This window comes from Felis catus, chromosome C1 (genome assembly GCF_018350175.1).
Source record: "Felis catus isolate Fca126 chromosome C1, F.catus_Fca126_mat1.0, whole genome shotgun sequence".
Taxonomy (NCBI): Eukaryota; Metazoa; Chordata; class Mammalia; order Carnivora; family Felidae; genus Felis; species Felis catus.
Genome location: NC_058375.1, coordinates 75,283,000 through 75,346,141, shown reverse-complemented (window position 1 = coordinate 75,346,141; position 63,142 = coordinate 75,283,000). Strand labels below are relative to the sequence as shown.

At 41.3% G+C, this 63,142-nt stretch overlaps 1 protein-coding gene and 2 long non-coding RNA genes across 4 annotated transcripts; 2 read left to right on the top strand and 1 right to left on the bottom strand.

The window, feature by feature from the left end:
• Window positions 1-4,294: 4,294 nt before the first annotated feature.
• On the bottom strand, window positions 4,295-27,992 carry LOC109502446. The gene is made up of 3 exons (XR_002161042.2): window positions 27,853-27,992; window positions 11,438-11,538; window positions 4,295-4,350 (listed from the first exon to the last, which is right to left on the bottom strand). It is a non-coding gene; the product is annotated as an uncharacterized LOC109502446 (long non-coding RNA).
• On the top strand, window positions 12,190-30,280 carry LOC101082424 (guanylate-binding protein 1). Of its 2 annotated transcripts, XM_003990287.4 has the most exons (11): window positions 12,190-12,373; window positions 18,576-18,784; window positions 20,052-20,179; window positions 21,591-21,700; window positions 22,219-22,415; window positions 23,002-23,244; window positions 24,707-24,987; window positions 26,544-26,756; window positions 27,542-27,644; window positions 27,883-28,076; window positions 28,659-30,280. In XM_003990287.4, the coding sequence occupies exons 2-11, from the start codon at window positions 18,595-18,597 to the stop codon at window positions 28,773-28,775; spliced, it is 1,776 nt and encodes a 591-aa protein (XP_003990336.2). In that variant the 5' UTR covers window positions 12,190-12,373; window positions 18,576-18,594; the 3' UTR covers window positions 28,776-30,280. The 2 variants fall into 2 exon arrangements, with proteins under 2 accessions (XP_003990336.2, XP_044892077.1); XM_045036142.1 differs by lacking the exons at window positions 12,190-12,373; window positions 18,576-18,784; window positions 20,052-20,179; window positions 21,591-21,700 and adding an exon at window positions 21,743-21,859 and having other exon boundaries at window positions 22,109-22,415.
• Window positions 30,281-37,145: 6,865 nt separating this feature from the next.
• Window positions 37,146-39,758, top strand: LOC123379683. Its single transcript, XR_006584476.1, has 2 exons — window positions 37,146-38,674; window positions 38,762-39,758. It is a non-coding gene; the product is annotated as an uncharacterized LOC123379683 (long non-coding RNA).
• The last annotated feature ends 23,384 nt before the right edge of the window (window positions 39,759-63,142 follow it).

Below are 63,142 nucleotides of genomic sequence, written 5' to 3'. Positions count from 1 at the left end.
CATCCTTGATTCCTATTTTTCCTGTCAGGCCTCGAATTCAGCCCAACAGGAACTCCTGTGAACTCTAAATATGACACACATCTAGAGTCAGACAAAATCACTATTTCTGATCCACTGATAGATGTCCATATCACCACTCACCTAGGATACCATACTAAGCTCTGAACTTGCCAACTATGTTCAGTCTTACTCTCCTAGATCTAATCCAGTCCTAGGTTTTTCGTTGTTTAAAAAAATTAATCAAAATTTCACATACATAAAGAATAATAACCAAATTATAATATTATGGATAATTTTCAAAAAGTAGACATATCTTTGTACTATTATGTAAGTCAAGGACTAGGATTTTACAAATACACCCAGAAGCTTAGTCATAGCACTTTCCAAATTTCCATCCCTCCCTTTTCCCATAAAGAAACTATAGAGGGGCGCCTGGGTGGCGCAGTCGGTTAAGCGTCTGACTTCAGCCAGGTCACGATCTCGCGGTCCGTGAGTTCGAGCCCTGCGTCAGGCTCTGGGCTGATGGCTCAGAGCCTGGAGCCTGTTTCCGATTCTGTGTCTCCCTCTCTCTCTGCCCCTCCCCCGTTCATGCTCTGTCTCTCTCTGTCCCAAAAATAAATAAAAAAACGTTGAAAAAAAATTAAAAAAAAAAAAAAAAAGAAACTATAGAAAGCAATTTCTGACCCTGGCTTTCAATGTTCCTGCCTCATATTATTCACACTCTTGTGCAGTGCCTCTGCCTTGAGTGCGAGCTGAACCTGGTGAATTGCTTCTAATGAATAGATTATCCTAAACATGAGATGTAACTTCCATGACTAAATAACAAACGATTGATTTCCATCTTGATAGCACTTTCTCTTGTTACCTCTCTCTTTCTCTCTGCCCCATTCTCTTTTTATTCTCTCTCCCTCCTCCCACCTCTCTCATTTTCTCTTTCTTGGCCTACTCCCATGGATGAAGCAAGTTACCATGGTAGAGAGGCCCAGTGGTAATGAATTAAAGATGGCCTTCAGACAACAACCTTCAAGGAGTTGAGGCCTTTAGTCTAGCAACTCATAATGAAATGAACCCTGCCAAAAACCACATCAATGATCTTGCGAAGTGGATCCTTTTCCAGTTGTGCCTTGAGATGACTCCCATCCCCAGTCAACACTGTAATTACAGACTGTAGGAGACACTGAAGCAGAGGATGCAGCTAAACCATAGCCAGATTACTGTGACCTACAGAAGCTTTGAGATTATAAATATTGTTATTGCAAGCTGCTAAATTTGGGAGAACTTTGTTATGCAATAACAGATTACTAACACAGAAATTTTATCTAAATTCTAACAACAAAGATTGCTATTGTCTCATTTTTGTCTTTATATAAATTGAATTATATAGATGATTCACCTCATTTTGGCTTCTTTTGCTCAACAGTATATTTTTAAATTCATACAAATTGTTAGATTCAGTAACAATATTTCTGCATATAACTAGAAGTGAAATTATTTGGTCATAAAGTATGTGCTCATTTAAAAATTTTTTTTCAACATTTATTTATTTTTGGGACAGAGAGAGACAGAGCATGAATGGGGGAGGGGCAGAGAGAGAGGGAGACACAGAATCGGAAACAGGCTCCAGGCTCTGAGCCATCAGCCCAGAGCCTGACGCGGGGCTCGAACTCACGGACCGCCAGATCGTGACCTGGCTGAAGTCGGACGCTTAACCGACTGCGCCACCCAGGTGCCCCTGTGCTCATTTTATGGTAGACAATATCAGTTTTTCAATGTGATTGTCCAAATTAATACAGTCATAAGTAATGTGTAAAATTCCCAGTATTCTGTGTTCTCATCATAGTTAGTAATGCTAGAGTTAACACAATTTTGTCATTCTGGTAAGTAAATAGTTATCATTTCAGGTTTAATTTTTTCTTTAAATCTTTTCTTTATTTCATGGCTATTGCCTTTTGCATATCTTCCTATTCAATATTCTTACTTATATTTTTAATGGGTTGTCTGTCCTTTTTTTTTCCTTCTTGATTTGGAGACTGCTTTATATACCCTATTATCCTATAAATTTTTCTGTTAGTATTTTAGTTTGCTTTTTATTTCTCTTAGTGGTGTCTTTGAATGAACATGACTTTTTATTTTATTTTTTATATTTTATTTTATTTTATTTTTTATTTTTTTTTTCAACGTTTATTTATTTTTGGGACAGAGAGAGACAGAGCATGAACGGGGGAGGGGCAGAGAGAGAGGGAGACACAGAATCGGAAACAGGCTCCAGGCTCTGAGCCATCAGCCCAGAGCTTGACGCGGGGCTCGAACTCCCGGACCGCGAGATCGTGACGTGGCTGAAGTCGGACGCTTAACCGACTGCGCCACCCAGGCGCCCCTTTTTTATTTTTTTTTCAACGTTTATTTATTTTTGGGACAGAGAGAGACAGAGCATGAACGGGCGAGGGGCAGAGAGAGAGGGAGACACAGAATCGGAAACAGGCTCCAGGCTCTGAGCCATCAGCCCAGAGCCCGACGCGGGGCTCGAACTCACCGACCATGAGATCGTGACCTGGCTGAAGTCGGACGCTTAACCAACTGCACCACCCAGGTGCCCCGACTTTTTAATATTAATATAGTTAAATTTATCAATTATTTGTTTGCAAGTTATCGATTTATTTATCCTATTTCCTGAACCAAAGGACATGAAAATAATCTCTTTGACTTATTCTAAACATTTTATTATTTTGTCTTCCACGTTTATCCTATTTTCTGAACTGACGGACACCAAAATAATCTCTTTGACTTTCTTCTAAACACTTTATTGCTTTACATTGGGATTTACAATCCATATAGAATCAACTTTTATAATGTCAGAAGGTAAGAATCAAGTTTTTTTTTCACACGTACGTAACATAGACTTAGCAACATTTATTGAGAAGACTATCATTTTGCTATAGTTGTCATGAATCAATTTTCCTTACGTGTATGAAACTAAGAATTGTAGCAAATCTATAGATAAATATGTGAATAAATGACACTCAAAAAATATCTCTCCAATTCATCATTACACGTCCCACAATTTGTTAGCCTTTTAAAATCTTTTGGTAATATTTAAATTTCAGAGCATATACTCCTTGTACATTTTGTTAGATTTATTCCTGAATCTTTTTAAATAACTTTTTGAAGCATAAGTATACATATTAAATATATAAATAGACATATTAAATGTATGTACATGTAATATAAATTATTAAATATAAATATAAATAGTTTAAAAAATTAATAAAATTAAACCAAGAAGGCAAACGACTTATATGCTGAAAGCTATAAAATTTGGCTGAAAGAAATTAAAGACACAAATACATGAAAAGACATCCCATGTTTCCAGATTACAGGACTTAATATTGTTAAAATGTTCATTCTATGCTACACAATCTACAGATTCAATGCAATTCCTATTAAAATCCCAGTAACATTTTTTTGCAGAAACATAAAACGCATCCTAAAATTCATATAGACTTTCAAGGGACTCTGGATAGTCCCATCAGTCTTGAAAAAGAAGACTAAAGTTGGAAGCCTCACACTTCCTGGTTTCAAAACATATTACAAAGCTACAAGTAATAAAAACAGTCAGGTACTGGCATAAAGACAGCCAAATAGACAGTTCAGAAATAAACCCTCACATGTGTGCTCAAATGATCTTTAACAAGCTTATTGAGACCACACAATGGGGAGAGAGCAGTATCTTCAATAAATGGTGTTAGAAAAACTGAACATCCACATATAAAAGAATGAATTCAGATTCTTAAAACATATAAAAATTAATTCAAAGTATATTAGAGTACTACACATAAAATATAATACTTTTACAAGAAAACATAGGGGAAACCTTCATGACGTTGGATTTGGCAATGATTTCTTGGAAATGACACCAAAGCACAGAAACAAAAGCAAAAACAGACAAGCAGAACCACATCAAACTTTAAAACTCTTGTGCATTAAAGGAAACAACCATCAGAGTGAAAAAGCAACCTATAGAATGGGAGAAAATATCTGAAAATCATATATCTGATAGGGAACAAATATCCAGATTATGTAAAGACTTTCTATAATTCACAGCAACAAAAAACAACTCAGTCTAAAAAAACGATCAAAGGAATTGAATAGACATTTCATCAAAGAATATACATGGGGCGCCTGGGTGGTGCAGTCTGTTAAGCGTCCGACTTCAGCCAGGTCACGATCTCCCGGTCGGTGAGTTCGAGCCCCGCGTCGGGCTCTGGGCTGATGGCTCAGAGCCTGGAGCCTGTTTCCGATTCTGTGTCTCCCTCTCTCTCTGCCCCTCGCCCGTTCATGCTCTGTCTCTCTCTGTCCCAAAAATAAATAAACGTTGAAAAAAATTAAAAAAAAAAAAAAGAATATACAAATAACCAAAAAGCATATGAGAAGGTGTTCAATATCACTAATCATTAGAGAAATGCAAATAAAAAATATGAGATATTATCTCACATATATTAGGATGACCACTATCAAAAAAATAGAAAATAGCAAATATTAGTGAGAATATGGAGAAATTGGAATTCCTGTGTAATGTGAGTGGAAATAAAAAATGATGCAGTTGCTATGGAAAACTGTAAGATGGCCCCTCAGAAAAATAAAAAATAGAGTTACCATATGGTCCAGAAATTTTACTACTGAGTATCTATATCTAAAAGCACTGAAAGCAAGATCTTGAGGAGATATTTGCATACCCACATTTATTACAACATTATTCACAATAATCAAGAGGTAGAAACAACCCATATGTCCTTACAGACAGATGAGTGGATAAAGAAAATGTTGTGTACACATACAATGGAATGTTACTCAGTCTTAAAAATGAAATCTGTCACATGCCACAGCAAGGACTAACTATGAAAGCATTAAGAGAAATAATAAGTTACAAAAGACAAATACTTTATTATTTCATTTATATGAGGTATCTAAGATAGTCAAACTCATAAGCACAGAAAGTAGAATGGTGGTTGTTAAGGGGTGGAGTGAGAGAAGAATGGGAAGTACATATGCTCTTTCTCTCTCTCCACCCCTACCCCCCTACACACACACACTGCAAGTTGTTGTTCCAACTTGCTGGTCTTGCCTCCTATTGTATATGAGACTCAGGGACCCCAACTGAATAAATGAATTCCTGCTATTGAGTACCCTAAAATGTTCTGCATGGAATTCTCCATGTGAAAAGCAGCTAATATAAAAACATTTCAGACCTGTAATTCTGGATAACAATTGAAACCATTAAGCATATACACATAAATTTTTAATGTAATAATTCTATCATGCAAATTAATTTGAGGTGTATCTTTTAGAGTAAGTATTCTAGAGACCACGACTCCAAGTGCACTGGAAAGCAAGGAAATACAGCTTCTTCATACCCAGTGTTTAAAAGAAAAAGTCCCTAGAAAAATTCTCAAGTCTGACATTAAACAAAAAAAAAAAAAAAAAAATGCACAAAAACGGTACACAACTCATTTTACTACACAGGAAGGAGCCTTTCTTAACATCTGGCCTGTTTCTGAGAAACCAAGAGCCTGTTCCTGCTTTCATTTTCAACTGACATGTGTTCAGTCAAGTTGTCCTTAACTGAGACAAGAAATTCCTTACTAATAAGAAAAAGTAGAGAAGAACCAGACTTTTAATTTATAAAATAACTAATCAGACTGTCATATTTAGCGAGGATATGGGAGAGACATACATCACCAGTCTTCTAGTCCACTTTTGCAGGTACAGAGCCATGAATGAACTTAATTTGACCTTCCCCTTTTAATACACTCACTTATCATTCAAGGAAATCTCAACTGTCAGTCTTGTGGCCCAGTGAACTGCCATTTAAAAAACATCTTTAAATTCCAGTTAGTTAACATATGGTATAATATTAGTTTCACGTGTACAAATAAAAAATTAAAATAAAGAATTCCAGATATATAAAAACTGAGAATTTTTTTTTACATGTTTATTTATTTTGGAGTGGGGAGGGTCAGAGACAGAGAGGGAGACAGAGGATCTGAAGCAGGCTCTATGCTGATAGTAGAAAGCCCGATACAGGGCTCAAACCCACAAAATATGAGATCATGACCTAAGCTGAAGTTGGATGCTTAACTGACTGAGCCACCCAGGTACCTCAAAACAGAATTTTTTGCTAGCAGACCCATCTCATGAGAAATAGTAAAAGAAATTCTTCAGGCTGAAAGTGAACCCAGATAATGAATGCATGCATATAAAAAGAGAAAGAAAACTAGTAAATTATGTAATTATAAGACAGTATAAATACATATTTGTTTCCTTATCTTAACTGATTTTTAAAATAAGTAAATAAATAAATAAAATAAAAAATATCTTTAACCTGTATTAACTGGTCTGTAAACTGCAGATAATAATATCTACCTCATAAGCATGTACTGAGGGTAAATTCAATTTAGTTAGTAACACCTGTAAGGAATTAGCACAATGTCTACCATACAGCAGGCACCAGATGCATTTTACTTATTATAATATGAACTCAAGCTTCAATGCCTCAACAAAGCTTATATACTGTGAGATAACAATGTAATAAAAATAATTATATAAATATATGTTCTTTTTCAATAGTAATAAGTTTTTTTCATGTTTATTTATTCTGAGAGAGAGAGAGAGAGAGCATGCAAGAAGGGGAGAGACAGAGAGAGAGGGGGAGACACAGAATCTGACGCAGGCTCCAGGCTCTGAGCTGTCAGCATGGAACCCGACACTGGGCTGGAACTCACAAGCTGTGAGATCATGACTTGAGTCAAAGTCGGATGCTCAATCAACTGAGCCACCCAGGTTCCCCAGTACTAATACAAAATTGTCTATTAAAACAGCACAGTATTTTCTACCTCTCAGCGTAGGTCAGATTTTAAACAGCATGATTCCACCTGTTCAGGGGGATGTGAAAGTACAGGTGCTTTTATATGCACTTGGAGAGTAGGAGAGTGCAAACATTTCCAGAAGCAAATTTTATAGTATGTCTCAAAAGTCTCCAAAAAGAGCATAACCTTTAACCAACATGTTCACTTTCCCAATTTGATCCACTTAATCACAAATACTTACTAAAGGCCTATCATGTGTCATGCACTGTTTTTGAGGGATTCAAAAGTCAAAAAGAAACAGAAATCTGTGCCTTCGTGGAAGTAACATTTTAGTAGGCAATAATAACATAAACTATCCAGAATATCAGATCACAGTTTCTATGCAGGAAAGAGAAGCAGGAATAGGGGAGAAGAAGTGCTGGCAATTTGAAGAAGAGCAATTTTATATAAGGGATCAGAAACAGCACCGATGAAGTGACATTTCAGTGAGGATCTAAAGCTGTAAGGGAGAAGGTCATTGGATATCTAGGGAAACAGCATAAGTTGCAGGGGAAACAGCAAGTGCAAAGGCCCTAGGGAAGGAGCATGACCAGCGTGTTTCAGAGAGACCAGGAGAGGGAAGTTATAGGGAAGAAACCCCAATCCTATAGCCCCTGTAATCTCTTGTGAGAACACGGCTTTTATATTACTAAAGCAAGATGCTAACCACCTGAGATGAGTTCAGGCCTTCTCTGAACTGTCCACTACAGCCAGAGCTGGAATTGGAAGTGAAATTGAGAGGATTCAAGTTAGCACACCAGAAACATCTAAAATGGTCCACCCCTTGCATCATTCTGATCACTGTGCCCTATGTTAAATGCAATCCATCATCGTATCTTCAAATTGGTGAGTAGCTACAATTCTATAAAGGACTTAATAACATGACTTGGTATATGCCACAGACTTTAACTCCTACAACTTGTCACAGGTCATAGTTGATGTTCATCATCTCCCTCCTCCACCATCCATTCTAGATTTTCCTTGTCATAAACAAAAGCAGGCATCCCACTTAAAAAAAATTTTTTTAATGTTTATTTATTTTTGAGACAGAGAGAGACAGAGCATGAACAGGGGAGGGTCAGAGAGAGGGAGACACAGAATCTGAAACAGGCTCCAGGCTCTGAGCTATCAGCACAGAGCCCGACGCGGGCTCGAACTCACAGACCGCGAGATCAGGACCTGAGCCGAAGTCGGCCGCTTAACCGACTGAGCCACCCAGGCGCCCCAAGCATCCCATTTTAGCTTTTCAATGGTGTGCCTAAGATACTCCTTCTACAAAACCAGACTAACCCAAAGAGAAAATATAACTGGAAAGATACTTAAAGGTTTGATAACTTCAGGTACTAGAAGGTCAGCATATCATCTGATGAAAAAGGTAATGAACTCCTATGGGGACAGCACATTCTACTTATTAATGTTTATAAAAAGTGCACGCAGCCCTAAGCGTGCCTGGCTGGCTCAGTTAGCCACGCATGTGACTTTTGGTCTCAGGGTTGTGAGTTTGAGCCCCATATTGGGTGAAAAATTACTTAAAAATAAAATCTTTTTTAAAAAAAGAGTGCATGCAGCCCTTTGTCTTTGTTTTTTGTATGGCTGCATTGGCATATGACAAACTCATAGTAATGTCCACAAATACTGTCCCATGGCAAGTTACAATCACCCAGACCATATTTCACATTGTTGAATAAAGTCACCGATAAGAAGGGATGCTTGGGTGGCTCAGTCGGTTAAGGGTCCAACTCCAGATAAGGTCATGATCTCATGGTTTGTGAGTTTGAACCCTGCATCGGGCTCTGTGCTGACAGCTCAGAGCCTGGAGCCTGCTTCAGATTCTGTGTCCCTCTCTCTGCTCCTCCCTGCTTGCACTCTGTCTCTCGCTCTCTGTCCAAAAAAAAAAAAAAAAAAAAAAAAAAAAAAAATTAAAAAAAATTTAAAGGTACAAATAAGTTATTGCAATTGGAAAAAACCCACAACTTTCTCATGGTTTTCTGTAATAACTTAAATACACAATATTGCCAATTGATCAGTATTCGTTGAAATCGTGAAAAATGTACAGTAATGGAGTAACATTTGGACTCTACTTACCACTTGACTTTATGTTTTCCTTATATTTTGACTAATTCATAATCTGGGACACAGATATATTTGTTGTTGTTGTTGTTGTTTTTTAATTTTAGCATTTTTCCAAGTAGCCACGCAAAAGTGGATTAAGTCTAGCAAATAGTTTGATGATTCCCATGACATTTTCATTATTGGAAGAACATCATTTTTCATCATGATGTTCAGTAGAGCAAACCTCATTTTAAAATATAATAATCGCAGGGGCACTTGGGTGGTTCAGTCAGGTAAGCATCCGACTTCAGCTCAGGTCATGATCTTGTGGTCCATGAATTTTAGCCCTGCATCTGGCTCTGGGCTGACAGCTCAGCACCTGAAGCCTGTTTTGGATCCTGTGTCTCCCTTTCTCTCTGTGCCCCTCCCCCAGTGGTGCTCTCTCTCTGCCTCTCAAAAATGAATAAACGTTAAAAAAATTTCTTTAAGCATGTTATAATTGCAGTGCTCCTGGTTGACTCAGTCGATTGAGTGTCTGACTCTTGATTTCAGCTCAGGTCATGATCACAGGGTCATGGGATCAAGCCCCACGTCAGGCTTCATGCTGAACATGGAGGCTGCTTAGGATTCTCTCTCTCCCTCTGCCCCTGTCCCCTGCTCACGCTATATCTCCCACTCTCTCTCTAAAATAAATTGAGTGCCCAGGTGGCTCATTTGGTTAAGCATCCAACTCTTGATTTTGGCTCAGGTCATGATCTCATGGTTTGTGAGTTCAAGCCTTGCATCGGATCTGAGCTCCCAGTGTGGTGCCTGCTTGGAATTCTTTCTCTCTTCTCGCTTTGCCCCTCCCCTGCTCTCTCTCTCTCTCTCTCTCTCTCTCTCTCTCTCTCTCTCTGTTTCTCAAAATAAATAAATAAATAAGTAAACATTTTTTAAAATAAATAAATTAAATTAAATTAAAAATATTTAATGTAATAATTGCAGCAATCCCTTCAAAATAATGGTCAGGTTTCTTCAAGACATTAGTAAATACTTTTATATTTTATTTACATTGAATTCAAGTAAATTCAAGGTTTTTTATGCTCTGTGGAGTCTTCAACAAATTTTGAAGATTCTTTTTTTTCACTCACTTTGAAAACTACATGTCATATGTAACATCTGTACTGTTGTAAACATTTCACTAACTGAACAATATATACAAACTTTTAGTTCTGGAATAGACTAGCTAGGATCTCATAATAGTTTGAACAATTCTTACAATTTGAATATTGTTTATTAGGTCAGAGACAAATGCAGGCCTGAGTAGTCCCAACAGAATGATTCCAATCCCTCACCGTAAAAGCTTAAAGAATGGCACCAAAGGATACCACAAGTCTTGATTCAAACTTCCATCATTTCATGATAAAGTGGATAGACATATGGAAAAAAGGCATTAACTACTCATTTGGACACCTGAATGGCTCAGTCAGTTAAGCATCCAACTCTTGGTTTCATCTCAGGTCATGATCTCACAGTTCATGGGTTTGAGCCCTGTGGGTTCAGGCTCTGCACTGACAGCTTGGAGCCTGCTTGAGGTTCTCTCTCCCTTCTCTCTCTCTCTCTGCCCCTACCCCGCTTGCACTCTCTCTCTAAATAAATAAACCTAAAAAAATTTTTTTTAAGTTTACATATTCAAATTGGCAAAAGTGTGGGGTTTCTTGCATAGTTGGGGTCATTTTATACTTAGTCACATAATATCCATTGAACTTCTACTCTATGCCAAGTCCTATTGTAAGTGCTGTGAATACATTAGTTAACTGCTTTTATGAATTTGAATGTCAGGTATCATAAGGCGGAAAAATCAAGGTGATGTGAAGGAGATTTGCAAAGGGTTCACTGGAGACCAACAGAATAAAAAGGGATTTTGTCAAGATCAAGGGTAAGAAAGTTTCAGATCTGTAAAGTTGTGCCTCAGGGATCAAGGCAGGAAGGAACTGGGTGTGTCCCAGCAACAGAAAGTCCCAGCTAACTCATTTTTCAAAGCAAATTTCAAAAAGGAAAAAGAAAAGAGAGTATTCAGTTCTATTTGTTAAGTTTCTCACACTGGCTTCCGGGTATAGAGATCTGGGATCAGCAGAGAACCTAATCAATCTCTCCCTTTCTCCTCATTTCCCTATTCCTTCCTTTCAGAAGCAATGTGGAAGAGGAGAAAAAGCAGAGGATTTAAAGGTAAAATGAGTTTAGGGGCACCAGGGTGGCTCAGTCAGTTGAGCATCCAACTCTTGATTTCAGCTCAGGTCATGATCCCAGATTGTGAGACCAAGCCCCATGTTGGCCTCCATGCTGAGCATAGAGCCTACTTAGGATTCTCTTTTTCTCTTTCTCCCTCTGCCCCTCTCCCAGCTTGAATTCTCTAAAACAAAACAAAACAAAAGGTAAAAAGAGCTTAAAATTTGATTCCCACCCCTGTGACTTGCTCAATGAATATGGACCGGCATACTTACCCTCCCTCAAGCCTCCTTGTTTTCACTGGAAGATGAAGACATTGTTGCTTATTTTGCATTATTGTAATCAAAAATGAATTAGACTTGAAACACACATAGTTCTGTAAAACAATCAAGAAATAAACCCATTACTTCTTTTGCTATTCACTCAGAAAGCCTAGAAAGGCAGTGTAGTGAAGTAGCTTCACAAGAGTGTTTGGGATCAAGAATGATTCAGTTCAGATTACTTATATATACTACTGTGATTTGGGCTGAGACGTTCAACTTTTCTGTTCCTGTTTCTATAAAAACATGGGGAAACGTTTAGCATATGATATGTTGTAAAACCCACATAAAGCAGTCAGCATAGAGCCTCAAACATGTGTGCAATTCTTGGAGCCCCTTCCTGACTGTGCACTGGGTATTAGTGCCAGGTGCTGGGTGTTTGTGACTGTGTGTGGGGCATATTCTTCTCCTCACTTGCTGTATGTATAAAGCCAGGTCCATTGTATGTTCATCACGTGAGGAAATTAGACCTAAAAATTCACATGATGCTTCCTCACTCTAGGTTTCTCAACCTGAACCCCAACTCTGAGCTCCATTTCATTGTATTTGCATATCTGATAGACATTCTTTAAAATCAGCGAGCATTCTCTGAAATCTCTTTCAAAAAAATGTGAAGGTTCTAGTTGAGAAATTGTGTTAAGCCCATATACCCTCCCACTAGCACAGCCTCCAGAAATTCCTTTTATGGTCTTTGAATAATTGTTTTGTGTCCCAATGCTTTCAGTTTCAGATAAAGTCTGTTACAGTGGTTGCTTTGTTTCTAGTTCGTCTTTAAAGGAAATCTGGAAAGTCCAATGACATTACACAGGTAAAATAAAAGATCCATGATCCAGTGAGAGAGGGAGAAGTAACAGAAACCTCTCCACCTAACCGAAGAGGAAAAAATAAAAGGTAAGAACTCCACTTCATTATCAAAGCAGCTTTTTCTTCAGCTTTAAAGGAGCTCTGTTCCAGGAAATGGGGCTCATGACAAGGTTGGGGCAGGGATGGGAAAGGATTTTATAGAGGTCAGTTTTCTTAAAAAGTGACCAGCCTAAGGGCACCTGGGTGCCTCAGTTGGTTGAACATCCGACTTCAGCTCAGGTCATGATCTCACAATTCATTAGTTTCAGCCCCACATCGGGCTCTCTGCTGTCAGCACAGAGCCTGCTTTGGATCCTCTGTCCCCCTCTGTCTCTGTCCCTCCCCCTGCACTCTCTCTCAAAAATAAATACACATTAAAAAAAAAAGTGATCAGCATCAAGACGGGCTGCAGTTGAGCCTGCTGTGGGATACTAGGTCAGATAATGAAATACTGGGGTCATCAGATGGTAGCATGTTCCTACCTGTTACTACTGTGCTTGTGTGAAATTAGGCACCAGCAGACATGGGGATAAATGAAGTTTGAAGTGCATTAGGATTGTCTTTCTTTTTGCTGACTTTGTGTTGACTGGGGACACAGTTAAATTCCCATTATCTTTGATAGAACTTGCTCAGTACAGATCCGACTGCAGCTAAGAAACTGAAAGGCTGCAAATATGTTATATTCAGGAGAAGGAAAGAATAGTAAATGAGGTGTGGTGTGGTGAACAGCCACCCGACACTGATTTTTTTAATGTTTATTTATTTTGAGAGAGAGAGAGAGTGCATGAACAGGGGAGGGGCAGAGAGAGGGAGAGAGAGAATCCCAAGTAGGCTCTGAGATGCCAGTGAAGAGCCCAACACAGTGCGCAAACTCACGAAACCATGAGATCGTGAGCTGAGCCAAGATAGAGTCTTGAGCCGCTGAGGTATCCCCACCTGATACTGTTAAAGACAGAGAAAGAAAAATCTGAAACCCAGAGCTAAAGGTGAAGATTTATGAAAACATCATTCTTTTTAATCACACACTTGAACTTTGTTTCAAAGTGTATTTCTTCCTTCAGAAATAGTCCAGGTTCAGTACATCCAATTACTTAGTGCCAACTTACTCCTTACCCCTTACAAGTAGAATCTGGAGCCCATTTGACTAGAAAGCTTCCTCTTTAAAGAATCTACCGTGATGCATCACTAAGGTCTACCTCTTTGTTTGCCTTGACCTCTCTGTGCTCTCAATCAGTTCCAATCTTGCCTTCTGGAAACTCCTGCCCTGAATTCCTTGGCTTGGCACGAGCTTTATTTATCTTACCAGACAACTCTCTCTCCTTTCCAGTTTCACTTTCCCTTCATCTCTCATCCCTCTTCCCCACCGTCTATTCTCCTCTTCCTGCTTCTCCTTCTCTACAAAATGGAAGAGCAGAACAAAACAGAAAACCTAGAAATGTATGCTGAAAATACAAATATTTTCCTTGAACAACTTGCCCTTTACCTCTCCTGATCTGCCTCCTGATTTTTTTTTTTTTTTTTTTAGTTTCAGGTGTACAGTATAATGATTCAACAATTCTATACATTACTCAGTGCTCATCACAATAAGTACACTCTTAATCCCCTCACCTGTTTCACCCCAAACCCTACCCACCTTGCCTCCAGCAGCTTCCAATTTGTTTTCTATATTTAAGAGTCTGGGTGGGGTTTTTTTGCGTTTTTTTTTCCCTCTTTTTTGCTCTGTTTGCTTTGTTTCTTAAATTAATTTCATATATGAGTGAAATCATATGGTATTTGTCTTTCTCTAACTGACTTATTTCAGTTAGGATTATACCCTCTATATCACCCATGTTGTTGAAAATAGCAAGATCTCATTCTTTTTTATGGCTGAGTAGTATTACATTGTGTATATACACCATTTCCTCTTTATCCATTCATCTATAGATGGACGTTTGGATTGCTTCCATAGTTTGGCTATTGTAAATAATGATGCAGTAAACAAAAGGATGCATATATCCTTTCAAATTGCTGTTTTTGTTTTATTTGGGTAAATACCCAGTAGTGCAATTACTGGATCATGTGGTAGTTCTATTTTTGAGGAACCTCCATACTGTTTTCCAGAGTGACTGTACCAGTTTGTAAGTTTGTATTCCACCCCCCAGCAGTTCGCCAGAATCCTTTTCTCTACATCCTCGGCAACTTTCTTGAGTTTTTTTTTATTTTGGACATTCTGATAGGTATAAGATGATACTCATTGTGATTTTGATTTGCATGTCTCTGATGAGTAGTAATGTCAAGCATCTTTTAATGTGTCTATTGACCATCTCTATGTCTTCTTTGGAAAAATGTCTATTCACGTCTTCTGCCCATTTTTAATTGGATTATTGGTTTTTGGGTGTTGAGTTGTATAAGTTCTTTATAGATTTTGGATATTAACCCCTTATCAAATATATCATTTGCAAATATCTTCTCCAATTCAGTACATTGTCTTTTTGTTTTGTTGATGGTTTCCTTTTCTGTGCAAAGCTTCTTATTTTAATGGAGTCTCAATAGTTTATCTTTGCTTTTGTTTCACTTGCCTCAGGAGACATATCTAGAAAACTGTTTCTATAGCTGATGTCAAAGAAATTACTGCCTGTGTTTACTCCTAGGAATTTTGTGGTTTCACGTCTCATATTTAAGTCTTTAATCCATTTTGAGTTTATTTTTGTATATGGCTAAGAAAATGGTCCAGTTTCATTATTTTGCATAGAGCTGTCCAGTTTTCCAACACCATTTGTTGAAGAGACTGTCTTTTTCCTATTACTGTATATTCTTACTTCCTTTATTGTAGATCATTTGACCATAAAAGCATGAATTTATTTCTGGACTCTCTATTCTATACTATTGATCTATGTGTCTCTTTTTGTACCAGTACCATACTGTTTTGATTACTACAGCTTTTTTGTATATCTTGAATTCTGAGATTGTGATACCTCCAGTTTTGTTCTTCTTTTTCAAAATTGCTTTGGCTATTTGTAGTTCCATACAAATTTTAGGATTGTTTGTTCTACTTCTATGAAAAAGGCTATTGGTGTTTTGATAGAAATTGCACTGGGGGAAGTCTCAGTCAGTTGAGCGACTGACCAGCTCAGGTCATGATCTCATGGTCTGTGAGTTCAAACCCCAAGTTGGGCTCTGTGCTGACAGCTTGGTGCCTGGAGCCTGCTTCATATTCTGTGTCTCCCTCTCTCTCTGCACTTCCCCTGCTCTCACTCTATCTCTCTCTCAAAAATAAATAACTATTTAAAAAATAAAAAATAAAAAAAATGCATTAACTCTGTAGATTTCTTTAGGTAGTATGGACATTTTAACACTACTCATTCTCCCAATCAGTGAGCACAAAGTATCTTTCCATTTGTTTGTCTCACTGAGATCCTCCACTCTTTTCTCAAGTCCAGTAAATATCTTTATGATCATTACTTTGAATTCTCTGTCAGGCATATTTCTTATCTCCATTTCATTTAGCTCTTGTACTGTGATTTTTGTCTTGTTCTTTCATCTGGAACATATTCCTCTGTTTCTTCATTTTGTATAACATTCTGCACTTGTTTCTGTGTGTTAGGAAAGTTAGCTATGTCTCCTGATCTTGAAAATAGTGGCCTTATGAAGAAGAGGTTTTATAGTGTCCTCTAGTGCGATGTCCCCCCTTCACCAGAACGTGGCACTTTCAGGGGTGTCTCATATGTGTGTTGTGTTAGCTTATTTTTGTGGCTGAGCCATGTTTGCCTTCAGTGAATTGTCTGAAATGGCCCTCTTTCCCTATTATGAGCAGGGTTTGGTCTCTGTGCTCTTACAGGGCCAGTCTGGGGCAGCCTTGGGCTTGTAGCTAGGTCAAACCAGATGCCTGCTCTCAACCCATTTGCCAGAACTGTGGTCACACTGAACTGCATGGTGCTCTTTCTGCATTGTTCCCTTAGATGCTTTCATTGGTGGACAGAGCCTACAGTTAGACCCCAGTCTGATCCCAGTCTGTCTTTCAGGGTTGCAGGTAACCCAGACTACAGGGCTCTTCCTTTGTGCTGCCCCTTGTGAAGTTGGTTGGTAGAGCTAGCAGTCTGATCGGATGTCTGACCCAGCCCACCATTGAGCCTGCAGTTAAATTGGTGTGTGTGCTTGTCTTCCCCTCTCCCAGTCAATGTGGAGTGATGCTGGCCACTGTTGGTGCTGCTTGAAGGATGAGACCTGGCCAGAGCACTTTGAAGGAACTTCTCTTGAGTGGGGTGTGTTGGATGGGGGGGGATCTGCAGGAGAACAGGGCACATGGTGTTAGCAAACTAGATGATGTGTGGTCGTGCTAGTTCCCACAGGTGTCCATGTAGCTAATCTGGGGTTAGGAGAGAGAAATGGCACCTACCAGTTATTTAGTTCTTGGAGAAGTCTCCTAAAGATCCCTGCCCCTACTGCACACATTCTGAGATTAGTAAATAAATCTCCTCATACACCCAAGGTGCCTCTCAAATTATTGCTTCTATGCTGTATCTCAGTGGGATTGTTCATTCTGCTGGATCTTTAGGGGTAGGGACTCAGTTTTCTATTACCCTCCATGCTCTCTAATATTTTTCTTAAGATGTTAAGCCCTACTGATGGTAAAAACTTGAAAGTTTAAGCCCTCTGATTTTCAAAGCCAAATGTAATGGGGACTTTAATTCCCCACTACATGTGCAGGTACCCCACGTCTCAAGTGCCCAGTGTGGGGTCTGCTCCTCTCCCTTCTCTGTACTTATGGTATCCACAAGCAGTTAGTCTTGCAGATTAGCTTAGTTTCCTACCAGACTTCACCTTTGCTACTGTTTTCGATGTGGCCTCCTCTCTACGATTAACCGTAGACAGTCTGTTCTGCCAGTCTTTGGTTCATTTTCTGGGTTAATTACACTGGTGTGGCTGTTATTTAGGTGGACAAGGTGAGCTTAGGATCCTCCTACTCTGCCATCTTCCCAGGGTCCTCTGACTCCTGACCTTTTAATCCTTATTTCATAGTCTTTTGTTCCCTTATCACATATATATAAACATGATTTTTAGCCATGGTAAGTATTTCCAGTAGTGCACTTGTACCCCCATGTAGCTGGAGGCTAACTTACTGTGAAGCTAATGAAGTTTAAAGGCCCCTTGCTTATAAAAGCCCATGCCAAGGCTTTCGAAGGGTCCCTGGTCATGTGTTCCAGATGGTCATATGTTTTTATAAAATTTGCAAAAGTAAGTTATATTGGTTTCACTTTTGGAATGGCAATTTGAGAAGTTCTGTGGACCCTCATTCCAGCAAAACAAGCATATCTATCAGGGGAGAAACACATTTAAAATCTCTGGGAACTGTTCAAAGGGCATGCATGAAATAATGTACGAAAGTATTCATAGTAAGAATTAATGAATAAATAAATCAACATTGAATTTTTACATATAACCGGAATGTAAAATAAATACCTCTAAATTCTACTCTATTTTCCATTTAACATTTACTCTAAATTTTTTAAAGTTTTTCTATTATATTAAGAGAGAGCATGCACACATGCATATGTGCATGTGAGCAAGGGAGAGGCAGAGAGAGAGAGGAAGAGAGAGAATGCCAAGCAGGCTCTGTGCTATAAGCGTGGCCCAATGCAGGGCTCAATCCCACAAACTGTGAGATCATTACCTGAGTCAAAATCAAAGAGGTGGATTCTTAACCAACTAAGCCACACAAGCACCCCTGCTTTACTCTAAATTTAAAAATTTTTAAAACATTTATTCATTTTTGAGAGACAGAGAGAGATGGAGTGTGAATCATGGAGGCGCAGAGAGAGGAGACACAAAATCTGAAGCAGGCTCCAGGCTCTGAACTGTCAGCACAGAGCCCCACACGGGGTTCGAAATCACCGACCACAAGATCATGACCTGAGCTGAAGTCGGACGCTTAGCTGACTGAACCACCCAGGCACCCCTCTAAAATTTTTAATGAGAATACAAAAGGAAAATTTTCCATGGTGAATTTAATGACCGATTTTGTTCATGAGAGTGGCTGAACATTCATAAGATATGGTCATACCAATATTTTTTCAATGGACTACTTTGATAATACTTCGGTAACTTTCTAAAATGATACAGATCTTACCCTCATCTATCTCAATGTTGACACAAAACTTATGGCCAGGTTGTGGAAACTGAGGACTCCAGCTTCTGAATGTAAAACAACCTGGTGAGGTTCTTGATCTAATTGGACTGGAAATTTTATTTCATCCCATCTCTTCCCTTGCAGACCAGGGAACACTCTGAACATGGCCTCAGAGATCCACATGCCGGCCCCAGTGTGCCTCATTGAGAACACTGAAGGGCAACTGGTGGCTAATCAGGAAGCTTTGGAGATCCTGTCAGGCACCAAGAATCCTCTCGTGGTGGTGGCTATCGTGGGCCTCTACCGCACAGGCAAATCCTACCTGATGAACAAGCTGGCTGGGAAGAACAAGGGTGAGTGGCACCAAAAAGCTCCTCGGAGTCCCTTCTGTCCACCTACACTGCCTGCATTGAACGTGGTGATGCAAGGACAGGAAGTTAGAGAACGCGGAGGAATATTGAAAGTTATCTTTTAATACACGATTATGCTCTTATCTTCACTGTAATCTAAAAGAGTCAGTTCATCACTCTTCCCACTTTGCCTTAGTTTCCTCTTTTAAAAGCATAAATTGTTCCTTTCCTAGAAAGACTAGTGCAGTAATAAAAATAATTAATGTACATAATAAGACATTTACTAAAATGTTCATGTAGCAAAAGCAAGTTTCCACTGGTTATTAAGATGCAAAGAATGTTTAAGTCTGTATTGGCTTTTTTTTTTCATTGTTGTAAAATATATGTAACATAAAACTTACCATTGGAATCATTTTTAAGTGTACATATAGTTCTATGGCATTAAGTAAATTCACACTGTTATGCAGCCATCACCATCATGCATCTCCCTACTTTTTTTCATCTTCTTCAACAGAAACTCTGTACCCATTAAACAATAACTCCCCAGCCCTTGGCAACCACCATTCTACATACTCTCTCTATGAATTGGACTGTTCTAGGAATCTCATTTGAGAGGAATCAGACATTATTTGTCCTTTGTGATTTGGCACAATGTCTTCGGTGTTGTACCCTGTGTCAGAATTCTCTCCCTTTTTAAGGCTGAATAACTAATATGTGCATACTGATTTGTTTATCCCTTCATCTGTTGAAGGACTCTTGGGTTGCCTCCACCTTTTGGCTATTATGGATAATGTTGCTAAAAACACGAGGGCACAAATATCTGTTCAAATCCCTACTTTCATTTTGTGGGGGTTATATATCTCCAAATCATATGGTAATTCTATTTTAATTTTTTTTAAGAAGCCATCATATTGTTTTCCACAGCAAGTGTACCATTTTACATTCTCACCAGAAATACACAAGGTTTCTAATATGCCCACATCCTCCCCAACACTTCCTTTTTTCTGGGTTTTTGATAGTGGCCATCTCAATGAGTGTGAAGTAGTATCTCATTGTGGTTTTAATTTGTTTTTTCCCTAATGACTAATGATGATGAGCATCTTTTCATTTGATTATTGGTCGTTTGTATATTTGCTTTGCAGAAATGTCTATTCAAGTCCTTTGCTCTTGTTTTAATCAGGTTTTTTTTTTTTGTGCGTTGCATTGTAGGATTTCTAGTTCCATCTGCTATTAAAACTCCACCTTCTCTTATCCCCACTCTCCCTCACAGGCTTCTCTCTGGGCTCCACGGTGCAGTCTCACACCAAAGGAGTCTGGATGTGGTGTGTGCCTCATCCCAAGAAGCCAGACCACACCCTAGTTCTTCTTGACACAGAGGGCCTGGGAGATGTAGAGAAGGTAAGGATTGAGGAATCAGTTTCGAAATAAGACCCTCATCCCTGAATATTCTCTACACAATTTAATTTTTCTTTAAATAAGAGCTTACACTTAACCATAATATGTTTTTGTTTTTGTTTTATTTCTGTTTATGTGCCCTCCGACCAAGTTTAGCAACCAGGGATCAGGAAAATGTATATAAGGCAGAATCCTAGAAGAAGATCATAGTGGTCAGTAGTAATTAGTAATATTCCAATGATTAACAATAGGCTGTGTGGGGGGCGCCTGTGTGGCTCAGCCCGTTAGGTGTCCAACTTCGCCTCAGGTCATGATCTCAGGGTTCGTGAGTTCGAGCCCTGCGTTGGCTCTGTGCTGACAGCTCAGAGCCTGGAGCTTGCTTCAGATTCTGGGTCTCCTTCTTTCTCTGCCCCGCCCCCACTTGTACTCTGTCTTTCTCTTTCTCAAAAATAATAAATAAACATTAAAACTATTTTTTAAAAAAGATTGTATGCTAAGCCAGTTAACCCAGAAGCTTAAAGGTAGAACAAATAAAATCAATGTCACGAGTTGAATCCTGCAGAGAATTGTAGTTAAAATTTTAGGTTCTGAAGTTCCATACCCTTTTGTTTAAATGTAAACCCTGTCACTAACTCAGTGGCCTTAGCAAATTATTTGACATCTTTTAACCTCAGCTTTCTGAATTTGTAAAACAGATGTAGTAGATCTTTATTTGACTCAGTGTTGTTTTGGATAAGATAAGTAATGGAAAATGTTAGGTGCCTAATAATTGCTCAGTAAAATAGCTACAGGTATTATTACTCTCACATAAGTCAATTTTGCTGTAAAAAGGAAGAGAAAATTCTAAATTTATTATTATTTTTTAAATGTTTATTTATTTTTGAGAGAGACAGTGAGACAGAGCGCAAACAGCGGAGGGGGAGAGAGAGAGGGAGACACAGAATCTGAAGCAGGCTGCAGGCTCTGAGCTGTCAGCACAAGCCTGACGCAGGGCTCGAATTCGTGAGCCGCGACATCATGACCTGAACTGAAGTCAGATGCTCAACTGACTGAGCCACGCAGGCGCCCTGAAAATTCTAAATTTAAATTCTATTTAAAGCCTTAGAAAGCCTACCAACCTTTACTATTGGTTTTGTAATTATCTGCCAATGATCATAAGAAGACCTAGTGAGAATCAGTGTAAATTAAAATTACTAATCATAAAATGATCCAAAATCCAAATCCCACTAATATTTTCGTTTGGATTTGGTTTTCTCATATAGGTCATTAATCTTAAAAAACAAAAACAAAAACAAACAAAAAAAAAAAACCTCTAGTTAAATAAGCATCTTTTTACAGCTGCTGATCTAGAAAGTCAGGATCTAGGTGTCAGGAGAGTGAAACCTAACAGGCTTGCACATGTTCTGATTCACAGGGTGACAACCAGAACGATTCCTGGATCTTTGCCCTAGCAATACTCCTGAGCAGCACCTTTGTGTACAATAGCATGGGAACCATCAACCAGCAGGCCATGGACCAACTGCAGTATCCTTTTTGTAGTTCAAAATAGCCTCAAAGTAAGAGGGAAGAATTGTATTTAAAAACCAGCTGCTTGGTTGTGAATCCTGGCGAATCAAGCACAAAAAGAGAAAACATGAAAAATAATTCAAGGGCAGGGGAAAGATTCTATGTACCCACTAGAAAATTGATGCTTGGGGGGCGCCTGAGTGGCTCAGTCGGTTAAGCATCCAACTTCAGCTCAGGTCATGATCTCGCGGTCCGTGAGTTCGAGCCCCGCGTCAGGCTCTGTGCTGACCGCTCAGAGCCTGGAGCCTGTTTCAGATTCTGTGTCTCCCTCTCTCTCTGACCCTCCCCCGTTCATGGTGTCTCTCCCTGTCTCAAAAATAAATAAATGTTAAAAAAAAAAATTAAAAAAAAAAAAAAGAAAAGAAAATTGATGCTTGGGTTAAAAACAAAGGTGAAGTGAAGGTTTTAATATGCGGAACCAATATGGGATGGGGACACTATTCTTTGATGCCAGTTTTCCTTAGTTTGCTACTCAGCTATGTGACAGAGCTGTCAGATCGAATCAGGGCGAAATCCTCCCCTAATTCCAACGGGATTGAAGATTCAGCAGACTTTGTGAGCTTCTTTCCAGATTTTGTGTGGACGCTGAGGGATTTCTCCTTAGAACTGGAAGCAGACGGACTACCCATCACAGCTGATGAGTACCTGGAGAATTCTCTCAAGCTTAAACAAGGTAAAAAGGACTTAGAAATAAATGGAGATAATAAAACATAAGAAACTATTATTTGGTCCGTGTTCCATTTACAGTTTTCTTACATTTATAGTTTTCTATTTCTTCTTAGCTGGCCATCAGTAAGAATTAATGCTTGTTTAATACATGAATTAATAGATTTGATTTTAAATTATATTCTCCTCTCTTCTAAGAATAGTTTCTTTCTCTTTTATTTTTCCCTGTGCTATTATCAGATTGATTTTATCTCCCTGAATAGGGCTTGTGATTAGCCAAAGAATATGGAGAAGAATAGGCGTTGTCTGGAAGAAAATAGGTAAAAGCATGAATAGTGCTCTAGTTCAGGGGTTGGAAAATTATGGCTCACAGGCAAATGATGGCCAACCCAGACCACCAGCTGTCTTTGTAGATAAGGTTTTATTGGAATAATGCTATGCCCACTCATTTATAGATTGTCTATGGCTGCTTTCTTGCTGCAATAGCAGAATTGAGTACTTGGAGAAGAGACCACCTGGTTTGCAAAACCTAAAATATTTACTGTTTGGTCCTTTACAGAAAAAGTTTGCAAGCCTTTTTTATCTTCCTGCAGGTACCACTCAAAGTGATCAAAATTTTAATATGCCCCGACTCTGTATCCGGAAGTTCTTTCCGAAGAAGAAATGCTTTATCTTTGATCGACCCACTCATCGGAAGAAGCTAGGCCAGCTTGAGACACTGAATGATAATGACCTGGATCCTGAATTTGTGCAACAAGCTTCAGCCTTCTGTTCCTACATCTTTAAGAATTCCAAAACTAAAACTCTCTCAGGAGGCATCAAAGTCAATGGACCTCGTGAGTCCTCTTCCCAGTCTTTTTCTTCCATTGTTAAGACTAAAGGAGAGTAGAATTACATCCACCTAGTTTCAGCTGTAAAAAATGTGAATCTAGGGGCACCTGGGTGGCTCAGTCGGTTAAGCAGCCGACTTCGGTTCAGGTCATGATCCCACAGTCTGTGAGTTCGAGCCCCGCATCAGGCTCTGTGCTGACAGCTCAGAGCCTGGAGCCTGTTTCAGATTCTGTGTCTCCCTCTCTCTGACCCTCCCCTGTTCATGCTCTGTCTCTCTCTGTCTCAAAAATAAATAAACGTTAAAAAAAAATGTGAATCTACTGCTATTTCCATGTTAAATTCTTGATGACATCAACATTTCTAATAGATTTTACTAGTCAAATTTCTTGGGTGAGAAAAGATAGGAAAGGCTAAAGAAATCAAGTTCTATTTCTTAAAATTGCCCTATTTATTAGGACCTGCATTGTCCAATATGGTAGCCGCTTACACAAGTGTGAGCTAATTAAAATTACAGAAAATTTAAAATTCTGGGATGCCTGGGTAGCTCAGTGGGTTAAACGTCTGACTTTGGCTCGGGTCATGATCTCACAGTTCATGGGTTCAAGCTCCGGGCTCTGTGCTGACAACTCAGAGCCTGGAGGCTGCTTTGGATTCTGTGTCTCCCTGTCTCTCTACCCCTCCCTGACTTGTGTTCTGTCTCTCTCTCTCTCCCTCAAAATTAAATAAACATTTAAAAAAAAATTTTTAAGAAAACTTAAAATTCCAATTACACAGATTTATTTATTTATTTGTTTATTTATGTTTTAATATGAAATTTATTGTCAAATTCGTTTCCATACAACACCCAGTGCTCATCCCACCAGTGCCCTCCTCAATGCCCATCACCCACTTTCCCCTCCCTCCCACCCCCATCAACCCTCAGTTTATCCTCAGTTTTTAAGAGTCTCTTGTGGTTATATATTTCAAAAGCCTATACCTACATGTGGCTAATAGCTGGATGACATAGAATATTTCCATCATAACAGAAAGTTGTCTTGGATGACGCTTTGCTAGAATAAACAAAGTCGAGTACTCTTTTGATTTTTTCCACAATGATCAAATGCTTGCCACAGACCAGGGCTGATGATAGAGACATAAATGAGAGAGGTATGGTTCCTGTCCTAATGGTGCTTAAGGGTAAAGTGAATGAAAACACTCAGTAAACATAGGCCTATGCTATCTAGAACAGATTCTCAACCTTTGATGTGTAAACATATCACCTGGACATCTTGCCAGAGAGGAGGGTCTAATTCACTTGATCTGGGTCAGAGGCTGAGAATCGACATTTCTAGCAAGGCTCCAGGTGATGTTGAGGACATTGATGCTTTGAGGCAAATGGGTGGTAGTAGACATGATCAGAATCACACAGAATGGAATGTTTCCTCATCCCACCTACAACAAGCAACATTATTTGTTCTCTGTTTGTAGGTCTAGAGAAACTGGTGCAGACCTATGTCGATGCCATCAGCCGTGGAGATCTGCCCTGCATGGAGAATGCAATCCTGGCCTTGGCCCAGATTGAGAATGCAGCCGCAGTGCAAAAGGCCATTGCCCACTATGACCAGCAGATGGGCCAGATGCTGCAGCTGCCCACAGAAACCCTCCAGGAGCTACTGAACCTGCACAGGGCCTGTGAGAAAGAGGCCATTGAACTCTTCATGAGGAATTCCTTCAAAGACATAGACCATTTATGTCAAAAGGACTTAGCGGTAATTTTTTCTCAAGTTCTTATGGATTAGGGTCTTGGAAAGCAGAGTACTACCGGAAAATGAAATGGGTATTTATTTTGAAAGAGGCAATTCCTACTAGACTTTAAAATGGTGATAACCACTCTTTGTTTTTATCATAAAGAGAAGAGCAAATTTTATTACAATGAACTCAAAGGTTTTTTTTCCTATTTTTTTTAATATATGAATTTATTGTCAAATTGGTTTCCATACAACACCCAGTGCTCATCCCAAAAGGTGCCCTCCTCAATACCCATCACCCACCCTCTCCTCCCTCCCACCCCCCATCAACCCTCAGTTTGTTCTCAGTTTTTAACAGTCTCTTATGCTTTGGCTCTCTCCCACTCTAACCTGTTTTTTTTTTTCCTTCCCCTCCCCCATGGGTTCCTGTTAATTTCTCAGGGTCCACATAAGAGTGAAACCATATGGTATCTGTCTTTCTCTGTATGGCTTATTTCACTTAGCATCACACTCTCCAGTTCCATCCACGTTGCTACAAAAGACCATATTTCATTTTTTCTCATTGCCACGTAATATTCCATTGTGTATATAAACCACAATTTCTTTATCCATTCATCAGTGGATGGACATTTAGGCTCTTTCCATAATTTGGCTATTGTTGAGAGTGCTGCTATGAACATTGGGGTACAAGTGGCCCTATGCATCAGTACTCCTGTATCCCTTGGATAAATTCCTAGCAGTGCTATTGCTGGGTCATAGGGTAGGTCTATTTTTAATTTTCTGAGGAACCTCCACACTACTTTCCAGAGTGGCTGCACCAATTTGCATTCCCACCAACAGTGCAAGAGAGTTCCCGTTTCTCCATATCCTCTCCAGCATCTGTAGTCTCCTGATTTGTTCATTTTGGCCACTCTGACTGGTGTGAGGTGATATCTGAGTGTGGTTTTGATTTGTATTTCCCTGATGAGGAGCGACGTTGAGCATCTTTTCATATGCCTGTTGGCCATCTGGATGTCTTCTTTAGAGAAGTGTCTATTCATGTTTTCTGCCCATTTCTTCACTGGATTATTTGTTTTTTGGGTGTGGAGTTTGGTGAGCTCTTTATAGATTTTGGATTGAACTCAAAGTTTTAAAACATTTTTTTCATGAATAATATTCTTCCTCTTAATTTACCTAAATTCACATAAGTCACAATCAGAGCTTCTAAATCAAATGCCCACTATTATCAGACTGATTTGATATCCTAATCAATCAGGATATTGCCCTGATTATCCATATGCAGGCTTATGTTGAGCCACATTTATTCCATATGCAATCACTGGTCCAATTTGAAAAGCAGAAGTTTATCTCTAAAGGTATAGCAAGAAAGCTAGCAATCTCTGCTCTGAACTTCACCTCTAAGGAGAAAGGGACTTCAGTAAAAGTCAGGAGCAGGAAGAAGGATATGGTCCTGTTGGGGTGCCTGTGACTTTTTCTAGGGTCATAGGCTTATTTCTGAGAAGCGCTTCCAGATATTCTAAGGTCATGCTAACATCTTTTCCCTGTTATTCTTTTTACCTCCTATTTTTACATCAAAGGCCCAGCTGGAAAAAAAGCGAGATGACTTTTGTAAACAGAATGTGCAAGCATCAACGGATCGTTGCTCAGATTTACTTAAGGATATTTTCAGTCCTCTTGAAGAAGCTGTGAAGCAGGGGGTTTATTCTAAACCAGGAGGGTACCGTCTCCTCATCCAGAAAATACAAGAGCTGAAGACAAAATATCTTCAGCAACCTAATAAAGGGATACAGGTAACCAAGATTTATGTGCTGATTCTGGAAAGCTGCTGACATGCCTCCTTGAAAGACTAAAATAACCACGTGTAATCGCACACCTTGTGAGAACAACAGCATTCATGCTTTCATTCAGTAAACATGTATAGGGAACCAATTACACCAGATACGTCCTATGTGCTCATCCAAGAGTGCACTCAATTAATAATTGAGTTATTAATTGGATTTTCAGATCAACCACAAAGTTGTTATTGCAATTCACTACTGTGGCTGGATCTTTATGCTGCAAGGAACAGAAACCCATTTTCTTAAACAAAAATGGGAATTCATCAGTTTAGGCTTTAAACTGGCTATAAGGACAACTGGAGCCAAGATTTCAAATAATGTCATCATCTGTCTGTCTGTCTGTTACTCCCCTCAACCCTACACTTCCTTCTTTCCTATTCTCCCTCCACCTTTTCTCTGATCTGCTTTCTCCATAATGACTTCTTTTTTCAACAACTCACTCCTTAGGGGGCCAGAGCACCAACACCTCCAAAATTAGAGCCCTCATTTTAAAAAAAAACAAAGAATCTCTGTTTCCCAGTGTCTATCTCAGTCTCTTATAAAGGATTCTGCTTAGTAGGCTGCCATGATTGGCCAGCTCAGAGCATGTGTCCATGCCTGTAGCAAGGACTCTTGACAACCAGGCACACTAAGGCCAAGAGGAGCAATTCCTAGAGGAAAAGATGATAGGAAGACAAACAGGAACGAGTGCTTCTATCCATTTCCTATTACCAACTCCATGTTCTCTGGGTCCTAAGGCTGAAGAGGTTCTTCAGGAATACTTGAAGTCCAAGGAGTCTGTGACTGATGCGATTCTACAGACAGACCAGACTCTCACAGAAAAGGAAAAGGAGATTGAAGGTGAGGAGCCAGTCAAGAGACTAGATAGCCTCAAGAGTTCTTAAAGCTTAAATAATTTGGCGGGGTAAGCCTGGGATCCTTAAACTAGGGCAAGGCGAACAACAATGCCCCTTACTTGCTGAAGTCATTTCTGAGTAGGGCATATGTAGTCAACAGCAACAATGACCGGTAAGTGTGCAAGGAAGAAAGGGACAACATGCTTACTCACATACATTTGTCTTCTTTTTCCTCCTCTCAGTGGAACGTGTGAAAGCTGAATCTGCACAGGCTGCAGCAAAAGTACTGGAAGAAATGCAAATAAAGAATCAGCAATTGATGGAACAGAAAGAAAGGAGTCATCAGGAACATGTGAGACAATTAACTGAGAAGATGGAAAGGGATAGAGTCCAGTGGCTGGATGAACAAGAGAGAATTCTAGCTTTCAAACTTCAGGTATTTAATTGTACTACCCTAAGGTTTCTGTTTTCTGTTTTCTCTCCACTCTCCCTCATCATATCTTAGTGTGGCAGTGATAACATGATGCCTACAAGAAGGACCTTGCTTGCCACTTGTACTTTTCAATTTCTGTCTGCCTGCCTGACCTGGCCCCTGCCTCTATCTGGTTATTAAAAGATTTATTTGTGGTTAGGTCACATCCAGTCCTCTATCTGTACATCCTTTCATCCATGGTAGCTGTTCTCTGCTAGGCATTCTGAAAAATCTCTTATATGGATCTCTTGCTTAATACTATACGAAGCAAGAACTGCTGTGTCTCTATTACTTACAAAAAGAAACAGAAGTTCAGAAAGGATTAGGGTCACACAACTTGGTAAGATATCTGAACTGTCTTCACCACTTAGTAGAAATGTAATCACAGAGCTAAGACACTCAAGAGAACGTATAATGAAAATTAAGGGTAGAGAAAATGTCAAGAAGAAATTTAACACTAAAAAAAAATAAATGTGGAAACTAGCTATAAATTACAGATTTACTTCAGCCCTATACTTTATTCAGTCTCCAATTGTCCCTTTTTAGGAACAGGCTCGTCTACTAAAGGAAGGATTCCAAAATGAGAGCAAACGACTTCACACTGAGATACAAAATATCCAGAAGAGCATGGAAAAACCAAAGAAAACATGTTTCTTAAGCTGAAGACCTAAAGAACAGAGCTCCTGATCATTCTTATCCAAGGCATAACTTAAGTAACCTTTGAATTTGGAAAAATAGCATTACACTCGAAAGTAATTGGGTTTTGCATTTTTGTAACACTAGAAATTTGCAAAGATGTGCAGTACTGTAATTAAAAATCATATCCATCTTCCAAAAAAATATTATAAATTGTATGACAAAGGTCAATTTTACCTCTCTAACACAAAAAGTATATGAGCTGGTACCATTCAGGAAAAATGTATTCCTCTAGGTGACTACTAGTAGACAAAGGGAAACTGAACAAAGTCTTAGGTAAAAGTTTAGGAACATAGTTGGGCTTCAGTCTGGCCAAGTGTACAATGGATTTCAGTGTCAGGAGGACCATCCTAGCTTCTTAGTGAAAGCAACGTGCGGTTTTCCATTATATCACAGCTGCACCATCTGTGAGCAATGATGTGATCACTAGGCCCTAGGAATGGACAATCCTCCCTGATGGATTCTAAGCAGAAGCAAACCACCTTATATAGAGATCTAGAATCTACAGAATTTTCAAAAGAAGGTAGAAGAAACCATTAGCATGAATAGGGATTGGATCACAAACAAATGGGCCAAAAAAGGAAACTCCTTTTTTACTTAATTCACCCAGGTTGTAACTTTAATGGTACATTTTAGAGGTTTAGATAATTGACACTGGACTGAACATAGTAACATGATGACAATTATGCATTATGTGTTTGTAACAATATATAATTCACAAAGATGGACTTTAAATGATGACAGATAACATACTAGAAAACTGAGCTAAGTTAATTAATAAATCATTTAAGATCCTATAAATTAGGCAACCTTTTTCCACTTCTCAACAGTCTATACTTGAAAGTTTGCTGATTTTCCCCAAAGTGATTATAGATTGTTTTTTATATTTTTTGAATAACAAAACAATGCTCTTGGTATTAGTATACACAGACTTTCTCCTAATTTTCTAAACTCCTAGGTAAATGGTTGATATTTTTCAAAATGATTAAAAATTATTTTTAAGCTAAAAATAAAATATGCTTCACTGGGCTTTTTTTTTTTTTTCAGTTTTCACCCAAAAATAAGGCTTTACTCTTCACACCAATGGTTGGCTAACTTATCTGCAAAAGACCGGGTAGTGGCTATTCATGACTTTGTAGGCCCTACAGTCTCTGTCTCAACTGCTCAATTCTGCCATGTAGTGTGAGAGCAGTCATAGACAATACATAAATGGTTGGACATGGCTGTGTTCCAATAAAACTTTATTTTCAAAAATAAGTAGCACTCATAAGCCATAGTTTCCAGATTATTGCTCTATAAAAACATTGGTCAAAGTCTATATATCTGCCTTATGTTGCTTACATTTGTAAGGGAATGTGTATTAAATTGTATGTTAAGATCTTGAAAATATTATACAATGTTTCAAGATACTAGAAGATGAGAGAAATGCAGAGAAGTAGCTAATGCCATTAAATCCACATTAATAAGACTGATTTGCTGATTGCATAGGGACATTTTCTTCCAATGAACCCCCTTACCTCCTATTACATGGTGAATACCTCTTTCCACAGTTAAACACATGCTACTAAGCAGTATTTTTTCATTTGACTGCCTTCATTGGAGATCAGGGAGATCTACGGCATGTATGTAGGTATGCACACAGACCCACAATGCTTATATAAATAGGCTTTGTCTTTTCTTATCCAAGCTGCATTGCAACAAAGGAGTAAATAAAATACATTTTTATTAACTAAAGAAACTTCATGGTAGAAAGAACACATATGCCTTCAAAACCAAGTAGTGGTCTCTTTAATAACCATTTGAAAATACTAACATTAAGGGGCGCCTGGGTGGCTCAGTCAGTTAAGTGTCTGACTCTAGACTTTGGCTCAGATCATGATCTCATGATTTGTGAGTTTGATTCCTGCATCAGGCTCCATGCTGGCAATGTGGAGCCTGCTTGGGATCCTATCTCTCTCTTTGCCCCTCCCCAGCTCTTTCTCAAAATAAATTTTTAAAAAATCTTAAAAATAATAACATTGAAACTAAGCAAAATTACATAACTTCCTTTCTAGCTTGATAGCATGAGTCTATACCAGATTTCAAATCATCTGATGCCTGGTTTAATGCTTTTTCTATACTATCTCCAGGAACAAAATGAAGCTGTCTCCAGGGAGGCATGTTGCTTTCACCAGTAGTCTTCAACCCCACTGTGCATTAAAACCAATTTATTAAATATAAAGATTCTCTGGGCCCTAGCCTTCCCTTGACTTTCTGATATAGTAAATCTGAGATGGGTCATTGGGTGATATAATAACAAGAAAAGGGTAATTCAAGGCCATAACCTTTCAGTCTGCCAAAGCTAGCATATGTTAGGACCTATATTTGCTGACCCTTATGATGTTCTTGTGTCAAAATTCTTTTTAACTTAGATAGGTATATTTTCTACTGTTTAAGTAACAGTCTGTTACTTTTCCTTCTATGGGTTTAATGAAAGGATATATAAGGTCCATTGATATAGTGGGAGGGGCTGAAAACTATCCTCCACATATTCAGGTCAAGGGTCAATTAGGCCACACAAGCTCAGAGCCTGAAGCCTGCTTCAGATTCTGTGTCTCCCTCTCTCAGCCCCTCCCCACTTACACTCTGTCTCTCAAAACTAAATAAACATTAGAAAAATTTTTTAAAGATTTAAAAAAAGAATCAATTAGGCCAATTAAGGTATTGACTGAAAAATAAACACAAAGATAAAAATTTAAGAAACCCTTTAAATATTTGATAGACAGATAAACTAAAACTCAATACTGTTACCACTCTGCATGCGTAATTTCAACAAATTAGATGAAATGGACTAATTTCTAAAAAAAACCCCACAAACTACTAAAACCCACCTTAGGTGAAATAGATGATCTGAATTGTACTGTAACTTCTAAATTGAATTCTAATTGAATTTGTAGTTTAAAAAGAATCTGAACTGAAATCCATAAGATAATGGAATAGGAAATCCTGGCCCTCATCTACACCAATAAAAGAATGCTATTTCACTTTGCTGGTATCAGTCCCTGCCACAAGTTGAAACAGCTTAGCATCTAGAGAAAAATTTTGCTCAGCCCACGACTTTTCCCTCAGGGGCAAAATATAAGGGAAGCAACCATCTGATATAATCCTCACTTTCCCGGATGCTGCCCAAAAGACCTACTCGAGAGTGATGAGGCAAGCAGCAAAGTTAGAATGCCTGGGGGCGACTTTGAACAAAGAAAAGGGCAGGACCTCTCAGCTGCCTGCATAGCTCTATGGGATTATGAGAAGTTACACGTTTGTGAGAGTTAGAGGAAGGGAGACAAGTAGAGCTTGCACCCAGTGCCATTCCAGTACATCCTGGCATTTTAGTATATTGTCCTAGGGAAAAGGAGCAGGCAGCTCTCAACAGCTGGCATGGCTCTATGAGATAGGGAGAGACACACAATCCAGAATCTTCTCCAGAAGGGAGGGAGAAAAATGGAACTCAACAACTTCTCATTTCAGTACTGTGACCTAGAAAAAATGTGGCAGGAGGTTTGTGGTGGCCGGCATAGCTCTGTGTAATTGGAAGACGGTGCATAACCCTGAGATTTCTCCCCTGGAAGAGAGGGAGAGGACTGGAGTATGTTTCTAATACACCACCCTATCAATGCACTGCTCTAAGGGAAAGGAAAGCAGGCTTACAGCAGCCAACATGACTCTGTGAAATTGAAAGAAGGTATACCACCCTAAAATCTCTTCCCTAGAAGGAAGGGAGATTGGGAGGTCCACATCCACAGAAAACATTTGACAGGCCCCCAGGATCTCCAGCGGGGCTGACCAGTAAATGTCTTTTCCTGCCAAAACCAGTCTGTAAAGACTGGAAGAGGTGAATGCTTCATCCTGTGCACAGAAACCAGTGCAAAGTTATAAGGAACATGAAGAGTCAGGGAAATATGATGCAACCAAATAAACAAAATAAATCTTCAATAACCAACCCTAAAGAAATGGAGAACTGTAAATTGCCTGACAAAGAATTCAAAATAATACTCTTAAACCTCAATGAACTACAAGAGAACACAGACAACTAAAAAAAAATCAAGAAAATACATGAACAAAATGAGAATGTGAAGAAAGGAATAGAAACCATAAAAAGTAATCAAGCAGAAAATCTGGAGTTGAAGGATACAACTGACCGCCCCCCCCCCCAAAAAAAATCAAATCTTCAACAGCAGACTTAATTATTCAGAAATAATCAATGACCTTTTCGTGGAAATGAAAGGTAAACCATAGGAAATATAGTCAATGGCCTTTTAACAGCATTCTATGAGGACAGATGGTAGCTACACTTGCAGCGAGCACAGCATAATATATACACAGTTGTGGAATCACTATGTTGTACACCTGAAACTGATGTGACATTGTATGCCAACTATATACACAAATACAAAAATAAATACGCTCAGGAGGTTGCTATTCAAAGAAGTTACGAGTGGGGTGCCCGGGTGGGTGGCTCAGTCGGTGAAGCGTCCAACCTCAGCTCAGGTCATGATCTTGTGGTTCGTGAGTTTGAGCCCTGTGTAGACCTGGAGACTGCTTCGGATTCTGTGTCTTCCTCTCTGCCCCTCCCTCACTCACCCTCGGTCTCTCTCTTTCTCAAAAAGAAATAAACATTTTAAAAAATTAAAATAAATAAATAAGAAGTTATGAGTGAAGTTTTATATAAAGTGAAAAACTAATGGCTGAATTTATCTGTGTTAAAATTTTGAATTTTATACTCTACACTTATTTTTCAATTTGCAACTCTATATATAGTTGTCCTCAATTTGCTTTGCCAAATTGTAATCTTTTTTTCCTCTGTGTTATATGTATAGTATAAATTCCCCAAAGGCAGAATAAAATCCAAAAAATGTTCATTAAAATATTTGCAAAGTCTGAGGATAGGAAAAGTGTTAAACATGTAAGAGATTTATTGGAATCTCAGCTTGAATTCTAACTGCAAGTACTTATGAAAATGTAAATATTAACATGAAATATCTGGCAGTTCTTATAATAAGTGTAAATTGAATTAGAAAAAAAATCAATGGCCTTGAAAACAGGTCATTTGAAATTAGCCAGTTAGAGGAATAAAAAGAAAAAGAGTAAGGAAAGCATATGGGACCTATCGGATATCATCAAGCAAAGAAATATATGCATTATGGGAGTAAAAGAGGAGAAAACAGATAAGGACAGAAACTTTATTTACAGAAATAATGGCTGAAAATTCCCCAAATCTTGAGAGGGATGTGGACATCCACATTCATGAAACTAAAGGACCCTAAGTAAAATCAACCAAAGAAGATTATCTCAAGAAACATTATAGTCAAATTCTCAAAATTCAAAGACAAAAGAGCTTTGAATGCAGAAAGGGAAAAGTGATTTGTCACATACAAGGGAATCCCCAGAAGGCTATCAGTGAATTTTTTTTTCTTTTTATTTAAAAAAATTTTTAGGGGTGCCTGGGTGGCTCAGTTGGTTAAGCATCCAACTTTGGCTCAGGTCATGATCTCACAGTTCATGGGTTTAAACCCCACATCAGGCTCTGTGCTGACAGCTCAGAGCCTGGAGCCTGTTTCAGGATTCTGTGTCTCCCTCTGTCTCTGCTCCTTCTCAATTCATGCTGTTTCTCTCTCTCCCTCAAATGTTTTAATAAACACTAAAAAAAAAAATAATAAACATAAGAATATTTATGAGGTAATACATTAAGACTCCCCAGTGGTTTTTTTGTTTTGCTTGATTTACCTGCTAGCACTGGTTTGATGATAACAAGTAAGTCTTTGTCTTAATGATTGCAGACCGGTGTAGAAACAAGGGGCCTAGTCCAAGTCCGTCGTTGGGAGGAGACCATAAGGAGAGGGAGTGGGAACAGGATGAAGGTGTAGGCTGAGCGAGGTGACCCGAGTGATGCTTCTTAGAGGGCTGGGAGGTCCATGTACAGCCTGACTGCAGAGAGGACACAGCTATAATTTACCTCCAGGGCCTTTTTAGGACTGCTGCACCCCCGCCCCTCCTCTCTCACAGGGGGGTCTGGACTGATAGGTTCCATAGCAATAATTTCTTCTGCCCTCTCCTTTCATACCAACAGCTACCCTGGGTAACAGTATTATAACAGGACAGTGACATACAGGTATGTCTTTGTCCTGAGAAGAAGTAAGACATTTAAACTTTATTATAACTGAACAAATAAAACCTGAGTTTTAATATCTTTATTAAATGTTTGAATTACTTGTCTAAATCTTATTACCATAATAGCTTAGATATAAAATAAAATACCAATATTTTTCTCCACTAATAATAGACACATAGGAAAAAGCAAACATCAAGAAGCAAGAGAGGTCCATTTTCTCCTCTCTTTGAGGAAAACATTTTATAATTGTTTTTAAACTTCTCCTTTGTTTGGAGGGATACTATGTAGGCCTGTACTTGAAAATGAGTTTTTTTATCTTAAAACAACTTGTAGTAAGTATAACAATGTTTGGCGAAACAGTGTTTAATCCTGGTTACAGGTGGTCTTTGCTGAAAAGAGCATAAGCCCGAAAGAAAATAGAAAGTGCTTATAAGAACTATGATAGTTTTTGGCTCCTAGTATGTATATGTTAAATCCACATATACTTTTTATATACTTTATAATGAATTTCATACTCTACCAGTAAGGTCTTCAGAGGACATTTATTATTACTGCACAAAATGCCCAAGCATTTCTATTAGGTAAAATTGCAAGTAAAACAGCTTACAATAAAAATTTCTTTGGCGTTCTTTCACTAGCAATTTTATCATTACCTGATGAAATAAAAATCTTTCAGTAAAACCAATTGATGTAAGTGATACATATATTAAAATTCATATTTTAAAACATTTTTATGTTTATTTTTGAGAGAGAAAGAGAGAATGCAAGCAGGGGAGGGGCAGAGAGAGAGACACACACAGAATCCGAAGCAGCCTGCAGGCTCCAGGCTTACAAGGTGTCAGCAGAGAACTCGACATGAGGCTTAAACTCATGAACCATGAGATCATGACCTGAACTGAAGTTGGACGCTTAACCGACTAAGCCACTCAAGTGCCCTTCAGTGAATTTCTTAACAGAACCTTTGCAGGGAGATGATATATTCAAAGTGCAAAAAAAAAAAAAAAAAAAAAAAAAGCCAACCAAGAACACTATACCCGGCAAGGTTGTCCTTCAGAAATGAAGAAGAGATAAAGACATTCTCAAACAAAAGCTGAGGGACTTCACAAATCCTGCCTTACAAGAAATGTTAAAGGGACTTCTACAAGTCAAAACAAAAAGAGTACTAAGTAACAAAGTGAAAACGTATGAAAGTGTTAAGCTCACTGATAAAGGTAAATATATAATCAAATTTAGAATATGCTAATATGGTAATGATGGTGCATAAATCACATTTAACTCTAGTATAAAAGTTAAATTACAAAATTATTAAAATAACTAAAACAATAATTTGTTGATGGATACACAATATTAAAAGATGTAAAGTATGGCATAAGTAGTATAAAATGTGGGAGATGAGATGTAAGAGTGTAGTATTGGTATGTGATTGAAGTTAAGTTGTTACCAGCTTAAAATAGACTATAATAAATATAATTTTATGTATGCTTTATGGTAATCACAAAGAAAAATTCTCTAGTAGATACATAATACATAGAAAAGAATCAAAACATACATTTTTTGTAAAAAATCAACAAATCACAAAGGAAGACAGCATGAGAGGAAAAAAGGAACAAAGTCAGAAAACAGTCAGAAAACAACAAAATGGCAGGTATAAGTCCTTACCTATCTTAATTATTTTCAAAGTAAACTAATTAAATTCTCTAATTAAGACAGAGTAGCTGAATGGATCTTAAAAAACAGGAATTAAAATCGTTTAAAATTAAAAAGAACAGAATCCAACAGTATGCTGCCTACTATAGATTCCATTTAGCATTAAGGACACACACAGACTAAACTTTATGAGTTCTAAGAAGTTTTATGAAGCTTTGGTACATGATTGAAGTTAAGTTGTTACCAGCTTAAAATAGGCTGTAATAAATGTGTTTTATGTACACTTCATATGAAGTTTTATGAAGTTTCTACATACAAGATCTTGTTATCTGCAAACACAGATAATTTTCTTCTTGCTTTCTGATTTGGATTTCTTTCTTTTTTTTTTTTAAAAGGAAAACATGATTTAAATGCGTTTGGAAAGTGTTTTTTATTTTATTTTATTTTTTTGAAAGAGAGAGAGTGCAAGTCAGGGAAGGATACACGGAGACAGAGGGAGAGAATCTTAAGCAGACTCCACACTCAGCACAGAGCCCAATGCAGGGCTCGATCTCACAACATGAGCCAAACTCAAGAGATCATGACATGAGCCAAACTCAAGAATTGGGCACTTAACTGACTGAGCCACCCAGGCGCCCCTGATTTGGATTACTTTTATTGATTTCTATTGCCTAATTGTTTTGGCTAGGGCTCCAGTACTATGTTGAATAGAAGTGGTGAGAATGGGTATCCTTGTCTTGTTCCTGATCATCACTGAGTATAATGTTAACTGTGGGCTGTTATATATGGTCTGTATTCTGTTGAGGTACATTCTTGTATACCTACTTTATGAGTATTATTTTATCATAAAAAGATGTTGAATTTTGTCAAATGTTTTATATGCATATATCAAGATGATCATATGATTTTTACCCTTAATTATATTAACGTGGTGCATCATGTTTATGGATTTCCTTATGCTGAGCCATCCTTGCATCTCAGAGAAAAATCAACTAATATTCGACAAGGATGCCAAGAATACACAATGGGGGAAATTATAGTCTCTTCCACAAATGCTGTTGGGAAAAAATAGATATCATATGCAAAAAAATTAAATTGGACCCTTCCTTTACACCATCCACAAAAATCAACTCAAAATGAATTAAAGACTTCAACACAAGACCTGAAATGGTAAAATTCTTAGAGAAAAACAGAGCAGATCTTTTTGAAATTGGTCTTGATGATGTTTTCTTAGATAGGACACCAAAAATACAGGCCACAAAATCAAAAATAGACAGATAAGACTACACCAAACTTCTGAAAAGCAAAGGAAACAAGAGAATGAAAAGGCAACCTATGGAATGAAAGAAAATATTTGCAAATCATATATCTGATTTGGGCTATATGCCCTTGATCAACTGAGGTTTATTAATTAATGTAATTCACCATACTAAAAGTCTGAGGAATAAAGACCACTTAATTATATAAATAAATGCAGATAAACCTCAACAAAATAATATAGCCATTCATGGTAAAACTCTAAGCAAATTCGGAGTAAAAAATAACTTCTTTGAGCTAATAAAGGCATCTACAAAAGCCCTACAGATAACATCATATTTAATGATGAAAAACTGCTTTGCCACTAACTCAGAACAAAGCAAGGAAGTCTAGTCTCACCACTCCTGTTCAACACTGCCCATCCAGAAAATCCCAGGGAATCTACCAAAACAACCTCTTTGAACTAATAGGTCATAAGATATAAGATCAACACACAAATCAATCTTCTGGACTCCATCTCCTGTTCTATTGATCTATGTGTTCATTTTTGTGCCAATACTATACTGTTTTGACTAATTACAGTTTGTAATATGCCTTAAAATCTGGGATTGTGATACTTCCAGGTTTGTTGTATAATATTGTAATATGTTGTATAGTGCCAGATGGTGGTGACCGCAGTTATGGTAAACATTGGGTAATGTGGAGAATTGTCGAATCAATATTTTTGAAAGAGTGCTGACAATACTGACCCCATCACTGACTGTGTGTTCCAGGCCCCTTGGTGATTAGCTTACATACCTTGGAAATGCCCATCAAGGTAGGGATTTGGGGGGAGGGGGGCTTGCTTTGGCCTCCCAGGAATCTGTTAGAGATAACATATTTCTTTCCTCTTCCTGATCCATAGGTAGTACCACGAGCACTAACTGAAGTAGCCGTCAGTTAGGTGCTTGCAAGCCCTTTGAGGAACACGCAGACCCTTTGCTCTCACTACAGTGCCCCTTTTGTGTGGCCCCTCGCTCTATAAAATCTGTGGACTAAGGACTGAATTTTGTGGAGCGTAACTATGCAGGTGACATGGATCATCCTCCACCGGATCCTTCCTGTCAGTAAGTTTCCCTAAGTAAAACTGTGTAAACTGTATGGAGTGGCCTGCTTTATTTTCCAGTCTCAAAGTGGCTTCTCAGTTTGGGGGACACTTTCCTGTCTCTTCTCTACCTTCTAACAATGTTATATGATGTGGGAATAATGGGGTTCAGAGCCCATGGCCAAGAAAGAATTCTTGAGACATCTTCAGTGCAAAAAGGTGGTTTTATTAAAGCACAGAGACAGGACCCATGGGCAGAAAGAGCTACACTAGGGTTGTGAGCAGTGGCTGATTATATATTTTCAGATTGGGAGGGGGTTAGGGATAGCGTAAGTCTATAAGGAGTTTTGGAAGCAAGGTTTCCAGGACTTGAAGGGGGCTAGCTGTTGTTAGGAAAATGTCATTTATTACTGTCTAGGGAAACCTCAGTCATGAGACCCTCCAGATGTATATCAGTGGGCCATATCCTTGGAGGATGATTGCTAACATCTATCTTGAGGGGAGGGAACAGAGATAAAGGATGTTTCCAAAGGAATTTTTATATGTTAAAGTAGACTTACAGGATCCTGGGGGGTCAGGATGATATTAAGCTAAGATTGCCTTTTGCCTTTAGCAAAGTGTTAGCATCGAGGCAGCTGAGCTCCCAAAGGAAGGTCACTCTGCCTGTTTCAAAGATTTGTCAGTGAGTTGTAGATAGTAGGGAAATTTAACTTGTTCTTATTGCCTTTGTTTCCCACATCATTGCACACCTGAAATTAACATAACATTGAATGTCAATTTTACTTCAATAATAATAAAAAATGTATCTTCAACTGCATTTTTATATACGAGTAATGAACAATTGGAAGCCAGAATTTAAAAAACAATGCCATTTACAACAACAAAAGAAATACTTAGGTATAAATCTAACAAAACATTCAACAGAATCTCTATGCTGAAAATTATTCTAAGACCAAGAGATTTTAGAATAGACCATGACCCATGAATCTCCTTAGATTCTCTCCCCTAGCAGTTTTCACAATGTTCCTTCTACTGGCTGTAGAGAAGGTTCAAGACCCTTTTTTTATGTAGTATCAGCCCTGACAAAAGTATATGCCTAATATTGGTTAAGTTCCATTGAGCACTAAAAATATGTCCATTGTGTGTACTAGGCTTTCTCCAAGTAGAAAGAGGAAAAAATATGACCCTGAACTCAGAATGACAAAAAATATTTCTACTCGATTTGCGCGCACACACACACACACACACACACACACAGAGAACATTGGATTTAAAATAGCTCCATGAGGCTGAACACTGAACATAACTTTTTTTGACATATGTATGTATATTATATATACACACATACCTTATAGAATGATTATTAAGATCAATTTAATTACCATGTTCATCATCTCACATAGTTTGTATAGTTAACTGTGTGTGTGTGTGTGTGTGTGTGTGTGTGTTGAGAATGTTGAAGAATTACTCTCATCAGCTTTCAAGAACATAACTCTCTTTTTTTTTTTTAAGATTTTTTCTTTTTTTGAGAAAGGGAGAGAGGAGCAGAGGACGGGCAGAGAGAGGTAGAGAGAGAATCTTAGCCCAGTGCAGAGCCCAATACAGGGCTCAATCTCATGACCGTGAGGTCATGACCCTAGCCAAAATTAAGAGTTGGATGCTTAAGCGTCTGAGCCACCTAGGTGCCACTTAAAGATTTTCTTTTTAAGTAATCCCTATACCCAACATGGGGTTTGAATTTACAACCCTGAGATCAAGAGTCTCATGCTTTGCTGACTGAGACATCTTGGTGCCCCTCAAGAACATAACTCTTGGGGCACTTGGTGCTGTCAGCGAGGGGTCTGCTTCAGATCCTCTGTCCCCCTCCCTCTCTACCCCTCCCCTGCTCACGTTGTCTGAAAATTAATTTTAAAAAACTTAAAAATAAAAAAGAATGTAACTTTTAAAAACATAGTTAATCTTAGTAGCAGGAATGTCAGGTAGCAAAAAAAGCTTTAGGAATTTACAAACCCGGATTTCACTTTCTCTCCTAGAGCAAGTCCTTTTTAGTATCTCCCTAGGGTCATGAGGTAAAAGAAGAATGCTCTGTTTGCCTGCCTCTTAGCACCTGCAGGTGACAGACACCTTTTGAGAAGCATTGCCGGATAATGAGGCTTGGCTTCCACCTTGTTCTCCTCCCTGTCACTCCTCTATTGTCACCTGGAAAGTAAAGTGACATGCTTTTGGTAAGTAAATTAGAAGAGTCAGTAAACCATTACAGCCATAGTACAACATGTCAGAAAATCCGTATAAAAAAGTTAAGGGGCACCTGGGTGGCTCAGTCAGTTGAGCATCCGACTTCGGCTCAGGTCATGATCTCGCGGTTTCTGAGTTCAAGCCCCGTGTCGGGCTCTGTGCTGACAGCTAAGAGCCTGGAGCCTGCTTCAGATTCTGTGTCCCCTTCTCTCTCCACCCCATGCCTGCTTGTACTCTGTCTCTCTCTGTCTTTCAAAAATGAATAAACATTAAAAAAAATTTTTAAATTGAAGTTGACTTATCTCTTATTTAAATATAGTAGGTCTGGGGCTGGAGTAGTGGCTCCATCATGTCAGGGCCCAGGCTCCTTCTCTCCCATTCTATTGCTCTGCCATCTTCAACTTGCAGATTCCACGTGCTGGTCCAAGCAATCGTGTCTGCACTCAAACTGTCAGGGAAACTGCAAAACAAGGGAGCAATAAGGGCATGCTAGCCCTTTAAGACTTTTCCTGAATGAAGCACACATAGTTTCCCTTATATCCCAGTGGCCAGAATTTAGTCTTATGGCCAACCTAGCTATGACAGAGGCTGGAAGTATAATCTCTATCCCAATATCCACAAACTCTGCTGAAATTTGAAATTTCTGTCACCAGCTAGACTCCAAGAGCTGACCTTTACTGCTTACCTGCTTGTACCCACTGAGACATTTGTCCCACATTTTTCCTTAAACTTTTTTTCCAGCTTATCTCTTAACTCAGGCAAATGATCCTACAGGCGTAGCACCCCATTATGGAAACTGAAACTGCCCCTCAAGCAATAATGACTGCCCAGAGGAAGAGCTCCTGGGACCCAGACCACCCAGACCCAGTTTGAGTTATAAACCCCCTACTCACACCTCCGCAGGTGAACAATGGAATGACCTCTGGAATGACGGAGATATACCTTTACCTCATTATAATACTAAAATCTCTGCCCAAGGAGGGCACAAGCCTCCTTTATATAACATACAGGGCATGTACAGGCATGTTTCCTCAAGGCGCAGGTGTGACCTAATGCCCGCCTCTACGAACAGTGCCAAGGCTTCCCTTTCTAAATGTTCATCCTAACCCTAGATAAAAGGAACCCATTCACCCCTACTCAGGGAGTCAGAACTTTGGAAGTTATTCCCTGTGATCTTACTTGCTTATTTGCTGCAAATAAAGTTTCCTTTGTGTGACAATTCACCTGGTGTAGTTTCTGTGAGTCACCGAGAACAAACTCGCATTAGTTCAGTTCAGTTCTATTACTAGAGTGTGGTAGGGTCCCCTCCCTAAGGAAAGAAGAAAAAACAAAACAAAACAAAACAAAACTCAAGGCAACCTGGCTATACCCATACGTGACAACATCCCTCACGATCTTGTAACATGAGACACTCAATCAGACTACATGTTTGTGTGTTACCATATATGGGAGACAAAGAAGTGAAAAATATATTCAAAAAAAACCCTTGCCACGTGGCATTCGGGGTTGAGTTCTTTGGGTACGAACCCACCTGCGTGGTGCCGGCAGGACTAAAGTTGCTTCCTGGAAAGAAAAGTCTCAGTGTCGTGACTCTGCGAGAATCCTGCTACATGACTTGGGGGCTCTCCTCCGGGATTCGGAGACAGTGCGTTTCCACCCCGTTTGCCACCAGGGATGCAAACCTCAGGGTAAGAGGCGGCTCACCTGGCGCCAGCAGACCTCTGGATCCTCAGGGGACTAGCCCTTCCCGTGAGCTGGGGCGAGGACCGCCTGTGCGCTAACGGAATCCCGTGAGGGCCAGGAACCAGCTCGGGGAGCGCCGTCAGACTGGCAAGAACCCGGTTCGTTTTGGCAGACCTGTCCGTAAGAGGCAGAAGGGGAGCCTGATCACCTCCCAGAGTTGCCCTAGTAGTTGCATAAGGGGCGAGGAACGAAGCTGCAACTCTAAGGTGTTGGGCGCTGGACACTGGGTGGCAGGTTGGAGTCGCCGTGTGACTGTGTATGGGGACTTGTCTGTCCTTCATTTCCTGGGTCAATGACTATGATCATTAGAGCCAACTGTCTTGGTTATTCTACCTCAGAATGGGGACTTTAAGGAATAGTCCCAAGCGGCTGCTGAAACTCCTTTTCTTTCAGGGAAATTCCCTGTCTTCTCCGACTGACATGGACTAATCTCACTGGTGGAAAACAAAACAAAAGAAACTTGGAGTCTGCCCCTCTGTCTGAGCTGACAAGATTTAAAACTGGGAATTCTCTTTCTCTGCCTTCTGCTGGCACCTGGTCTCTTCTGCCTTCCCTTCCCCTCCTCCTATTTCTACACCACCTGGGGTGCAGCCGGCATAACTGGCTCCTCAATGCCTCAGGCACCATCAACTCCTCCCACCCTAGATGTCAAGGAGCAAAGACCATCACCTATGTCAGATTTCCCCACCAACATTCCAGGTAAAAATTAACCATGCCTTACTTGGACTCATCAAATTGCTTTATGCGGACTCAAGTAAAACGTATTCAGTGTTTAAGCTAATTTAAGTTTGTTGGTTTGAGATAGACAATGTTTATCAACATCAAAAAAATTAAAACAAAAACTTTTATTCTACCCACATTTGCTGAAGATCAAATAAGCTCATGTTATCTCTGTTCCAATTTGTTAACAAAAGGATGACTTAAAGTGATGGCTAAATTTGTCTGTCTCAAAGCTTTCATGGGTAATTGTTAAGATAGCTTTCAAAGTCCTTGGTAACCTAAAACATTAAAGTTTTGCTTGCATGATAAGTTGAGATTAAATTCAATGGATACCTAACAAGATAAGAGCTTAAAGCACTAATTACTAGATGTGGGTCTCTGCTTTTGACTTGTTGCAAAAAACTAAGGATATTTGGAACTGTTGAAAAATATGCTTTGTGCTTAATGGATTCATAAGTTTGCCATTTAAAAAATTCTGATGTTGGGAATACAAACTGGTGCAGCCACTCTGGAAAACATTATGGAGGTTCCTCAAAAAAACAAAAATAGAACTACCCTATGACCCAGCAATTGCACTACTGGTATTTATCCAAGGGATATAGGTGTACTCTTTCGAAGGGACACATGCACCTCCATGTTTATAGCAGCACTATCAACAATAGCCAAAGTATGGAAAGAGCCCAAATGTCCATCAGTGGATGAATGGATAAAGAAGATGTAATATATATGTATACAATGGAGTATTACTCGGCAGTCAAAAAGAATGAAACCTTGCCGTTTGCAACCACGTGGATGGAACTGGTGGGTATTATGCTAAGTGAAATTAGTCAGTCAGAGAAAGACAAACATCATATGACTTCACTCATATGAGGACTTTAAGAGACAAAACAGATGAACATAAGGGAAGGGAAACAAAAATAATATAAAAACAGGGAGGGAGACAAAACATAAGAGACTCATAAATATGGAGAACAAACTGAGGGTTGTACTGGAGGAGGTGTGGGAGGGGGGATGGGCTAAATGGGTAAGGGGCATTAAGGAATCTACTCCTGAAATCATTGTTTCACTATATGCTAACTAATTTGGATGTATATTTTAAAAAAATAAATTAAAAAAATAATAAATAAATAAATAATAACCTCTTAAAAATAAATAAAAAAATAAAAAATTCTAATGTAACAGAGTTCACAATTGGTTACTACTTAGTTTTCACAGGAGACTAAGGTTTCTAAGGGTTAAAATTCTGCTAAATATAGATAAAACTGATAAAAATAAGAAAAACAACTCTATGTAAAAAAGTAGGAGATATGAAAGAAAGATATAAGAAATGGAAATATATTTTTGTTGATGGTAAAAGAAAGTAATTTTATCCTAAATGAGACTAGTTATTTGGAGAGAAATGGCTTGGGACAAAATCTAAATGCAAAGAAAAGTTGTAGAAGGTTCGTGAAGGAAAATCTTTAAAAAGAAATTTTATGTGTGGTCAGGATGGACTAAGGTTAAAGATGAATGGATTTTAAAAGTACACAGTGTTAAGATTAAAATTCCTCCTCCTTTGATGCAAAGGCTGGGAAAATGATGGCAATACTGTTGGTGCCAGCCTCCAAACCCTCCACATCTGTGTTGTTCTTGTTTAGCAGAGGAATGGATGCCTCTGCCATATGAGGGATGAATGATATATAAAGGGCTTTTACTAAGATATATGGGGGCTATTTTACTAAACTTAGCCTATTGTATGCCAAAAATGGATATCCACATGACTGAAACATATTTATGTGGGCATTGTTGAAAAAGGCAGGGGCGGGGCGCCTGGGTGGCTCGGTCAGTTAAGCATCCGACTTCGGCTCAGGTCATGATCTCACGGTCTGTGGGTTCGAGCCCCTCGTTGGCTCTGTGCTGACAGCTCAGAGCCTGAAGCCTGCTTCAGATTCTGTGTCTCCCTCTCTCTCTGACCCTCCCCCGTTCATGCTCTGTCTCTCTCTGTCTCAAAAATAAATAAAACATTAAAAAAAAATTTTTTTTTAAAAAGAAAAAGGCAGGGGAAAAGACCTTGACTTTGGCTCTTTAACCCTCTCCCTCAATGACCAATGATCAATATGTAAGTTACTATTGAACCAAAATAAAATTAGTACATCCTATGACAACCAGGAAAATCTTGCTAGGTCACAGTCCATACCCCCAAGATGCTACTGGCCAGAAATGGAGGGATAAGAAAAAAAAAAAAAAAATGAAAGACCAGGTCAGCTCTCAGAGGTAGAGTCAAGCCTGGGTAAGAATGACTACTCCCAGCACCTCGAGAGACTGACAGGGCTCTTGGCTGCCAGTTGCATAGCCAGCCAAAACAAAGGGCCAGGAAATGAGGTTTCTCCTGGTCAGCTATAGGAAATTGAGATAAGGGGCAACTTTTTTCCTTTTTCCTATAGATGGGTAATTCCCCAACCAAAGCCATTACTCCTTTGGAATTCTAATTATGTTTCATTGCCCAAAGCGCATTGGGCTTTTGCCCAAAGCCTTGGCCCCAGTACAAATTGGAAGAGGGAACCTGGGCGCCAGAGGAAATTATCAATGAAAATATTGTCCTACAATTGTGAAGGGAAATGGGGAGAATTTCCCTATGCTCATTGTTTTGGGGCCTTGAAAAAATCGAGATATATGTAAGCAATATAAGGTGGATGGTAATTTAATGGCAGCCCTTTCTAAAGTCCAGCAATCAGGAAGGGAAACAATTAAGGGCACCTTACCTGTATCCAAAACAGACCTAGAGAAGGAGGAAGGGAAGTCTTCCACCTCAACCTCCTCCTCCTCAGGTCTTCAGCTATATATTAAAAAAAAAAGCAGGGGCGCCTGGGTGGCGCAGTCGGTTAAGCGTCCGACTTCAGCCAGGTCACGATCTCGCGGTCCGTGAGTTTGAGCCCCGCGTCAGGCTCTGGGCTGATGGCTCAGAGCCTGGAGCCTGTTTCCGATTCTGTGTCTCCCTCTCTCTCTGCCCTTCCCCTGTTCATGCTCTGTCTCTCTCTGTCCCAAAAATAAAAATAAACGTTGCAAAAAAAAAAAAATTAAAAAAAAAAAAACAAAAAACAACTCAGGAAATCTAAGTTTTAGCCCTTCATTATGCTAAATTGGCCACTATTTTTTTAATGTTTATTTATTTTTGAGAGAGAGAGAGAGAGAGAGACAGAGTGTGAATGGGGGGAGGAGCAGAGAGAGAGTGAGACACAGAATCCAAAGCAGGCTCCAGGCTCTGAGCTGTCAGCACAGAGCCAGACGCGGGGCTTGAACCCACAAACCATGAGATCGTGACCTGAGCTGAAGTCGGATGTTTAACTGACTGAGCCACCCAGGCACCCCTAAATTGGCCACTATTTTACAAACACAAAATGGGAGTTCAATAGCCTTCCTGGAGAAGTTGAGGGAGGCTCTCATTAAAATATATGGCTATCCCCCATGACACTCCTAAGGCTGAGATAACTTTAAAGGACAAATTTGTCACTCAATCAGCCCTAGATATTCAGAGAAAATGCAATAATTGGCTGTTGGCCTTGGAAGGACCCTGGAGGAGCCCTTATGAGCTGCCAGTTGGGCATATTACAAACAAAACAGAAAAGGAAACTTAAAAAAAAACAAAATCTGAGGCCTTAGTTATGGCCTTACGTACTATGTCAGACCAGACTTCCTGAGGTCCTGGCACCAAGTGCCATTTATATGGCCATTCAGAGCTCGAAAATGAAAACGTCCTCAGAGGGGACAACCAAAATGAAAACCGCATAAGCCATCCCTCTTATATGGAGACAATCACTGGAGATCTGAATGCCCTTGGGGACCGCTATCTGTGAGGGCTCAGATAACCAATGTCCCTGGAAGGACTAACTGGGGCCTGGGGCTCTTCATGGTGGCTCCCCTAAACCAACTGTCTATCAGAAACCCAGAGCCTCAGATAACTCTAAATATGGAAGGAAAACTGCTTGATTTCCTTCCTAACACCAGAGCTACCTTTTCTGTCCTCTTTTCCACTCCAGGCCAACCACCCAAATGCAGCATGACGATTAGAGGCATCTTCGAAAAACTTGTAACTAAATTTTTCTCTCAGCCCTGGGATGTATATGGGGAATCCTAATTTTTTCTCGTTCTTTACTGAGAATGCCAGAGAGCCTTACTCCTTTGCTACAAAGGAACATTATAACTAAATTAGAGACTATGGTGCCACTAACTCCAGGACAGATAAACAATTATGTAAGTTTTTGAAAATTACTGGATGTTGTAGGCTATAGATACCAGGGTTCAGGAGAATAGTTTGCTGCTATATCAATTATTAAAGGAGACTCAATCCCACCTACTCTCCCCCCAAAAATAAACTGGGGTCTCACTTCTAGACACTGTCTCCAGCCCTTGGAATGGTTACAAACAGAGCAGGGCAATTACTATTACCAAGCTCACAAAGCTAAAAGATTATTAAAACACAGCATCAGGCTTCTCCTTTAGGGAGGGACAAAACTTATCAAAGGGCCCAAAGGATGTTTACTAAAAAAATTTGTCAAGGACAGTTCTGTAAGTAGTATCAGGCTATGAAGTATATCTTAAAAACAATCCTTTCAACCACAAACTTGCTCTCCCAGACAATCAAGGAACTGGAGACTATCTAGGAAAGACTAACAATTAGGTCTCACTCAGATGCCAAGGTTAAAAAAAAAAAAAAAATTCCAACATCTGTTTATATGGGTTAATGCTTTTACTTATTGGGTAAAGGCCTTCCCCTACAAGACAGAAAAGGCACAAAAAGTAATAAAAATTCTCCTTTATAAAATAGTACCCAGGTTTCGCTTGCCTAAAAATTTACCTAAAAGTTTTACCCATCAAAATAAAGCAGAATGTCTGCTTATATTCAACAAAACTCTACATAACACTGCACAAGCATTAGATGCTTTAAAACATTTTTTTAAATTAAGTTAGGGCCAAACTGTTGGAAATAGAGCCACCATTGATTATTTACTGCTTCTGCTTCTCCATCACCTGGGTTATGAGAGATTCCCTGGCATATGTTGTTTACAAAGTCAGGGTCTCCTAGATTATTTGACAGGCTTGGAAACTGTAGACATTATCTTAAGATGCCATCTTGTTGATCAGTATAATCTTTACTTTGTGTTTTTCTCTTTGTGTCTGCTAATGTTTATGGCACCTCATGCCTGCCAGCCTTCCTGTGAAACCATACTGTGGGCCACTTGACCGACCTCGGGTAGACTCTGACTGCTGTCCCCCTACACTGTCCCTTATCAGCTTGAAGAAGCCAGAGTGGTCATTGTCCCTGTTCCCTAACAGCAGTTACAGGCTCTATTCCAGGGAGAAATAGGGAAAAGGATAACATTAGGCAGGGAGAGATAAGAGGCCTTCAGAGAAAGACTGCAGCTGCCAGTGGGAGGCTAAAGAAGCAAATGGGGTTCTCCCTTATAAAGTCCTTTATAGGCACCCTTCCCCCATTATCAAGGGCATAAGCAGGGAGGGGGGATCTAAATGAGATAAACAATAAGACAACAGATGCGGGCTCTTGGCTTTACCCTAACCACCTTATATCCCTGGGTCAGGGAGCGATTACCTGTAAATCTGACCACAGACACTCACCCCTTTAAACCAGGAGATGCAATATAAATAAAGGAATGAAATGTCCAACCCCTAAAACCCCTCTGGAGGGGCCCATTCACTGTCATTTGGTCCACCTCTACTGCAGTAAAGATAGCAAGTGGGTCCCTGGATTCACTACAGCAGAGTGAAGCTAGCATCTGGAAACTGGGAGTGCATCCCTGATCCATCAACGCTGTGCAAACTGACCATACGGAAGAAGCAATCTGCAACTCCAGAGGCTCCAGGAGACTGCAGCCCTGCTTTAGTCACTCGGGAAGCTGACTATTCTATGCATGACAGAAGCTTGAGGAATCCACAGTCAGGTGAAACAAAAGACTGTCCTTATTTTTATAGGTTTCCTTACCTCAGTGATGCACTGTCACGCCTTGTTTCTCACTATAATTTTGATTCTTCCTCTACTCTTTGCCATAGGATTGGCCATGACCACCCTGGCTGGTTGGAAATGTGTTAAGAGGTTTCCGTTAACACTCACCTTCCTTTTGTGGATAGGATACTTCGTCGGTACCAACGTGGGAAAACAATGGCCATAAGAGACTAGAAAATTAGATCCCCACAAACCTTATAGTAAAACAAAATACCCCAGTCCTACTACTGGGGTTTGGCTCCTCGAAAGTTCAATTATTGGGAAAAAAAATGCCTTGCCTGGTGGGGAGAAAGTTCATCATCGTCTCTGTTAAAAATTTAACATGTCTAGGCCAAAAATTTTATAATTCAATTGCCCAGAAAGCCCAATGGTGGGGGACCCCAGATCACTTTGAGCCAGATCCCCCTTGTCTAACTTCTCTCATCTTTGACAGGCCTGAGACAGTGTCAGTGCAGCCATCAAATGGCAGGCCCCAGGTGGACTGTACTAGATATGTGGAAGGACAGCTTATACAGTACTTTCCTTAGTCTGGTCAGGGTCATATGTGCTGGAAGCTATTCGTCTATCTTTCTTCCTGCTCCCACTTGCCAGAGGGAAACATTTGGGAGTCCAAGTGTATGGGGACAGGGTAACTCAAAGGAAGCAGCATGCCTCAAAAATTAACAATTAAAAAGATAATAAATGGCCTCCATGCATTGAATCCAATATTATGGCCCTGCCACCTGGGCGGAGGATGGGTATTGGGGCTACTACATGCCCATTTACATGCTAAACCGCATAATTAGACTGCAAGCAGTTACAGAAATTATAACCACTGAAACTGCCAGAGCTCTTAACTTACTAGCCAAGCAACTGTTAGGAGCCAAGCTCCTAGGCCCTATGGAATGAGAGTTGGCGCAAAGAACCACTCGGCACTCCGATTTCGGCAGAGAGTCTTTACTGGTGCACCAGGGCTCCCCAGTGTTAGAAAGCGGGAGAGCCCCGATATACGGGGTTACAGGTCTTTTATACCATTTTGAGTTACATTTGCATACAGGCTGGTGGTAGGCTCTCTGCTCGGTGGTGGTTAGGGTTGGGGGTAATTTCGTCCTGGGAAAGCTTGGGAAATGGAGTTTCTCTCGGCAGATGCAACTTGGAGCCCGGGTGCGAAGCGGCAGGGGACCTCCGGTTTGGGAGCGTAAGCAGGTTTACAGAAGCGAGATGAAAGCGGTCATCGTTATTTATGTGACAACCTGTTCCTGTCTTGCGTAGGGAAAGGTGGGGGTACAGCTCTCCCAGGGTACGGATGTCTAACTGCAGATATCCTGTTTGTCAACTGGTGGAAGTGCAAGCCCTGCAAGTGAGGCGTTACGGAACTGAAGATAGGGTGGGGGTGTGTTATTAAGCTAAGCAGGGGTCTTTCATTCCCCCATTTTCTTTTGGCGTCGAATGAAACCTTTCATTCGATTGTATCTGGCCTTTCTGCGTCAAATTGTCTTAGTTGGTGGTACTGTTGAGTTAGGACCAAGGCCTGGATGACAGAGAGTCTTTCTCTTATGAATTGTACCAAGCGGTTGAGGATGCAATAGTCGGCAGTATTATTGAGTACCTGGAGCGAGATGCATGGCGTGAGTCCGGTGTTACAGACCCAGTACGTTCCGTTGGGAGCGGTCAAATAATAGGGACCCTGCCCGACAGATGGTATGGTCTGACTACAGAGATTCTGGTGTGAGGGTGGAATTTTCCCAATACATAGGCCATGACCGGTGACTTCAGTTAAAGTGAGGCCATGTCGAGGTGTAGTGCTACATCTCAGTGGGGCATTCGTATGGTTAGTAAAGTTCCCAATTATAGCAACTCCCTGATAGTAAGGGGGTTTAGCCGTTAGGCAGAGCCAACAGTCTTGAGTTTGATTTGGGGCCGTAAGGTTGAGAGTTAAGTATACCCCTTGTACAAGGTTTAGGAGCCTATCTCCTGTGCCCGGTCGAGAGGGGGGGGTCGGGTATCCTAGACTGGGGCTTAGAGTGGAATTAACAGGGTTAATTCCCGGTGTCTGAGTTGGGGCCCTTGGTGGCTGGACTGGGATGGCTAGCTGGACCGGAGCTTTTTGATCGGCCAATACTAGGTTTGGGTGATTGTATCTATTTTTAATTTGATTTTTAGAACAATCCCCCTATCTTTTCCCGGTAGGTACCATCGGAGTCCCCATGTATAGCCCGTCTGCCATCCGAGAGCCCGTTTTCCTGAATCTGTAAAGGTAATCTTAAGAGGTAGAGACAGGGGACTTATCCAATGATGATACCCTTCTGTGCCCTTTTTATAGTAGCAAGTGTGTCCATCGGGGTCAGGTTTGGTGTAACCTCTTGTAATGGTGATTAAGTCCCAGGAAGAGGTAGGTTGCCAGTAGGCATCGCCAGTAGTTTCGCAGCCCCATGCCGAGCAGAAATATTCTTCATATCCCCCACATCGGTGGGCAGTGGCCCTATCCCTATTGTCTCGAGGACAGACATAGAACTCTGCCTGGGCTAATCTACATCTGGCAGTGGGACTACTGCATCCATGGGCAGTCATCTGCTGGATTCTTTCCCCCATGTAGGACTGCAGGTTCTTGGGGCTTCTAGCTGGGATATCCCAAGTGTCTAATCCAGCTGCCAGCTGGCAAAAATCAGGGGTAAGTGGGGGCCACCAAGTATTAAGCGCATGGTTACCTTGGACCTCCCAGACAACTTTCCCGCTCTGGGAGTAGATTTGCCAAGTCAAGGTATAAACCTGATGTGGGTTCCCCTCTTTGACAATTTTAGCTCCAATTCCCGCCCCCAAGCTTGTGAGGACCCACAGAAAGACCATTCCCGCTGGGGGTTTCATTTTGGGTTTGTGCAGGGACAGGGTGGATTAACAGTCAGACACGGGAGAGTCTTATCTTAAGAGGGTTCTCCGAACGGTGGAGCTTCCAGGTTTTGGGAGCTTTCGGTCCAGGGGTTCTTGGGGCTGCCTTGGCGTGCGATGCGTGAATCCAGGCGGCGATCCCGTCAACCTTTATGGCGGTGGGCGTGGTCAGCAGGACGATGTAAGGTCCCTTCCAACGAGGCTCCAATCCTTGAGAGCGGTGCCGCCGGACGTACACGGAGTCTCCTACCTGAAATGGGTGGCTAGTTTGTGGATGTCCTGGCCGGTACAGTTCGGCCAGGGGTGTCCAGATTTGGGCCTGCACCGCTTGCAGCCCTTTTAGTCGGGCTTGTAAATCAGTCTTAGGATCGGAGGGGGAGAAGGAATTGAGCAAGGTTGACAAAGGGGGGGGGTCCCCCATAAAGGATTTCATACGGGGTGAGCCCGAAACGGTTGGGCGTATTTCTGGCTCTTAACAAAGCCAGAGATAGGAGGCGTCTCCAATCTTTTAAGCCAGTCTCTAAGGTCAATTTAGTAAGGGTCTCTTTTATTGTTCTATTCATTCTTTCTACCTGTCCTGAGCTCTGGGGCCTATATGCACAGTGTAATTTCCAATTAATCCCCAGTGTCCTGGCGAGCCCCTGACTTACCTGGGAAACGAAGGCCGGCCCGTTATCTGACCCGATTACCTTGGGAAGTCCAAATCTGGGGAAGATTTCTTCTAAAATCTTCTTGGCTACCACGTGTGCCGTTTCTTGTCGGGTGGGGTAGGCTTCTACCCATCCTGAAAAGGTGTCTACAAACACTAATAGGTACTTATACCCCGCATGGTGAGGCTTTACTTCAGTAAAGTCTATTTCCCAATAGACTCCTGGGCGGTTACCACGAGTCCGTTTTCCTTCCGGCACTCGGGTAGCCCCAGCGTTTACCTGTTGACAGACCTTACAGGCGGAGGTTACCTGTTCTATGAAGGTGCCTGCCTTAGGGATTAAGAAGTCAGTTTTTTTAATCAGTAACCTCAGCTTCTGATTACTTAAATGTGTCCAGGCGTGCATTTGTTGGATCATTGCCAGGGCTTCCTTTCGGGGAAGGACTATCTTTCCTTCTTTTTCCCAGTCTTTAGTGTCCTGATTCAGTATAGCCCCTATGGCCTTTGCCTCTTCCTGGTCTTCTGGGGTGTAAGCATATTTGTTGGTCGTAAGATTGGTTTCTTCAAGTTTTGTGGTCAAAGTCAACGTTTCTGCCACAGCGACTTGCCTGGCTACTTGGTCTGCCTGTCTATTTCCTGTTGCAATTGGGTCTTGTCCTTTCTGATGCCCGGGGCAATGAATTATGGCTACTTTTCGGGGAAGAAAAAGGGCCTTTAATAATGCAATGATTTCAGCTTTGTTTTTAATTTCTTTTCCTTGTGAGGTTAGTAGGCCCCTTCTTTCATAAATACTCCCATGTGTATGAGCCGTTGCAAAGGCATATCGGCTATCTGTGTATATGTTAGCCTTTTTCCCTTCGGATAGTTCTAGGGCCTTGGTGAGCGCTATCAGCTCGGCCTTTTGTGCAGACGTGCCAGGAGGTAGTGATTGTGCCCATATGATGTGGTGGCCATCTACTACCGCCGCTCCCGCCCTCCGGGTACCTGAGTCGATGTAACTGCTCCCGTCCGTATACCAAGAGTGATCCGCATCTGGGAGCTCTTGATCTTTAAGGTCTTCCCGTGTCCCATGGGTCTCAGCCAGTACTTGCCGGCAATCGTGTGCGCTCTGTTGGTCTTCCGGTGCCGGTAGCAACGTGGCAGGGTTCAAGGTAACCGGAGGTCCAAATTGGACGCGGTCTGTGTCCAGTAGGAGGGCCTGGTAGTGGGTTAGGCGTGCGTTGGTTATCCATCGGTCCGGTGGCTGCCGCACTATGGCCTCTAAAGCATGCGGGGTGATAACAGTTAGTGGCTGTCCAAGGGTTAATTTGGCAGAGTCCTTGACCAGCATAGCAGTGGCTGCCATGATACGAAGACATGGGGGCCACCCCGCTGCCACAGGGTCCAACTTTTTGGACAGGTATGCTACTGGCCTCTTCCAGGGCCCTAATTTTTGGGTTAGAACTCCTTTGGCAATTCCTTGTTTCTCGTCTATGAAAAGGGTAAAGGGCTTGGAGGTGTCTGGCAACCCGAGAGCCGGGGCGGAGAGGAGGGCCTCTTTTAGGGCCTCAAAGGCTGACTGATGTTTTTCCTGCCAGGTGAAGGGTGCACTCTCTTTCGTGAGGGCATAGAGGGGGGGGCGGCTAGCTCAGCGAACCCAGGTATCCATAAGCGACAGAACCCAGCAGTTCCCAGGAATTCACGTACCTCTCTGGGGTTCTGGGGCGGCGGAATGCGAGCCACAGTTTCTATTCGCCCAGGGGTGAGCCATCTTTTCCCCTCACTCAGTATGTACCCCAGGTAGGTTACCTTGGTTTGGCAAATCTGGGCCTTCTTGGCGGATGCCCGGTATCCTTTTTCTCCTAATTCCCGGAGCAGATGTCTGGTACCTAGTATGCAGGCTTCTTTTGTGGGGGCGGCCAGAAGAAGGTCATCCACATATTGGAGTAGAGTTACTTCTGGATGTTGAGTCCGGAAGTCAGTTAGGTCCCTGTGAAGAGCCTCATCAAAGAGAGTGGGGGAGTTTTTGAACCCTTGGGGTAAGCGGGTCCAGGTTAATTGGCCTGAAATTCCTCTTTCAGGGTCCCTCCATTCAAAAGCAAACAGTTCCTGGCTCTGGGGGGCCAAGGGTAAGCAAAAGAACGCATCTTTTAGGTCCAGTACTGTGTACCAGGTGTGGTCTGGGCTCAGGGTGCTGAGCAAGTTATAGGGATTGGGGACCGTAGGGTGGATATCCATAGTCCTTTTGTTGACTTCTCTTAAGTCTTGGACGGGCCTGTAGTCCCGGGTGCCAGGTTTTTTTACTGGTAAAAGAGGGGTATTCCAAGGTGAGCGGCAAGGTCGCAGGACCCCAAGCTCTAGAAATCTAGTAATGTGTGGCTGAATGCCCATATGAGCCTCCTTGCTCATGGGATACTGCCTGATAGACACAGGCATTGCCGTGGGCTTTAGGTCAATTATGATTGGGACTTGGCATTTGGCTCGACCGAGCCCTCCCGTTTCTGCCCAGGCTTGGGGAAAGTCCTGCAGCCAGGCTTCGAGGAGGTTAGTGGTGACCGGGGTTTCAAAAAGTCTGTGTTCGTCTTGTAAGGACACAGTTAAGACTTGGATAGGCTGGCCATCCCGGTTTAGCACTTGGGCCCCCGTTTCGGAGAAGTGTATCTGGGCTCCAAGCTTGGTTAGGAGGTCTCGTCCCAGAAGGGGGTACGGGCATTCGGGTACCACCAGAAAGGAGTGTGTCACCGTCCCTTGCCCTAAGTCAACCGTGCGGCGGTTAGTCCATTTGTGAATTTTTCTTCCTGTCGCTCCTTGGACCCAGGAGGTACGCGAGGACAGAGGCCCATTTGCCTTGGTTAAGACCGAGTGTTGAGCTCCCGTGTCCACCAGGAAGGTGGTGGGATGCCCCCCTACAGATAGGGTTAGCCGGGGCTCGGGGGGGGCTCCGGAGCCCTGACATCCCTATTCGCTCTCTTCGCCTAAGGCGAGCACAGAGGCAGGTTTCTTTGAGTTCCCGGGGCGCTTAGGGCAGTCTTTGATCCAGTGCCCGCGTTCTTTGCAATAGGCGCACTGGTCTTTTCCTACTTTGGGCCGCCTCTTCGTTTCCCCTGACTTTCCTGTTCCGTTTTCTGTCACTACAGCTGCCAGGATTTTGGTTAAATGTTTATCTCTCTTTCGATCTCTTCGTTCCTCCCGTGCTTCCTGCTCTTTTGCTAGCCTAGCCTCCTTTTCCTCTGGGGTCTCCCTTTTGTTATATACCTTTTCTGCCTCCCTAACTAGTTCCTGCAACCCATAGGTTTGAATCCCATCTAGCCGTTGGAGCTTTCCTTTTATATCAGACGCTGCCTGATCTATGAATGACATGGCCACGGTAGCCTTATGTTCTGGAGCCTCGGGGTTAAATGGAGTATACATCCGAAACCCCTCTAGAAGCCGTTCCATAAAGGCTGCGGGGCTCTCCTCTTTTCCTTGGATTATGGTCCTTACCTTGGCCAAATTGGTGGGCCGTTTCCCTGCCCCCTTGAGACCCGCCAACAGAGCCTGGCGATAGATTCGGAGACTCTCCCTACCTGGAGCCGTTTCATAGTCCCAGTCCGGGCGGGTGAGGGGAAACCCTTCATCTATTTCATTGGGAAGCTGAGTTGGAAGACCTCCAGGCCCCGGCACATTTTTCCGGGCCTCCAGGAGAACTCGTTGCCTTTCCTCGGTAGTCAAAAGGACCTGTAAGAGCTGCTGGCAGTCGTCCCAGGTAGGCTGGTGTGTGAGGAGGATAGACTCTATTAGTGAGGTTAGGGCCTGGGGTTCTTGGGAAAAGGAAGGGTTATGAGTTTTCCAATTATAGAGATCGGATGCAGAAAATGGCCAATATTGGACAGTCCGGTTGACTGTCCGGAGAGGAAACAGGGAAGATTGCCAAGTGGGAGGGCCGTTCGGGTCGTCCGATCGCCGGAGACGGAGGCGGGGGGTCTGAGGTGGGGTCTGGGGAGTTAGATCGGGTGGGGCTGGAGTAGAGGATGGGGCTGACGTACAGGCGAGGGAAGAAGTTGGGGAGGGGGAGGAGGAACTGGAGGCAGGAGGGGAAGTAGGGGGCACCGGGGACAGGACGGAGACGGGGGCCAGGGGTGAATTATAGGGTGGAGGTAGTAAGAGGGGGTTGTGGGGCGGTGAAGTCTCTCCGGGGGCGTGGGGCGGCGAAGACAAAGCGTCTAGGAGGAGGGGGTCCCTTTGGGACTCATCGGGAAAAACCGGTTTGGGCGGATCTGGAGTTTGGGTTGAGGCTCGGTTTTTGGAGGTTTTCAGGGGAAGGAGGGTAGACTGAGAAGTGGGGCAGGAAGGAAGGAAGGGTTTCACCCATGCCGGAGGATTCCGGATGAGATCCTCCCAGGTGAGGATATAGGCCACTTGATCTGGATGACCTTGTGGTCCAGGATCCATTACCTTCGTCTTAACCTGTAATATAACAAAGAGGTCAAAAGTCCCGTCCCGGGGCCACCCTACAGATAGGGTGGGCCACTCCGATGAACAAAAAGTTCGCCATCGACCTTTTCGAACCTCAACGGATAGATTGCGAGCTCTTGCCTGGACGTCCGAGAAATGAGTCAGAGTCAAAGATAGAGGAGTAGTCAGTGTCTGTCCCATGGCTGTGTCGTCCTGTCCACGCGTCCACACACGCACACTTACACACACACACACGAATATGACTACAATGTCGATACAGACCAGACAACACAGACTAGACAACAACCAAGGAGCCGCGGCCAGGTATTCAGATTCAGATGGCAGGGGAGGCCTGCCTTCGGATTTGGGGAGTCTGACGAACTTGTCAGTTCTCCTCTACAAGCACCACCGAGGCGTCCCTCGGGGCCGGGGTGTGAAGGTTCAGGACACGTCTGTCCTCCTTCAACACTCCTACTGAGGTGGCCGGCCGGCCTCAGAATTCACAGTTCAGAGACAAAACATAGAACACAATACCTGTGTGCAGACAAAGGCACAGAAGTCTGTCTTCAGTCAGTCCGTCAGTGGCCCGGGCCGGAGAGTCATCTACCGACGGGGCCGGGGTTCTCCTGCCTTCCCTCGCTTCCCGGCCAACGCACCAAATGTTAGGAGCCAAGCTCCTAGGCCCTATGGAATGAGAGTTGGCGCAAAGAACCACTCGGCACTCCGATTTCGGCAGAGAGTCTTTACTGGTGCACCAGGGCTCCCCAGTGTTAGAAAGCGGGAGAGCCCCGATATACGGGGTTACAGGTCTTTTATACCATTTTGAGTTACATTTGCATACAGGCTGGTGGTAGGCTCTCTGCTCGGTGGTGGTTAGGGTTGGGGGTAATTTCGTCCTGGGAAAGCTTGGGAAATGGAGTTTCTCTCGGCAGATGCAACTTGGAGCCCGGGTGCGAAGCGGCAGGGGACCTCCGGTTTGGGAGCGTAAGCAGGTTTACAGAAGCGAGATGAAAGCGGTCATCGTTATTTATGTGACAACCTGTTCCTGTCTTGCGTAGGGAAAGGTGGGGGTACAGCTCTCCCAGGGTACGGATGTCTAACTGCAGATATCCTGTTTGTCAACTGGTGGAAGTGCAAGCCCTGCAAGTGAGGCGTTACGGAACTGAAGATAGGGTGGGGGTGTGTTATTAAGCTAAGCAGGGGTCTTTCACAACAAACCAAAATGTACAACGCCATCTATCAAAATTGCTTGGCCTTGGGTTACATGCTTGCTTCTGAGAGAGGTGTTTGTGAAAAATTTAACCTGAGCAACTGCTGCCTACAGATAGATGATGAGGAAAAAGTCATGGAGGAGATCACAGATCAAATAAAAAATTTGCTCATGTCCCAGTCCAGACCTGAACGGTTAAAACCCCAGGGAGTTATTTGGAGGATGGTTTTCAACTCTCGGGGGGATTCAAAATCCTCATGGAAATTATCCTTCTAATTTTGGGAGGGTGCTTTATCTTACCCTGCTTAGCTCCCCAGTTGTATGGTCTGCCTTCAGTCTCATTGAGGCCATAATTTAAAAAAGAGACGGCCATCCATGTAATTATGTTATAAAAATATAAACCTCTAAACCAAGATGATGCTCTTTGACCTAAATAGAGGGGTCCGAGCATTACAGGGGGGAATGTGGTAGGGTCCCCTCCCTAAGGAAAGAAAAAAAAACACCTCAAGGCAACCTGGCTATATGCGCATACATACGTGACAACATCCCAGACCTTGTAACATGAGACACTTAATCAGACTACATGTTTGTGTGTTACCATATATGGGAGACAAAGAAGTAAAAAAATATATTAAAAAAGACTATGCCACATGGCGTTCGGGGCTCACTTCTTTGGATATGAACCTAAGTGAGCGGTGCCTGCAGGAATAAAGTTGCTTCCTGGGAAGAGAGCCTTGGTGTCACGACTCTATGTGAGAATCCTGCTACAATAGAAGAGAATGCTAAATATTAGGGAATAATCAGCAGTCCCCTCCTAAGTTTTCTCTTTCCTTTTTTCTTCGGGAACAATTTTATAGGACTTACTAAGAACCAAGTAATGTTCTAAGTTTTTTTAGGTCTATAAAGTCATCGAATCCTCATAGCAGCAGTCTAAGTAAGGTGCTCACGTTTTACAGAGGAGGAAATTGAAGCCCAGAGAAATAAAGTAACTTGCCCAAGGTTGCACAGTTAGATAATTGCAGAGCTAGGATTTGAACCAGACAGTTTGGCTTAGCCTCTGTGATATACTGCCTTCTCTCTGCTATATTTCAGAATATTTTTAGTCCTCTATAATGAGGGGGCATAAGAGGCAAGATGACAATCTCACAAACACTCTTTCCCTCCCCACCCCCTCAAGGTGGGATATGTGTGACATTCCTCAGGCATTCCTGGCTGCCCAGGAACAAAGGAAAGGACAGAAAATAAAAGGTTAACTAATAGAGATCAGAGTCATGCAGGACATGCGTCCCCATCAGTTTAGGTATGTCTTAGTAAATTACAAGAAAAAGGCAATTTTTTTAAGTTTATTTATTTATTTTGAGAGAGAGAGAGAGAGAGAGAGAGAGAGAGGAAGAGAGACAGTGGGGGAGGGCAGAGAGAGGTGGGGAGAGAATCCCAAGCAGGGCCAAAACCCACAAACGGTGAGATCATGACCTGAGCTGAGTCAAGAGTCAGACACTTAACTGACTGAGCCACTTGGGTGTCCAAGAAAAAAGCAATCTTATCAATAGCCTAATCTCCAGAAACTATAAACTTAGTTTCCTGGAGCCCCAACATCACCCTCTCTTCCATAGTGATGTGGGGAACAAAGTCAAGAAGGAAATGGTAGGTAAATTTCTTTATAAACTGCAGTCCATTGACAGTATAACATTTTTCCAGGAGCTCCCTACTGTCTTAATGTTAATGCCTTACTAGAGGGAAAACCACCTGAGCTTGACTAGCAATGCCTCAGGCATCTTAGGAGTCCTCTTTAGCACATCACACTCCCTCTGGAGGCCTCCATTTTGACTTGACCTCCCCCAACTCCATAGTGTCTAACCAGTCACTCTTCACAATCCCAGTGCAGCTCTTTCTGCCTACGGGTCTCCATGCTTTAATAAAATCACCTTTTTGCACCAAAAATGTGTCAAGAATTCTTTCTTGGCCATCAGCTCCAAACCCCCCCAATCCAAAACCCCCTCACTCTATATGAAGCAATAGAAGGGCTTTAGCTACATATGGAAGATACTGTCTTTATATTCACAAAACAAATAAGCAGAAGCTATAAGGAAAATGAGCTATTAATTCCAGGTAGTCACATGAATTTCTCTTTTAAACACCAACATGAGTATAAAGAATAACATGCAGCTTAACATAGGAACAAAGTATTTCAATGCCCAGCATTTGATCATTTAGTCATTTAATGAATATGTGTGTAAGCCAATAACAACAGCAAGAGAAGTCAAATCAAAGATACATTTTGTCTCTACTTAAGCCCCACTAAAATAACAGTAAGGAAATTCTTTTAAGCCATAAACCCATGAGAACAAAAATAAGGGGAAAGCGAGTAGCAACAAAAATTATAGAAGTTAGAATGCAAATGGACAGGTAGTAACTGACAGCAGATTCAGATAAGCTGAGTCCTGGATCAGTCATGGAGAAAGCCAAAAAAGCAACTAGAATTACCCCCACGAGACTCAGGACTTGGTTCAGGACTAAATACAGGAGGATCATTCACTTAAAGGTCTTAATGAGAAACAACTAAATCCCCAGATCCCTACCCCCGATCCACATAGCCCTGCCAATTGGTCTCTCTTCATTTTAGTAAGAGATTAGCAGTTTGAAGAGGGTGAGCAAAGAGTGTCTGAATTAGGAGAAACCAGGCACAGCTGAAGTGGAGGGGCAGTGCTGAAATAGAAGCAAAAACGTTCAGCAGAATGAATGTTGAGATCCTTAGCCCTCTTTCCCTCCTCTGCCACTACCCTAGCCCAACAGCTATCACTCCTTACTTTAGCAACCTCCTAACTAAAGGATCTTCCTGCTTCAAATCTTGCCTGTCCACAACTTTCTTCTCCAAAGCAGCTAGAGTACATTTTAAAAATGTAATTAAGATTACATTATTCCTCAACTAAACGTTTTCCAATGGCTGCTCCAGAATAAAATCTAAATCCCTTTCTGTGGTCTACAAGGTTCAGCATGATATGGTCCCAGTCTTCTCCATCTTAATCTGGAAGCACCTTCCCTTTGGATCGCTATGGTTTAACCACCCTGGTCTCTTTTATTCCTTGAACATACCAAGTTTGTTCCCATATCAGGGCCTTTTTCTTTTCCAGATTCATTTTTTTGCAAGGTTGCTTCTTCATCATTTGCCAGAGTCCAGCTCCAGCAGGCCCAGGGGGTCCCGAAGGACGGACGGCATCGGTGAAAATAAAACAAAACTAAAATAAAAAACTAAAAAATAAAAAACTAAAACTAAAATAAAAATGGACACAGATAACAGCAATGTGTTGAACTGGCCGATTTATTGTGGTAAGCGTGGCATTATATTTGCTAGTGATTTCCTTGTAGCATATGTCATCTATGTTTTTCTAACATTACCTAACTTTGAAAATGTTCCTATGTGTAATCAACCTTTAAGAAATAACATGGCGGGGGCGCCTGGGTGGCGCAGTCGGTTAAGCGTCCAACTTCAGCCAGGTTGCGATCTCGCGGTCCGTGAGTTCGAGCCACACGTCGGGCTCTGGGCTGATGGCTCAGAGCCTGGAGCCTGTTTCCGATTCTGTGTCTCCCTCTCTCTCTGCCCCTCCCCCGTTCATGCTCTGTCTCTCTCTGTCCCAAAAATAAATAAACGTTGAAAAAAAAAAAAAAAAAAGAAATAACATGGCGATTGTCCCCTAGTTTTCCCGCATACCCTTTGATTATTGATTAATTTCTTACATTATTCCATTATGCATCTGCGTTTATCTATAATCTACAAAGCATTTGCTTTGGTGTTCTCGTGAAAGGCCCTCCATTTCTCAACACCGCAAGTGGAACAGTTACAGGGACATGACCTCCTAACCACATGAGGCCAGAAGAACAATGTGCTTGCCTCGGTCCCAGGTGCCAGGAAGGGGCTGAAAAAGCCTTAGAAACCCATGCCTCATACATTCTCAGAGAGACAATGCGAACCAATGAACCATTCTGTAGCTTAACCCACTAGGTTCAGTCATCATCTGGAATGCCTCCGGGGGGCCAGGTGGGCCTAGGGGTTGAAGTCACCTGTGCCCAGAGAAGATACACTCCTTAGTTGCCTGAGTGAGGCTTTCAAATCCATTTGTCTCTCCTTTACAGGCCCTCTTTGCTGACAAAGGTATGAGGCTATCCTTCCTGTAAGTAGAAGAGTCTCCATAGGGGATGGCAAAGGCTAAACGTAAGGCCGCTCAGTTTCTTGCGGAACCTTATTTTCTTCCCTAATGGTTCTTTTCCCAGGGGGCCTGCCGAGGGCAATTCCCCAACAGACAACACCCCAGGTAGTTTTAAGGCCAAATTACCTAAAAGTGGGAGTACAAGAAGCTTCACTGTCGTTGG

Coding starts and splice junctions, on each gene's coding strand:
- LOC101082424 (XM_003990287.4), top strand. CDS start 18,595: ATGGCCTCAGAGATCCACATGCCGGCCCCAGTGTGCCTCATTGAGAAC. Junction 20,180..21,590: donor GCCTGGGAGATGTAGAGAAG/GTAAGGATTGAG, acceptor TCTGATTCACAG/GGTGACAACCAGAACGATTC. Junction 28,077..28,658: donor TTCTAGCTTTCAAACTTCAG/GTATTTAATTGT, acceptor GTCCCTTTTTAG/GAACAGGCTCGTCTACTAAA.